The following is a 60,948-nucleotide window of genomic DNA, read 5'->3' as shown; positions in this document are numbered from 1 at the left end:
CGAAAATGGTCAAGGTCATATCAAGGTCATCAGAGCAAAAATTGTTGGATTGTCATCAAACTTGGTTGATGAGATCACCATCGAGTGCCGAAAATGGCCAAGGTCATGTCAAGGTCATCAAAGTAAAGATTATTGGATTGCCACCAAACTTGGTGCATGGGATCATAATCGAATGCCAAAAATGGTCAAGGTCATCAGAGTAAAGATTGTTAGATTGTAACCAAACTTGGTGAATGAGATCACCATCGAACGCCAATATTGGTCAAGGTCATGCCAAGGTCATCCGAGTATAGATTGTTGGATTGTCACCAAACTTGGTGCATGGGATCACCATCGAATGCCAAAAATGGTCAAGGTCATGTCAAGGTCATCAGAGTAAAGATTGTTAGATTGTAACCAAACTTGGTGAATGAGATCACCATCGAACGCCAATATTGGCCAAGGTCATGCCAAGGTCATCCGAGTATAGATTGTTGGATTGTCACCAAACTTGGTGCATGGGATCATCATCGAATGCCAAAAATGGATAAGGTCATGTCAAGGTCATCAGAGTAAAGATTGTTGGATTGTAACCAAACTTGGTGCATGGGATCATAATCGAATGCCAAAAATGGTCAAGGTCATGTCAAGGTCATTAGGGGTTAGGGTGGGAATCACAGGCATATATATTCGTGTTTGCTCAAACACAACAGTGCCATCTAGTTATCTATGCCTGTGGAACAGGGCATAGATATTCTGCTTATGCTCTTTAGTCTTCTCCTTTTTATCTATGCCTGTGCAACAGGGCATAGATATTCTGCTTATGCTCTTTAGTCTTCTCCTTTTCCTTCTTCTTCTTCTTCTCCTTCTCCTTCTTACGCTTCATATTAACAGGGCTATCTCCAAAATTACAAGGGCTCCAGGGCTCATATTTGGCACACTTAATGGCCCTACCCCATAGATGTGCCTTTTGCCCATTTTGGGCCCATAGGTCAAAGGTCACGGGCCCCAGGGGCCCAAATGTAAAAATACAAAGCATGCCGTTTCTCATCAAATAAAGCAGCCTCGGTGCCCTGAGTTGGTGCACTGATAGCCCCAGGTGTACTCTATATTTACAGATATACATCAGCCCCGTATGTCATATATTATGGGCCCCAGGGCCCCAAATGTTAAAAAGAAGGGGCAACAGATTGACGAGGTTAGCTGTGAAACTACAAGGGCACTAGGGTTCATACGTGGCACACGTATGGGCCTGAACTTGTAGATATGCATTTTACCAATTATGGCCCCAGATTTTTAAGGCTAGGGGCCCAGAGGCCCAAATGTTAAAACAAAGGGCCGGCCGTTTCTCAGCAAATAAAGTAGCTACAGGGCTCAGATTTGGTACACAGATAGGTTTTCAGTATAGGGTGATGGAACAGCCATTAAAGGGACACTCCGTTTTGGGATTAAAGGGATATTCAGATTTTTGGATTTTTTTTTGGATTTTTTTTTGTATGGAACATGTTTGTTGCATTATTTAAGGAGGAGCGCCCTCAAGCGTTTACACAGCAAATGCAATTAAAGGGGTATTATTTGATTTTTAATTAATTAATTTAATTTAATTTTTTTCGTTGGTATACTGATAGCCCTTTTAGAATATGGGGTGTCATGATAGATTAAGAGTGTCATGGTGGGTTAAGGGGGTTAGGGTGGGAAACACAGGCATAGATATTCGTGTTTGGTCAAACACAACTGTGCCATCTAGTCCTTCTTCTCCTTATCTATGCCTGTGGAACAGGGCATAGATATTCTGCTTATGCTCTTTAGTCTTCTCCTTTTCCTTCTCCTTCTCCTTCTCTCCTTCTTCTCACGCTTCATATTAACAGGACTATCTCCAAAACTACAAGGGCCCCATGGCTCATATTTGGCACACTTAATGGCCCTACCCCATAGATGTGCCTTTTGCCCATTTTGGCCCCATAGGTCAAAGGTCACGGGCCCCAGGGGCCCAAATGTAAAAATACCAATCGTGCCATTTCTCATCAAATAAAACAGCCTCATGGCCCTGAGTTGGTACACTGATAGCCCTAGGGGTACTCTATATTTACAAATATACAAGGCCCCATATGTTATATATTATGGGCCCCAGGGGCCCAAATGTTAAAATATGGTGCAACAGATTTACAAGCCCAGCTCTAAAAGTACAAGATCACTAGGGCTCATATGTGGCATATGTATGAGCCCTAAGTTGTAGATGTGCCTTTTGCCCGTTTTGGTCCCAGATGTACAGGGCTAGGGGCCCATGGGCCCAAATGTTAAAACAAAGGGCTGGCTGTTTTCTCAGTAAATAAAGCAGCTGCAATGCTCTATGTTGGTATACTGATAGCTGTTTTAGCATTAAACATATTACGGGGTGTCAGGGTGGGTTGAGAGTGTCATGGTGGGTGGGGGTGCGGGGTTGGGGGTTAGTGGGGGAAACACAGGCATAGATATTCGTGTTTGGTCAAACACAACTGTGCCATCTAGTCTTCTCCTCCTCCTCCTCCTTCTCCATCAAACACATCATTCTGTCAAGGCTAGCGTTAAAACTACAAAGGCCCTGGGGCCCATATGTGGTACACTTATGGGCCCTACCCTGTAGAAGTGCCTTTTGCCCATCTTGGTCCCAGAGGTCAAAGGTCACGGGCCCCAGGGGCCCAAATGTTAAAATACAAAGCAGGCCGTTTCTCATCAAATGAAGCAGCCTCAGGGTCCTGAGTTGGAACACTGATAGCCCTAGGGGTACTCTATATTTACAAATATACAAGAGCCCCATATGTTATATATTGTGGGCCCCAAGGGCCCAAATGTTAAAATATGGTGCAACTGATTGACAAGCCTAGCTCAAAAAGTACAAGATCACTGGGGCTCATAAGTGGCATATGTATGGGCCCTAAGTTATAGATGTGCCTTTTGCCCATTTTAGCCCCAGATGTACAAGGCTAGGGGCCCCATGGGCTCAAATGTTAAAACAAAGGGCCGGTCGTTTCTCAGCAAATAAAGTAGCTACAGGGTTCAGATTTAGTACACAGATAGGACTTTAGTATTATATTGTCATATGTATATATAAGTCCTATATGTCACATAATATGGGCCCAGGGCCCCAAACGCTAAAACATAGGGCCGGCTGTTACTCAGTAAATAAAGCAGCTACAATGCCCAGCTTGAGTGTACTGATAACACTTGAGAATTATACTTCAACATATGTAAATGAGCCCCATAAGTCAAATATTATGGGCCCCAGGTCCCCAAATCTTAAAACAAAGGGCCGGCCGTTTCTCATCAAATAAAGCAGCTTCAGGGCTCAGAGTTTGTACACAGAATGCACCTGAGAATTACATTATTATATGTACATATGGGCCCCATATGTCACATAATATGGGCCCCAGGGCCCCAAACGCTAAAACATAGGGCCGGCCGTTACTCAGTAAATAAAGCAGCTACAGTGCCCAGCTTGAGTCTACTGAGAGCACCAGAGAATTATACGTCAATATATGTTCATGAGCCTCATAAGTCAAATACTATGGGCCCAGGCCCCAAATGTTAAAACAAAGGGCCGGTCGTTTCTCATCAAATTAAGCAGCTTCAGGCCTCAGAGTTTGTACACAGATTGCACCTGAGAATTATATTGTTACTAACACCCACCCCATACACGTAGGACTAAACAGATCCACAGAGAATAGTGTAATTATAATATAGATGACATCAACGTTAAGGCTATTCCAGTTAAATTACATACCCATTGGCTGTTCCATTTAACTTACATACTCCCTCTGAAATGGCCCAAAATAGGCTGTTCCGTTTAATTTACATACTCCCTCTGAAATGGCTGTTCCATTTAATTTACTTACTCCCTCTGGAATAGTTTTCCCCTAATCATATTGCATAGCCTCACTGTGAATAAGAGAGACTGACAACAGCAACCTATGGAGAGTAAGAGAGACGCCTCCCCTGGGAGGGGACTTTTTACAATTTCTTTATTTTAAGTGCTACGAGAGTGCAACCTACATTAAATTAAAGCTTGTTACTTGACTTTCACTTTTTACACATTTTCCGTCCAATTGGGCGACTTTTTATAATTTCTTTATTTTAAGTCCTCGGCAAATAAGGACTCTAAGTTTGGGTACACCGATAACATGCGGGTATAGCCGTATTTGTGTACAAATATATAGCCTTCTAGTTCTCCTTCTTCTTTTCCTCCTTCTCCATCAAACACATCATTCTGTCAAGGCTAGCGCTAAAACTACAAAGGCCCTGGGGCCCATATGTGGTACACTTATGTGCCTTACCCCGTAGAAGTGCCTTTTGCCCATCTTGGCCCCAGAGGTCAAAGGTCACGGGCCCCAGGGGCCCAAATGTGAAAATACAAAGCACGCCATTTCTCATCAAATGAAGCAGCCTCAGGGCCCTGAGTTGGTACACTGATAGCCCTAGGGGTACTCTATATTTACAAATATAAAAGAGCCCCATATGTTATATATTATGGGCCCCAGGGGCCCAAATGTTAAATTATGGTGCAACAGATTGACAAGCCTAGCTCTATATGTACAAGATCACTAGGGCTCATATGTGGCATATGTATGGGCCCTAAGTTGTAGATGTGCCTTTTGCCCATTTTGGCCCCAGATGTACAAGGCTGGGGGCCCCAGGGCCCAAATGTTAAAACAAAGGGCCGGCTGTTTCTCAGCAAATAAAGTAGCTACAGGGTTCAGATTTGGTACACAGATAGGTCTTTAGTATTATATTGTCATAGGTATATATAATCCCCAAATGTCACATAATATGGGCCCCAGGGCCCCAAACGCTAAAACATAGGGCCGGCCGTTACTCAGTAAATAAAGTAGCTACAGTGGCCAGCTTGAGTCTACTGATAGCACTTGAGAATCATACTTCAACATATGTACATGAGCCCCATAAGTTATATATATTGGGCCCCAGGGCCCCAAATGTTAAAACAAAGGGCCGGTCGTTTCTCAGCAAATAAAGTAGCTACAGGGTTCAGATTTGGTACACAGATAGGTCTTTAGTATTATATTGTCATAGGTATATATAATCCCTGTATGTCACATAATATGGGCCCCAGGGCCCCAAACGCTAAAACATAGGGCCGGGTTACTCAGTAAATAAAGTAGCTACAGTGGCCAGCTTGAGTCTACTGATAGCACTTGAGAATCATACTTCAGCATATGTACATGAGCCCCATAAGTCATATATATTGGGCCCCAGGGCCCCAAATGTTAAAACAAAGGGCCGGTCGTTTCTCAGCAAATAAAGTAGCTACAGGGTTCAGATTTGGTACACAGATAGGTCTTTAGTATTATATTGTCAAAGGTATATATAATCCCCATATGTCACATAATATGGGCCCCAGGGCCCCAAACGCTAATACATAGGGCCGGCTGTTACTCAGTAAATAAAGTAGCTACAGTGGCCAGCTTGAGCCTACTGATAGCACTAGAAAATTATACATCAACATAATTATGTGCATAGGTCTCATAAGTCAAATATTATGGGCCCCAGGGCCCCAAATGTTAAAACAAAGGGCGGGCCGTTTCTCATCAAAGAAAGCAGCTTCCGGGCTCAGAATTTGTACACAGATAGCGCCTGAGAATAATATTGTTACTAACACCCACACACCCATCCACCCCACACATGTAGGACTAAACAAACAGATCGTATTATATCATAATTGGAAATACCAGCGTGAAGCGTTAAGGCTGTTCCAGTTAAATTACATACCCATTGGCTGTTCCATTTAATTTACATACTCCCTCTGAAATGCCCCCAAAAAGGCTGTTCCATTCAATTTACATACTCCCTCTGAAATGGCCCCAAAATAGGCTGTTCTATTTAATTTACATACTCCCTCTGGAATAGTTTCCCCTGAATCATATTGCATAGCCTCACTGTGAGTAAGAGAGACTGACAACAGCAACCTATGGAGAGTAAGAGAGACGACTCCCCTGGGAGGGACTTTTTACAATTTCTTTATTTTAAGTGCTACGACAGTGCAACCTACATTCAATTAAAGCTTGTGACTTGGACTTTCACTTTTACACATGCAATTTCTTTATTTTAAGTCCTCTGCAAATAAGGACTATAAGTTTGGGTACACCGATAACATGCGGGTATAGCCGTATTTGTGTACAAATATATAGCCTTCTAATTTTTTTTTGATTTTTTTTTTTGTATGGAACATGTTTGTTGCATTATTTAAGGAGGAGCGCCCTCAAGCGTTTACACAGCAAATGCAATTAAAGGGCTATTATTTGATTTTTAATTAATTAATTAATTTTAATTTTTTTTTTGGTATACTGATAGCCCTTTTAGAATATGGGGTGTCAGTGGGTGTTAGGGTGATGGAATAGCCATTAAAGGGACACTCCGTTTTGGGATTAAAGGGGTATTCAGATTTTTTGATTTTTTTTTTTGATTTTTTTGTATGGAACGTGTTTGTTGCATTATTTAAGGAGGAGCGCCCTCAATCGTTTACACAGCAAATGCAATTAAAGGGCTATTATTTGATTTTTAATTAATTAATTTTAATTTTTTTTGTTGGTATACTGATAGCCCTTTTAGAATATGGGGTGTCAGTGGGTGTTAGGGTGATGGAACAGCCATTAAAGGGACACTCCGTTTTGGGATTAAAGAGGTATTCAGATTTTTTTTTTTTTTTTTTTGTATGGAACATGTTTGTTGCATTATTTAAGGAGGAGCGCCCTCAAGCGTTACACAGCAAATGCAATTAAAGGGGTATTATTTGATTTTTAATTAATTAATTTATTTCAATTTTTTTCGTTGGTATACTGATAGCCCTTTTAGAATATGGGGTGTCATGATGGATTAAGAGTGTCATGGTGGGTTAAGGGGGTTAGGGTGGGAAACACAGGCATAGATATTCGTGTTTGGTCAAACACAACTGTGCCATCTAGTTCTCCTTCTCCTCCTTCTCACCTCTTCCTATTGACAGGGCTATCTCCAAAACTACAAGGGCCCCAGGGCTCATATTTGGCACACTTAATGGTCCTACCCCATAGATGTGCCTTTTGCCCATTTTGGCCCCATAGGTCAAAGGTCATGGGCCCTAGGGGCCCAAATGTTAAAATACAAAACATTCAGTTTCTCTTCAATTAAAGCAGCCTCAGGGCCCTGAGTTTGTACACTGATAGCCCTTAGGCATAAGACATTCACTAATATGCATGAGCTCCATAGGTTATTTACTATGGGCCCCAGGGCCCCAAATGTCTAAATGTATCTAGGAATGTCACCATCTCTATGTAAAAGGTATATATAGGATGTTAGCCTTGTGCTCATTGTGCTATTGCCAAGGATAATAAAATCAGGGTATGACTATAGCTGATTAGCATGTGTCCAATTAATTCTTATGTATATAGGTATTGTTATAAAGCTATTCCTAAGGGAGTATGTAAATTAAATGGAACAGCCCTTAAAGGGACACTCCGTTTTGGGATTAAAGGGCTATTCAGATTTTTTTTTCATTTGATTTTTTTTGTATGGAACATGTTTGTTGCATTATTTAAGGAGGAGCGCCCTCAAGCGTTTACACAGCAAATGCAATTAAAGGGGTATTTCTTGATTTTCAATTTAATATTTTAGTCAGTACATTGATAGTCCTTTTAGAATCAAACATATTACGGGGTGTCAGGGTGGATTAAAGGTGTCATGGTAGGTTAAGGGGCGAGGGGGTGTTAGGGTGATGGAACAGCCATTAAAGGACACTCCGTTTTGGGATTAAAGGGTATTCAGATTTTTGATTTTTTTTTTTTAATTTTTTTTGTATGGAACATGTTTGTTGCATTATTTAAGGAGGAGCGCCCTCAAGCGTTTACACAGTAAATGCAATTAAAGGGCTATTATTTGATTTTTAATTAATTAATTAATTATAATTTTTTTCGTTGGTATACTGATAGCCCTTTTAGAATATGGGGTGTCAGGGGGTGTTAGGGTAATGGAACAGCCATTAAAGGGACACTCCGTTTTGGGATTAAAGGGTATTCAGATTTTTGATTTTTTAAAAATTTTTTTTTGTATGGAACATGTTTGTTGCATTATTTAAGGAGGAGCGCCCTCAAGCGTTTACACAGCAAATGCAATTAAAGGGCTATTATTTGATTTTTAATTAATTAATTATAATTTTTTTCGTTGGTATACTGATAGCCCTTTTAGAATATGGGGTGTCAGGGGGTGTTAGGTTGATGGAACAGCCATTTAAGGGACACTCCGTTTTGGGATTAAAGGTGTATTCAGATTTTTTGATTTTTTTTTTTTTTGATTTTTTTTTGTATGGAACATGTTTGTTGCATTATTTAAGGAGGAGCGCCCTCAAGCGTTTACACAGCAAATGCAATTAAAGGGTATTATTTGATTTTTAATTAATTAATTTTAATTTTTTTCGTTGGTATACTGATAACCCTTTTAGAATATGGGGTGTCAGGGGGTGTTAGGGTGATGGAACAGCCATTAAAGGGACACTCCGTTTTGGGATTAGAGGGGTATTCAGATTTTTTGATTTTTTTTTCGATTTTTTTGTATGGAACATGTTTGTTGCATTATTTAAGGAGGAGCGCCCTCAAGCGTTTACACAGCAAATGCAATTAAAGGGGTATTATTTGATTTTTAATTTATTTATTTTAATTTTTTTCGTTGGTATACTGATAGCCCTTTTAGAATATGGGGTGTCATGATGGATTAAGATTGTCATGGTGGGTTAAGGGGGTTAGGGTGGGAAACACAGGCATAGATATTCGTGTTTGGTCAAACACAACTGTGTTATCTAGTTATCTATGCCTGTGCAACAGGGCATAGATATTCTGCTTATGCTTTTATCTATGCCTGTGGAACAGGGCATAGATATTCTCCTTATGCTCTTTAGTCTTCTCCTTTTCCTTCTTCTTCTTCTCCTTCTGACCCTTCACATTAACAGGGCTATCTCCAAAACTACAAGGGCCCCAGGGCTCATATTTGGCACACTTAATGGCCCTACCCCATAGATGTGCCTTTTGCCTATTTTGGCCCCATAGGTAAAAGGTCACGGGCCCCAGGGGCCCAAATGTAAAAATACAAAGCACGCCGTTTCTCATCAAATAAAGCAGCCTCAGGGCCATGAGTTGGTGCACTGATAGCCCCTGGGGTACTCTATATTTACATGTATACATGAGCCCCATATGTCATATATTACGGGCCCCAGATGTTAAAATAAGGGGCAACAGATTGACAAGGTTAGCTGTAAAACTACAAGGGCACTAAGACTCATGTGTGGCACACGTATGGGCCCAAACTTGTAGATATGCATTTTGCCCGTTTTGGCCCCACATATTTAACGCTAGGGGCCCCACAGACACAAATGTTAAAACAAAGGGCCGACCGTTTCTCAGCAAATAAAGCCGCTACAGGGCTCAGATTTGGTACAATAATAGATCTTCAGCATTATATTGTTATATGAATATAAGAGTCCCATATGCCACATAATATGGGCCCCAGGGCCCCAAATGTTAAAACATAGGGCCGGTCGCTATTCGGTAAATAAAGCAGCTACGCACCGACTTTTTCTAAAGTTGATAGCCGAGAGCGCTCAATACCCGTTTACATGGTTGGGTTTGAAGGGCGTAGACCACCAAATAACCTCTCCATTGAAAAGCACGTAAAAATCAACTTTTTTAAGCGGTGTTTTCTACCATGCGTGACAATTGACTTTTTTACGTCATTTCATTTAAGCTTCAATTTTGGGGAACTTTAAAAATCTTCAATTTTGGGCAACTTTAAAAATTCAGTTTTTTTAATTAAAAAATGTTGAAAAGCGATGCCGCTATTTCAACGCCAAAACATAGACCCTGGAATAGTCTTTTTCCAGGATCTATGGCCAAAACTAGCATTAAAACGTTAGCAGTAATTCGGCCAGGGCCTACTTTTCTTGTGAAATCGATTTGTAGAATATCATATCTATTTTAGTCATTAATAAGTTAGCATCTTTCATTTAAATCAGAACATGCCGACCTCACGAAGAAAAAGTATGGCCCATTAAAATTGACCATTGCATTATTATCTCCAGTAGCCATCACCATTGCACCTTTCGCACAGTGCTTTGGTGTAATGCGCCCTTAAAATACTGAACATAAAGTTGAATTATTTTCATACTACATCGCTGAACGGTAGCGATTAGTTTTTAGCCAATAGATTGGGAGGTTTTTTGTTGTGTTGAGAATGACGCGCTATCTTACTCGTCTCAATACCAATTGTTCGTCGCTTAGCGATTGAGTATAATACAGGTCACGCGGCTCTCGACCCCGGGCTGTGACCAGTTTCGACCAGATTTGCAGCGTAAACAAAAACAGTGAACGTGGAATATTATTAAACCATCGACACGCGGATCGTTTTCGGAATCTCATCATCTGCATCATCATCTCGGATATTTATTTGTTTGTTTGTTGGAAATACGCTGTAGCCTGATTGAGAGGTCTATTTTGAGTCGGGTCCTGCCGCATTCAGCTCAGAGCAACGGATTTCAAAACTGAAGTTGTCTGATTGATCTGCTGATAGCGCGACTGATACTGAGTAAAGCGGTGGATGAAGTTGTTCCACATAGACCATTGTAGACACGAGTACCGAGTGAGTACATTAAAATTCTTTGCTTTAAATTGTATTTATTTTGCCGTAAATATGTTTTTTCAACGAATAAGAATGTTACCAAACGTTTCGGCGTTAAGTTTTTAGTTTATTTGATAACGCTAGATCGGCCAGAATTAGATTACAAAACGTTCAAATTGATGATTTTGTGCCCCGGGGTCTGTGCATAGGTCTATACCGTACGCATTTTTGCTCGAAAAATGGACGTGTCTTCTTGTGGCATTGGGCTTGTCAAATTGACACCGATATTATTAGCAGCTATATTAGCAGTCCATTGTGGTTTATAGACCAGAGATCCAAGAGGATACGAAATGAAATTGTTTTGTGACGCGACTAGTCCGAGTTGCTCTGACGATAACACTCCGATCGCCATGCAATGAATCTAAAATAAAATTGTTTTTAAATTGCTTGAAAGATACGTCATTCAAATTGTCATTTGGTATTTTTGAAATGAAAAATTTGGCAACAAACAAAGAAAACAGCAGTATTAACGAAGTTGAAGCCCCATTCTAATACATGTAGCTGATTTAGATACTGTCAGTACTAACGTAAATTACAGATTTATTTAAATTCCTAATTTTTTTATTAAATCCACGGTTTTCGGCTGAACCACTAGCAGGCTATGTTTACATATTTATGACAAAGGTACCAAAATCTGAATTTTGATGATTTTTGCGATCGACCGGATGAGAAAATCACTGAATGGGCCTTTTTTATTGTTTATTCTGATCCTTGACAAATGTCCCACGAGTGAGTATAAAAGTATGGGTAATGTGCCCAAACCAAGGATTTATGATTTATGATTTAAAGTCCCTTCTGTTACTAACCCTGACCTCTCACAACTCACCACCCTAGTGTGTTGAGAATCTGTGTACATGTATGAACATAGATGGTGTTTCATTTCATGTATTCCCTAAATCATAGGCCTTCAAACAAGGCCTATGCCTAAATACAGGTATGGTGGATCAGAAGGCTTGATATATAATGTTCAGTTTTAATATGTAGCCTACATGTAGAGTACATGTAGGCTAATAGCTATACCTTATTCTTTGTACTAAGTAAACTTTTTAAGGGAAGGGGTATGAACGCTTGGACAGTATTAATTTTATTATGGGACATTAGAGCACATCAGACATATCGAATTGCATTCTGAATACGAAGAATGTCCTTCTGATATCAAATAATTTTGATTTTTTCAAATTCGCAATGTAATACACATTTTAGGCAAATCATTAAAAATTGATATTTTTGATAGTTTACAGTACTCGAAGTAAACTTCATAAATCTGATGATTTATATTTGAAGTGTATGTAGGTGGGATGAAGCCGACGATCAATTGAAAATTTTGAACTTTTCAGATCATATGGATTTTTTCTCCAAAACACCAAAAAAAAAATTAGGTCTTTAGGGGGAAAAATCCATATCTTCAATATGAAAGGTCAAAATTTTCAATTGATCGTCGGCTTTTCCTTCCAGCTATATACCCTTTAAGACTTTTAAAATGCCAGCAAAGAGTTAGTTTGAATTTATTACCAGCATGTAGCTTATTAAATTGTATAAAATAAAAAATATTTCTGGTTTAATAGGTAGGCCTACATTTATAGCATATATTTGGAAAACAATTGTCACCAAAATGCCCATTTACAGCAAAAAAGACCCAAAATATTTTTTTTTTTCTCCAAAAACACAGGGAATGCCATGGTTTCAGTTCTATAAAAACAAATACACATAATTTTGCCTTTACAAATGTGATATATAATTTACAAAAACTGCATCAAGTGCTGTTTCCACTCCTAAATACTTTTTACACATCTTTGGCCACCAAATAGTGCCAAGATCTTGAACGTCCTGTATGTATGTATGATAATAAATCAATATTTTGTATCGCTTTGACATTTCCATAGAGAGAATCATGTAAAAAGAGCGGCACTGTTCAGGCTAAATTCATGTGAATGACAACGATATGAAAAGGCATGCAGTGCATCAAAGTTGTCATTCTTTCTGTGCATGGGAGAGTCATTTCATTTTCATTTATTCTTTCATATATTTTATCAATCATTGCATGTCACTTGTATTTAATTATTGTTTCCAATATGATTGTACAGCTGCTAATCATTGTGCACTTTGTGATTTAAAATGAGTGTCCAGACATGAAATGCATGGTCTTAATTTATTTTAAGATTTGGAGGCTTTTCAGATTTTATCCCTAGTGACCTGAGGTCACAAAAGGTCACACAGGGGTAAAATGTGAACATGCTCCAAGCTTAAGCAGATACACCAAATTATTTGTCTGATCACAAGGATTTTCAACATGTAGTTTGTGCTATCTATGTCCTATCGTTACAGAATTATTTTACAAAAACCTTATTTTGGGGTAAAATGGCACATTTTGGCAAGTACGGGTTAAAAATTTCAACTTGACAAAAAAGAAAAAAAATGATGGTCATAGACCACAAACCTAGCTGGAGCGTGTTGGGTGTTGTGGAGGTATCTGACTCCTGCCTGCAAAATGTTTCCCAGGTCATGAGGTTTGTTGTCACAGAGTTTGAGCCCGGTACTCATTACAGATGTCCAGAAAATGCCATTTTAAGATTTTACCAGAGATGACCTTTGACCTGACACCGGCAAAATGTTCCCATGGTCATCTAGTTTGTTGTCACACAGTTTGATGTATGTACTTCATGTGTGGGAACTCACATGCTTAAAAGTGCACAATTGTACCAAATTTTAGCAGCTTAACTATGCTTTAATATATGGTCATTTTCACGGTAAAGGGTGTAACTTTTGATTTTAGGGTCAAAATTTCAAACCACTTAAATATGTTTCTGTTTACTGAAATCATGCATAAGCAACTTAAATTCAAGTAAAATAATGTTTCAAGGCTTAAACCTTATGATTTCTAATAAAAAATTTGACATTTGCATAACATTTTGGTTAAAAAAAAAGAAAAAATGTATTTTACATAACCTCAGAAAATTTTGACATGAAAGCTGGAATACATGTGAAATTCCATTCCAAAGTAAGTCAACAGATATAAGTTAAATTTTATACCATGTTTTGCTATGTTTGTAATTGCAGTTTTGAAAATTTTAACATCAAGTGTCATTTACAATGGAAATTTTCAAACCTTAAACATATTTTTTAAGTTTTAATTGGGTTCCTAAAATAATTTGAATGTCTAACTTCATGTACAAATACTACTTGATGAAAGGAACCTCCCAGCCAAGTTTCACAGAAATTGGAGTTATTTTTTTTTTTTTTCAATTCAAGCGATTTGTGTTTCGGAGGCTTCAGTTAACAACACAGGTGATCATAAAAGTAAAATATTTGGCTAACTACTACAAGTTGACATAAAAAATAGGTAAAAAATATCACAATTACTAATTTTCATGCTTTGCTTCTAAGTATTGAATTTCAGTTGTGACAAAAATTAAATTATCACAGCAAGTCATTTTTTTTTGTTTCGAGGCTTCATGTTAACAATTGTTAAACATTGCAGAAGTAGTTTTTTTGAAAACAACAGTGTTGGGATCATCTAAGCTGTTATTTTCTTGTGTGTATTGAATCAATGATTCTATGCGGCAGATATTGTAGATTTATCACACATTAATTTTTTTCACCCATTTGTTAAGTATGGTGTTTTTTGCATGTGAAGCCTCCGAAACAGGCTTTTTAAGGTATCAGTATATTTTTCAAACATTAACCATAATGTCAATTTTTTTAAAAATTTATGACATTCTGCACATATCAAGTAATAATTACAATGCAGATATCAGTATGAAACACACCAATTTAGATATGCATAGATGATAATTAAGTTTACTGTTGTTTCGGAGGCTTCATTTGTTTCGGAGGCTTCAATTGTTAACGGAAAGTTTGTATTGGGTCCCATTTTCAAACGGTGATATATATCTCCACGATTTAAAAACATGTGACTTGAGGATCTACTTTGCTACATTTTGATAAATAGATTGGATGAGCTCTTTTATTTATATTTGCACAAGCTTGCTGAACAGTTTGTTTCGGAGGCTTCAAAAAAGTTAACGAAAAAACGGCTATTTGAAGTCAAGATTTTATAAAAATTTTAAAAGCTTGCAAATCGGCTAATTTTTGTTACCCATTTCAAGTTAAGATAACAACTGTTATAAATCAAGAAGAAGTGAAGAAATAACCAAGAATTATGAACCAAAGCTACACCCACAAAGTTTGTTAACAATTGTTAACGGAAAATGAAGCCTCGAAACGACAAATATCAAGTCCAGTTCTCAAAAATACAGGGCCGTTCACAATTAAATCTAATGTGGCAGTGTTTACTGAACATATGACTGTACTTTCAGGATAAGAAAAATTATCCATGAACTAACTGAAGAAAACACAGCGTTTTACAAAAATGTTACTGTTTTTTATAGTTTTTCCAAATGGCAATATTAAGTACATTTAAGCCTGCTAAAACTGAACGCAGTAACTCCCAAAGCTGATTATGCTACCCAAGGTAGCTGCTAACTAGATGACTTAAAAAAAAAAAAAATTATGGAATTCTGTGGCTTTATTAGAACGCTACGGATTAAAATGTTAAAAATCCAAAGTTACACCCTTTACCGTGAAAATGACCATATACATGTAGTAAAGCAAACAACTGCACACAAATTGTGTACCCTTGTAATATGATTTCTGATCCATGTGGCAGGGGTAGTGTTAACCCCCGATCAGGGGTAAATGAATATATTTGGAATATGTGCAAGCTCAGGGGTGAACTCTGACTCTCTACTTTTGGACCTTACTCCAAGCTCGGGAGTGAAAAACACCCCCCCCCCCTGACTTTCGGGCCTTAATGCTACCCCTGCCATGTGGACAAGCCATGTGCTGGGTTGGTTCTACAAATCATTGTGGTGATTGATGCAATTAAAGACATTTATAACTGTACAGAAACACAATTCACTCAGAACGCTAGTGAATTATGGCTAGCATGAGACTCGTCATTTGAGGTATTAATACAAACGATCCGATTTGATGTTTAAATTACACCTTTTCATTGTAAAATTAATTTTCTTGGCCAAATGAAAAGAAATAACTTTCATTTTGTCAGTATGTTTGGTACTGTATACATATTTTTATGCCTCCACTGCGAGGCATACTGTTTTTGCACTGTCTGTGCTTCCGTCCGGATGCTGTATCTCGGGCATGGATGGGCAGGATAGGTCATGGTCAAAAACTCTGGAAACTTTTTTGGGTGGGGTTCAAGGTCATATACTGAGGTCAAAGGTCAATCTGAGGTCAAATTACAAAAACTGTCGTACAGTCAACATTTAGAGCCAAATGTTTGGAAGGTCATCCGGGGGTTACCAAGGGGTCATCTGAGGTCAAATTGCTAAAAATTGTTGTATGGGCTTGAACCTTGGTGGGTGCAGTCAACATTTTGAGCCAAATTTTGGAAGGTCATTTTGGGGTCATCTGAGGTCAAGTTAATAAAATTGGTCGTATGGGCTTGAAACTTGGTGGGTACAGTCAACATGTAGAGCCAAATTTTTGGAAGGTCATTTTGGGGTCATCCGGGGTCACCAATGGGTCATCTGAGGTCAAATTTATGAAATTGGTCATATGGGCTTGAAACTTGGTGGGTACAGTCAACATTTAGAGCCAAGTTTTTGGAAGGTCATTTTGGGGTCATCCAGGGTCGCCAAGGGTCATCTTTGGGGTCAACATTTAGAGCCAAAGTTTTGGAAGGTCATTTCGGGGTCACTAAGGGGTCATTGCAAGGTCATTTTGGGTCATCCAGGGTCACCAAGGGGTCATCTGAGGTCAAATTAATAAAAATTGGTCGATGTGCTTGAAACTTGGTAGGAACAGTCAACATTTAGAGTCAAATTTTAGGTCATTTTAGGGTCATTCAGGGTCATATGCAGTAACTGCCTTTTGCAAAAGTTGCAACTTATGTGACTTATTTTTTGTTCATTTTTTCATGATTGTTTGTTTACCACTCTGACTTTCAGCGATACAAGATTTGTACACATGTAAATCACCCCATGGCGGAGCCATCCCATTCGATGCCCTATGCGTTGAAAACCGTGATGTTTCTAGTTGATTTTTGATTTCCTTCAAGTAAATAATTCGCTAATGAAATATATTTCTCAACTAAAAGCACATCATATAGGGTTATATATATATCATAGTTTTGATTGCACCATTTTTCAATTCTGATTACATTTTGTCACAATCAACTTGCAAATGTACCCATGGATGGATAGTTTTGCAAGCCACAGTAGAAATATAGATTATTTCCCATTTTTTTATAAATATTACAAATAAAGTACTGAGATGGACACTTTGGCAGTCGCAAGTGAAAAAAGTTGAAATCGAAACAGATATTTTGACAAAACTGTAATCCACACGATGCGCCTTGGAGATGGACAAATCTTTCTTTATCAAACTTTATTAGTTTGAAACACTGAAAAATTAATTCCAAAAAAGGTCACGGGCGAAATTGTGGCCTATACAAATCAGAAATTTGACACAATTTCATGTCTAATTTTAACCCTGGGATTTTTTTTATAAGGTATATCCAAGTGCCATGTTTTTTATCTGACATAAGTAAAAAAATAAAAAAATTTTACCGTAAAAATTTATTTCAAAGCCAAAAGTGTATTCCTAAATTATGCTGATTTAAAATGTACATCTATCGATCGACCTTTAGCATGACTAGAGATACATTAAAGCCAAGAATTTTCTGCTTTACAAATGCTAAATTCCGCTTTTCTCCGCTTTGTAATTTTAGCACATTTCTGACATAATAAAATTTCACAAGAATCTTACCTTTACTGTAATTGTTTGCAAACAATCCAAGGATAAACTGATTAAAAAGCCTGCGATAAAGTCAGTACGGTAAATCTACAACGGATTTTACTTTATTTTGATACATTTTGAAGACCCATTTCATTAAATATTTTATTTATTTCTTTTCAATTCTATTTTTTTCCTTTTTCTAGGTCATTTTTGCTGATTAAAATTTTTTTTTTCTCAGAAATGCGTTTTTCGCTTTATTTCCGAATTCCGTGATTTTTGCGGAATTTCCGCAACGCGGAGAATTCTTGGCTTCACTATACATAACATTAGAGGATGGCCACTGGCGTACTGAGGGTATTGACCATGACTTGTTACAAATACAACACATTTCAAATTTATATTGTATCATTTCTCAAGTTTTCAGTATGCCTTCGAAAGACAGAAAGAAAAGAGATGAAAGAAGAAGGAAGCGTGAGGAGAAGAAACGCAAGGTAAGTATCACTTTTAGTCCAGTAGAGAGTAAATTTGTAAATGCACCAATCCTCTTTGTTTTTATTAGTCTTGGTTCAAGGCATCAGACTGATTTTCTCTCACTCTCTTCTAAAAAATTGTTTCTAAAGTTACACAATGGTCTATGGTTCTATTAAAGTACCGGTATTGTGTGTTGTTTTGGTTTTTCTACAAACCATTGATCACGGCAAACTCTGCTAGACCAACTGTACATGTGCGTTGTGTAAGATTCTGGTACCACATGTAGGCCTGCCCTGCACTATATGAATATATTAAACAAAAAGTAATATGCAGTAATCCTCACATATTAAGGTACTAATATACTTTCTTATTTCTGGTGTTTTTTTTTTCATATCAATCTGATGTTTTGTATGTGATCAACCCTGGTTTCTGGTTATCATCGCTACTTACCAAACAATATCTGACGTATCCTTGATTGTTGATGAAATCGGGACATTATGAATTCTACTTTGCTTATTGTAAACCAACATTAATGGTATGTATACCTATATCATCCACTCATCTAACACTATCTTACCACCTTATTCCATTTTACCCTCTGGTTAACCTTCTTCCACTTGTAATCTGTTAAATTCACTCGCCTATCCACATGTGCTCAAACATTTGACAATGTCAAATAAACATTTCACACTGCCTTAATGATGCACCCACCTGGTAACCAACCAATCCATTTCACATCCAACTACCCATGTACTCAATTTTGTTCTCATTGTTCTATCTGGGTTTGAATCCCATTTCTTATGACTGATCGTCTTATTTGTCATCTTAATAATCTACCATCACTGTGTTATAATACCCTTCATCCCATACATAATTTATTCATTGATCCACTCTTAAAATAACTATTTAACTTACCCAATGTTCTGCATGTCACTGGTGTTCTTTCATCACTTTCTTTTCCTAACTTACCTGGTGTTCTTTCACCACTTTCTTTTCCTAACTTGCATGTCTCTGGTATTATTTCATCACTTTCTTTTCCTAACTTGCCTGGTTTTCTTTCATCACTTTCTTTTTTAACTTACTTGGTGTTCTTTCACCACATTCCTTTTTCTAACTTGCTTGTGGTTCTTCACCACTTTCCTCTATAACCTCCTGTAACTTCGGTTCAGGAGGAAGATACAGAATTGCATACAGAATTTCATACAGAATCTCAAGCAAAGAATGAATGTGAAGTGATACCTCCTGTACCTTCGGGTCAGGTGCGTGATACAGAAATTCCTACAGAATGCTTTACAGAATCTCAAGCAAAGAATGAATGTGAAGTAGTTCTTCCCATACCCTTGAATCAGGAAAGTGATACAGAATGCCAATCAAACAATGAATGCAATGAATCTGGAAATCAAACGTCAATGAATGTTCTTTCTGTAATTGAATCGACAGATCTATCTTCTACACATGCTATAAGAGATGCACACAGAGATGAGACAAGTTCATTACATACTATACCTAGTATTGAAAGGTCAGTATCAAGTGTAATTTTTAATCCATGTATAGGTCAAGACAAGTCCGATCAAAGTGTATCAGAAATTATGAGCCTTACTACAGGCATGCAGTGCAAGTCCACAAATACATTAAATAATTCCAGTGATAATGATCAGCCAGGTTGCTCGTTTTGGACAGAATATGATACTAAGAAAGCAAAACGTCAAGCCAAGAGTAAAAGATACTATGCCAAACACAGAGAGAGAATACTAGAAAAGAGAAGAGCACACTACGTGGCAAACAAGTCATTGATACTGAACAGCAAAAAAGACTGCTACAAATCAAACAGACCATCTGTACTGAAAAATAGAAAAGACCACTATAGCTCAAACAGACCATCTGTATTGAAAAATAGAAACGACCACTACAGCTCAAACAGACCATCTGTACTGAAAAATAGAAAAGACCACTATAGCTCAAACAGACCATCTGTACTGAAAAATAGAAAAGACAGGTACAAAACAAACAAGTCATTGATACTGAACAGCAAAAAAGGCTATTACAAATCAAACAGATCATCCATATTGAAAACCAGAAAAGTGAACTACACAAAAAACAATGATACAATACTAGAAAAGAAAAGGATGAATTACATTAGAAACAAAGCTTTGATGTTGATTAAAAGGAGCATATACTACTTGATACATAGAGATGCAATTTTGAACCAAAGGAGAGAAGCCTATGAAGAACCTGAAAGAAGAGCTAGACAAATCCAACAAACTAAAACCTCTCACAAATCTTCTAGAAGTGACATTGCAAAGGTTGTTCTGAAATTTAATTTTTAATGATACGGCGGCCACCGCGATCTACACATGTCTTATATGCAATCGTTCATTGTTCAGAAATCAAGTTGTACTGTTCAACAAAGCAAAGTACAGCAAAACTAGCTTGTTATCAGCAATGCCATCCAATGCTAATTATGAAACACTCCCAACTGATGCATGGATTTGTAAAACATGTCACAACAACATCAAACAGAATATAGTGCCACGATTGTCGCAAGCAAATAACCTGGAACTGTGTCCACAACCTGCAGAATTGTCAGAACTTAACATCCTTGAAAGACACTTGATTGCACCTGTGATTCCTTTCATGAAATTAGTTCCTTTATACAAAGGTTGTCAGAAAGGTATCCATGGTCAGGTTGTTTGTGTGAAATCTGATGTAGATAGTACAGCAAAAGCATTGCCACGTCTTCCCAATGATGACAGTATCGTTCGAGTCAAACTGAAACGTAAATTGCAATACAAAGGTCACGTTATGTACAAGCAAGTTTGTCCCAGTAAGATCAGAACAGCTCTCAATGTACTGAAGCAAATAAATCCAGTGTTTGAAGACATTGATATAGATGCTAATCAATTGGATGCAATTGACAATGATCCAATCATAGCTACTGAACATACTGAAAGCTTGGAATCAGAAAATGACAATATTATTAACTTGGAACCAAATCAGATTGCAGACCTCACAGATGAACAAGAACCTTCAGAAATAGCAACAGAAAATATCCATGATGAGATCAATGATACTATTAGTACGACTGCATCTATCATAACAAATGAACTTGAAGAACCTGTTGATATGGAAATCAGTGACTCTGAAATTGAAGAACCTTTTGATATGGATATAAGTGACTCTGAACTTGAAGATGACATTTCTGAATCAGTGCATAATAGAAATGATGAAAACAAAGATGAAGATTTAACCGAAACTGCATCCACAGAAACCCATGAACCCGAGATTGATAATACAAGACATCAAGATCAATCTGAAAATGCAAATGAGGAAGTCTGTGAAACTAATCAGAATAACAGTGAAAATGATCATGAAGATGTCAATGAGGAAAAGTGTGAAACAAATCATGCCAGTGATAATGATAATGTCAATGAAGAAAACTGTGAAACTAATGAGAATGACAGTAAAAATGATGATCACAATGAAGATGTCAATAAGAAAAACTGTGAAACAAATCATAATGATAGTGAAAATGATGATCACAATTATGACAATGTCAATGAGGAAAACTGTGAAACAGATCATAATGACAGTGAAAATGATGATGCCAATGTCAATGAGGAAAACAGTGAAACAAATCAGAATGACCGTGACAATGATGATGATATCACTCACACATCGGTTCCACTCATATCATGTTTGCAGCCAGTTGACTTTACACAATATGTGGCAGATCACCTTGATGATTCCATACTTAGTCTTGCACCTGCAGAAGGCAACAGACCTATCAGTGTTCTCAATGTAGAAGCAGAAGCATTCCCAGTTCAATTTCCTGATGGCAAGAATACATACAAAGAACAAAGAAATCCAAAGGTTTCTCCAAGCAGATATTTCAATGCACATCTTTTTTCGTCAGATACTCGCTTTGCTAGTGATCCACAGTATATTTTCTTTGCTCAATATGCCACAGAATTGAACATGATAACATCTCAGATTTCAATTGCTATGAGACAAGGCCATACCAAAACTCCTGACGGAAAAGCGATCACACCTGACATGCTTGCAGACAAAGATCAAGTCAAACAAATGATTGAAAGAGATTCAGCATTTCGATATTTGAGACAAATAAGAGGAACACCATCTTATTGGGATGCAACTCTCAAAGATTTATTTGCAATGATTCGACAAATTGGCATTCCCACATGGTTTCTAACCTTTAGTGCTGCTGACCGTAGATGGATTGAAATTGACAATGCAATTCTTGAACAGCAAGGCAAACAACCTCTTACACCAGAAGAGCACAAAGATATGGATTGGAATACACATTGTGAACACATCTATTCAAACACAGTAACCCCTGCTAGAATGTTTGAGCACAGAGTAAAAAAGTACATCAAAGATATCCTTAAATCACCTGCTGAACCTATTGGCAAAGTTGTTGACTATTTTTATCGTACAGAATTCCAGCAGAGAGGTTGGCCACATATTCATATGCTAGTTTGGGTAGAAGATGCTCCTGATGTATATGATGTATCAGATTGTGACATTGTTGAATTTGTTGACAAATATGTATCATGTGAACTACCATCTGAAGATGATGATCCAGAACTCCATGAAATTGTCAAATCATGCCAAATGCATAGCAAGAATCATACCAAGTCTTGTCGCAAAACAGGCAAAACATGTAGATTCAACTTTCCAAAACCACCTTCAGAACAAACTTTCATAGCTAGAAACCTAGATACATATGATGATGAAGATGATGATGAAGATGAAAGTAATGATGACACTCCTGATGAATTACATGTACATGATGATCAAGGAGAGGCAGATGCAACAATTGAAGCTAAAGAATTGATCCAGAAAATACATGATACTCTGACTGACCCAGATATAGAAATCACAGAAAAGACATCTGTTACTGAAATCTTTGATGCTGCAAATGTTTCTCAAGCAGAACTAGAAATGGCACTTGTAACACTCGCATCACGATCTACCATCTATCTGAAAAGAAAACCTGCAGCAGTTTTGATCAATAACTACAATCCTCACCTGATACGTGCTTGGAATGGCAATATGGACATTCAACTTGTACTTGATGCTTATAGTTGTATCAAATATATCATGTCGTATTTAACCAAATCTGAACGTCAAGTAGGTGATCTGTTGAAAAATGCACAGAAAGAAGCCAGACAAGACAATAGTGATGCTATTACAGAGCTGAGAAAAATTGGAAATGTATATCTACACAGTCGAGAGTTAAGTGTTATGGAAAGTATATACAGAGTATGTAGCATGCACTTGAAAGATTGTACATGAGAAGTAATTTGTGTACAGACAGATCCAGATGGTCAAAGAATATCACTGCCACTATCTCTGATGCAAAATAAAGACCCCACAGAGCCAGTATGGATGACAAATTTGCTTGAAAAGTATTATGGCAGACCTGACATGCCCAATTTCAATGACATGTGCTTGGCAACATTTGCATCCAAGTTTCGCTTTGCATCATCAAAAACTGGAAACAGAGCTAGTAATGATGAATCGGATGAAGAGGAAGAAAGTTCAAGAAATACAAGCAGAAAGTATGATCTTGAGTATCTAGGCAGAGATCTTGGAATTGCAATAGAACGTGTAGGCAAACCTGCAATTGTACGCTATCCAAAGATAAAGCTTGAAAAAGATCCTGAAAAGTACTATATGAACATCATACGCATGTACTTGCCACATCGTAACATTGAGCTCAAGCCAGAAGATTTTGAAAGCTTTGCATTGTACTATCACACTGGTTGTGTTAGAACACCTGAAGGTGTGAAATCTGTCAAACAAGTCATCAAAGACAACATGAAGAAATATGAACCTATCAATGACAAAATAGATACTGCATGGAATGAATTGCAAAATGCAAATGATAATCTTGAAGATGCATGGGCTGCATTAGCACCACAAGCTGAACAGCAACGTCTTGATGATCTTGAAGACAAAATCATGTTAAACAATGAATCTGATGATGATTTCAATGAAATTGAAATTCCTGAATTGCAAGCAAATCCATCCAACAAATGCAATGATAACCTATATCGATCACCAGTTGAAACAATAAGATCAGTTCCCTCAGATGACCAAGTTGCATCAATGATCAGAGCTCTCAATGATAAACAGTTACAGCTTTTCAAGTATGTCCACCAATGGTGTATGAAAAAAATGAATGGTGAAAACCCAGAACCTTTCAGAATATTTCTCACTGGTGGAGCTGGCACAGGCAAATCTCATGTAACAAGATGTATCAGATATCATGCAGAGAAAATCTTTGACACCTTACGTGAAACACAACAAGAAAAGACAGTACTGGTTGTTGCACACCTTGGCACAGCTGCTTTCAATGTTGAAGGACAAACAATTTGTTCTGCTCTGAATATCAGTATCCATGCTACTAAAGATTACAAACCACTTAGAGAAGAGTCACTCAATACTATGCGTACAAAGTTGCAACACTTGCAGTTACTGATCATAGATGAGATCTCAATGGTTAGCAAAAAGCAGTTACAATACATTCACGGTAGACTACAGCAAATTAAGCGAGCTTCAGATCGTGCATTCTTTGGCAATATTTCAGTATTAGCTGTCGGAGATTTCTATCAAATACCACCCATCAATTCCACTTCATTATGTGTACCTGATGATAATCCATTGAATGACATGTGGACTGACAATTTCAAGTCTGTGAACTCACACAAATTATGCGTCAACAAGATGATCTTGAATTTGCACAACTACTTAATCGCTTACGTTCAAGAAAAAAAGGTGATGCTATAAATCCAGATGATAATAGGAAGCTTTTGTCACGAACACTTGAATCTGAAACAAATTTGACTCCACCAAAGGAAGCACTTCATATCTATGCATTCAATAAAGATGTTGACAAACATAACCAAACAATGCTAGAATCTCTTCCAAGTCAAAAAAAACCACCATCCTTGCTCTTGATATCAAAGAACGTGCAGGACAAAGTCAAACCAGGAAAATACCATACAAGTCTGAAGAAATTGGTAAAACAGTGCTGCAATCTCAACTATGCTTAGCAGTGGAAGCTAGAGTAATGCTTACAACAAATCTAGATGTACCTGACGGTCTTTGCAATGGAGTCACTGGCACAGTCAAATCGATCCTACCTGATGATGCAAACAATCAACCAAGTGCTATCTATGTACAATTTGATAATGCAAAGTGTGGTGCAAATGCAAAACAAAAAAGCCCTCTACCAAATGAATATGCTAGCTGTGTTGTCATAAAACCGCATAAAGAAAGCATTGAAATACATGATGAATATGGCCATCAAACTAGAATACGGAAGCAATATCCACTGAAACTAGCCTGGGCAATCACTATGCACAAGGTACAAGGACAGTCAACAGATCAAGCAGTTATTTCGTTGAAAGGAATAAAAGCATGCATGGCATATGTTGCAATTAGTCGTGTCACACACCTCACTGGTCTATATCTCTCAGACTATGATCCAAAGAGAATTTTCTGTAATGAAACACTTCAGCAGCACTTATCAAATATGTTACCATGTGACCTTTCAGTTGCTAACCCGATTCTGCACACCAATCACAGAGAACAATTTATAATAGTTCATCACAATGTACAAAGTCTTCCCAAACACATTGATGATATCAAATGTGACTTTGAAATCAGGAAAGCTCATATCATAGCCCTATCAGAAACATGGTTGAGTACTGATCATAACATGGGTAACTATGAAATACCTGCATATCAACTTGTTGCCATGAGAAAACAACCTGAACATGCTAAAGGCAGAGGTACTGCAATGTATATTCATGAGAGTGTTTCATTTACTGCACTACCACTTGAAGTAGATGAATGTGATATTCTTGCTATAAGAACCAATGCCAACCCATCTATTGTTATCATGACAGTCTACAAACCAGTCAGTACCAGCATTACAGTTCTTTCTGATGTGCTAAACAACTTGTGCACCCAGATAGAGATGCTAGATGTTGATTATGTTGTTATTTTGGGCGATTTCAATCATGATCTACTGAAGAAACCACCAATTAATGCATTACAGACATATCACCAATTGATAACCTCTCCTACCACTGCTAAAGGAACTCTGCTGGATCATGTGTACATTAAGCCAATGCCTGTAGAATATAATGCATCAGTGTTAGCATCACATTTCAGCTACCATGAACCAGTTGCTCTTTGTATGAAATCATAGGAACCTCTTCCACAATCAATGTAACAGTGAAACAAGTGTTTATGGCAAACATACCTAACATACAGTCTTCCGAGTTGTATGTCATCCTCAGTTCTGACCAGAAATTACAAGCTGACTGAACTAAATTACAGTTAGTAACATGCTAAATCACATGCCCAATCAGTTTCATAAAGAAAGATGAAGTGAATTTTTGTACACAGAATGTCAGCCTTTTTCTATGCAAAATGTGAACACAATGTTGACAAAATATCAGACCTACTTCTATGTTTATTGTCCTCAGAATGTCAGCAGAATGTTAAGCCTAATTTTCTGTAAAATGTTTTATAGAATGTAAACCCCATTTCTATGCCGACTGTTAAACATATTTCTAAAATGTTAACAGAATGTCAAACATATTTCTATGCAGAATCTCGAATGCCAATTCTTATTACTGTGCATAATGTCAAACCTAATCTGTACAGAATGTGGACGATTATTACAGAATGGCAAGCACATTTTATCCAAACTATTAACATATTGTAATTGCCTTTATACCTACAGAATGTCAATCCTGTTGATACACAATGTGAATAGAATTTTAACTGAATGTCAAGCTCATTTATTTACAGTACATCAACAGAATGATAGCAGAATGTTCAGCATATTTCTCCATATAAAATGTTGAATGTTGACAAGATCAAACTTAATTTCTTTACAGAATGTGAACAGATGACAGAATGTGAACAGACCACAGAATGTGAACAGATGTCAGAATGTGAACAGATGACAAAATGTGAACAGATGACCGAATGTGAACGGACAGATGACAGAATGTGAACAGATGACAGAATGTGAACAGAAGACAGAATGTGAACAGAAGACAGAATGTGAACAGATGACAGAATGTGAACAGAAGACAGAATGTGAACAGATGACAGAATGTGAACAGATGACAGAATGTGAACAGATGACAAAATGTGAACAGATGACAGAGTGTGAACAGATGACAGAATGTGAACAGATGACAGAATGTGAACAGATGACAGAATGTGAACAGATGACAGAATGTGAACAGATGACAGAATGTGAACAGATGGCAGAATGTGAACGGATGACAGAATGTGAACGGACAGATGACAGAATGTGAACAGATGGCAGAATGTGAACAGATGACAGAATGTGAACAGATGGCAAAATGTGAACAGATGACAGAATGTGAACGGACAGATGACAGAATGTGAACAGATGGCAGAATGTGAACAGATGACAGAATGTGCAGAGATGACAGAATGTGAACAGATGACAGTATGTGAACAGATGACAGAATGTGAACAGATGACAGAATGTGAACAGATGACAGAATGTGAACAGATGACAGAATGTGAACAGATGACAGAATGTGAACAGATGACAGAATGTGAACAGATGACATAATGTGAACGGACAGATGACAGAATGTGAACAGTTGGCAGAATGTGAACAGATGACAGAATGTGAACAGATGACAGAATGTGAACAGATGACATAATCTGAACGGACACATGACAAAATGTGAACAGATGACAGAATGTGAACAGTTGGCAGAATGTGAACAGATGACAGAATGTGAACAGATGACAGAATGTGAACAGACGACAGAATGTGAACAGACGACAGTATGTGAACAGATGATGTGAACAGATGACAGAATGTGAACGGACAGATGACAGAATGTGAACAGATAGCAGAATGTGAACAGATGACAGAATGTCAACAGATGACAGAATGTGAACAGAATGCCAAGCCTATTTCTATATTTAGTATTTCATAAACAAAATTTCAACTAATATGTTGCACACAACACAACGTCACCATCAGCAGTCAAAATGTCCAAACTCAAGAAAATACAGTGTCACAGCATTGATCTTGAATCTTCAATGTCACTATACATTAAGATGAACTACAGCATTGCAGGTGCACTGCATGTTCTTGCAGTACCAACTTCATTCCAACCCAGTTACATCTGACCAGTATCAACTACATCTCTACAAATTGCCGACTGACCAAATTAAACTTTCTAGTACCATCTTCACAACTTTTCAACCAGTTTCAAATCTACTCTTCTTGTTCACAAGGTAAGTAAGCATCTGGTTATCATATTTGTATGCCTTTCGCTTTAGCTAAAGGTATGTCGGAGGGAATCGTGACTTGGCAGTTTACACTCAAATATTGAGACAAATAAAGTTGACACACAAGAGGGATGGTATGAGTTCTATAAAGAAATCCCAAGGCTTCACCCCATGCACATGAATTTTCTCATTTAATAATTACAGCTGGACTCTACAAGTATACTGAGAGCTGGCTCTGTTTTTAATCTCTTGAAAAAGAAAGGTCATTACTCTTGTCTTTTCAAAACGTTTTTAACTTTATTTATACCATTTGTATTTTACATACATGTATTACCCCAATTGGATGTTGTTTCACATTTTCCCTGTTTTTACTTTGTCCATTGCTAATGTGACCGAGTTGTATCCTTTTGGATCCATCCATGGTTCCATGTTAAAATGGCATTTCCCTGTTTTTATATTTAAAATGGTCAGACAAAATACATTGGATTTGCTCACCAAAACTATTTCAATCCTGTTATATGTAGGATATAAATATTGATGGGACTAAATTTCTAATGTCTCCATTTTCCTATTTCCATGTTTTTGGGTGTTTTTTTTTTCTACAGGTAGTCCTGCATGGGAAATCATCTTAAAATTTCACTGCAAATTGAAACTAACTATATTATTCAAGACCATTAAGAAGTATCACCATAAACAATAAAAAAAAGTTAATTCACGATGACACAGCTGTCATTAGTATGCTAAGAAAGCATCAATCCTAACTCCTCATTGTCAGTACACACTAAGGTGGACAAGAGCATTGCAGAAGCACTACTTAGCAGTACCATGTCTCCCCAATTACATCTGTAGCCAGTATAAACTACATCTCTATCAATCGCAGACAGTACCAACTTCATGACAACTCAATTACATCAGAGCATCTCTACATCTCTACAACTTTTCAACCAGTTTCAAATCTACTCTTCTTGTTCACAAGGTAAGTAAGTATCTGGTTACCATATTTGTATGCCTTTCGCTTCAGCCTTAAGGCCCATGCTTATTTACTAGTGTACAGCCTTCTCCAGCCTAGCTGTAGCCACAATGTATTGAATGAAGGATCCCCCAGCCAAACTGCCCACTGGTAATTAGGTATGGGCCCTGCTCACCGACATTAACAGTTATTATGTCCGCAATAGTCATTCAGTATATACCTATATCTGTGTGTACAGCTACCTCAGTATGTTGTGGCATGCTGTTTGTATACGTACACGCCTCCGCAAGGTGCTTTCTTTTATATAACCATTACATTTTTTCGGCCAAAAACACAACAAAACGACACATTTAAATGGCACATGAATTTCACTTCGTCTTCAGTCTCAATACCAAACCAAACCACAACAAACAGTATACTTTGACAATTTTAGGATATTAGTATTGCTCCTGATAATAACATGTAATTAATCATTTTATTTCAATGTCCAGGTGCAGCAGTAATACGGAGGATACTGGCTTTATGGCACAATTCTTAAAAGACAGAAGATGATGATTTGGAAATCAAAAGCTGCCATCTGTTATCTGTCGCTTTCATTCAAAACTTTCCCAACATGTTGCCAGACTGAAATGGCAACAATTCAACTTTGAAGAAAAATCTTTATCTTGACGGTGAACATTTTATGAGAACTTAAATACTTGCATAGTAATTTCTGTGGTGCATCAACTAACTACATGCATAGTGCACTAGTAAATGTGTGCTCCAATTATAAATACAATAAGGACCTCAACAAGTGACACTGACATTTGATGCATACAAGTGCAATGCGGCACTACTAAGCATACCTTACAATCTATAAAAGTAGAATTAAGGCACTATTCTTTGGTTCACATCAAGTTAGGTAGTGACGTTAATGTCTTTTAGCAATTGTGCCACGCTAACCACCCTTTGTAATGCGTTCTGTGCAATTAACTTAACACACACGATTCAATACTGAGCCCACCAAAATACGCACTACATCACTACCAAACTTGAGGCAAACCAATGTGTACTGAAGGTTACTAGTCCAACATATGGTTCGCTGGGGGGCAAAAATAATAACATGGTTCAGATAAGTTTAAGTGACCGCTTATGGGTTCGAATTCCAACCAGCCTAATCATGAAGCTCCCGTGGCCAAGTGGTTAAGGTCCTGGGTTCGATTCCCGGCGGGATCACTTTTTCTACTTGTCTCCTTTATTATTTGTGACAGCGAACCTGATGAAAAATAATGTTTATTTATATAATTCCCGTCAATCATGCCACTGTTTTTCCGGGTTATGGTTCATTTTAGTCCAAAAATATATTTGCTTAGAGAACCCTATTTTTTATTCGGACTAGCAAATCTTAGGACTAACGACCCACACTTTTTTCTCAGATTAGTGACACTTATAACTACCACACCTTGGGTTTAGCTGATGTATGATGTAGAGTAATTGTAGACCAAAATGTTTACCGGCTGATCCATAGTGTAAGGTGTACCTTAAGGGTAGATGAGGTATTGTTGGTTGTAGCAACCAAAAAAATCTATTGTCATTATCTAAATCAATATATTATTGAAAAATAACACCTTGATATTTTGCATTCTACAAATTATATACTTCGAAAACTTGCTTAATTTAATATTGCTAATGAGTTATGTACGAATAGTGTTATTGTTTCAGCCCTTTTACAACATAACTCAAGAACCACAGGACCTACAAAAGTATATCTCTGATTTGAATTCTTCTACACGCTTGCGATGAATTGAGCAATGCAATATTTCCCAAAGCTCACTACTATTCGCAATTTCAAATAGCTGCTAAAACCTTAATGCCATTAATTAAAAGTTGACTGCCATAAAATGATGAGTTTTCACTTCAAGGATTTAGAACCGATGCAATAACTGCCCCATAGACATCTTGAGGGCCCCAAGAAGCTAAAGCAAGGGGGTTAACCGCTTAAAGGGACACTCCGTTTTGGGCTTAAAGGGGTATTCCGTGATTTTTATTTTACCTTTTTTTAGTCGGTATACTGATAGCATTTTAGCATTAAACATATTACGGGGTGTCATGATGGATTAAGAGTGTCATGGTGGGTTAAGGGGGTTAGGGTGGGAAACGCAGGCATAGATATTCGTGTTTGCTCAAACACAACTGTGCCATCTAGTTAGTCTTCTCCTTCTTCTCCTTCTTCTTCTCCTTTTCCTGACCATTCATATTGACAGGTCTATCTCCAAAACTACAAGGGCCCTGGGGCTCATATTTGGCACAAAGATTGACCATACCCTGTAGGTGTGCCTTTGGCCCATCTTGGCCCTATAGGTCAAAGGTCACGGGCCCCAGGGGCCCAAATGTAAAAATACCAATCATGCCATTTCTCATCAAATAAAACAGCCTCAGGGCCCTGAGTAGGTACACTGATAGCACTAGAGGTACTCTATATATACAAGTATAAATGAGCCCAATATATCTTAAGTTATGGGCCCCAGGGCCCCAAATGTTAAAATAAGGAACAACAGATTGACATGGCTAGCTCAAAAACTACAGGGGCACTGGGGCTCATATGTGGTACACCTATGGGCCCTAACTTGTCGATGTGAGTTTTGCCCATTTTAGCTCCAGATGTTTAGGGCTAGGGGCCCAATAGGGCCAAATGTTAAAACAAAGGGCCGACCGTTTCTCAGCAAATAAAGTAGCTGCAATACTCAGATTTGAAACACTAATAGGTCTTTAGCATTATATTGTTATATGAATATAAAAGCCCCATATGTCACATAATATGGGCCCCAGGGCCCCAAACGCTAAAACAAAGGGGCCTGCTGTTACTCGGTAAATAAAGCAGCTACAATGCCTTGTGTTGGTATACTGATAGCCCTTTTAGCATTAAACATATTATGAGGTGTCATGATGGATCAAGAGTGTCATGTTGGGTTAAGGGGGTTAGGGTGGGAAACACAGGCATAGATATTCGTGTTTGGTCAAACACAACTGTGCCATCTAGTTATATATGCCTGTGTAGCAGGGCATATATATTCTCCTTATGCTCTTTAGTCTTCTCCTTCTTCTTCTTCTCCTTCTTCTTCTCCTTCTCACGCTTCATATTAACAGGGCTAGCTCCAAAACTACAAGGGCCCCAGGGCTCATGCTTGGCACACTTAATGGCCCCACCCCAAAGATGTGCCTTTTAGGGGTCAAGGTCATGTCAAGGTCATCTAAGTTTATATTGTTGGATTGTCATCATATTTGGCGGATGTGATCACAATCGAATGCCGAAAAGGGTCAAGGTCATGTCAAGGTCATCCGAGTATAGTTTGTTGGATTATCATCAAACTTGGTGCATGAGATCACCATCGAGTGCCAATTATGGTCAAGGTCATGTCAAGGTCATCAGAGTAAAAATGGTTGGATTGTCATCAAACTTGGTTGATGAGATCACCATCGAGTGCCGAAAATGGTCAAGGTCATATCAAGGTCATCCGAGTATAGATTATTGGATTGCCACCAAACTTGGTGCATGGGATCACCATCGAATGCCAAAAATGGTCAAGGTCATGTCAAGGTCATCAGAGTGAAGATTATTGGATTGCCACCAAACTTGGTGCATGGGATCGTCATCGAATGCCAAAAATGGTCAAGGTCATGTCAAGGTCATCAGAGTAAAATTGTTGGATTATCATCAAACTTGGTTGATGAGATCACCATCGAGTGCCAAAAATGGTCAAGGTCATATCAAGGTCATACGAGTATAGATTATTGGATTGCCACCAAACTTGGTGCATGGGATCACCATCGAATGCCCAAAATGGTCAAGGTCATGTCAAGGTCATCAGAGTGAAGATTATTGGATTGCCACCAAACTTGGTGCATGGGATCGTCATCGAATGCCAAAATGGTCAAGGTCAAGTCAAGGTCATCAGAGTAAAGATTATTAGATTGTAACCAAACTTGGTGAATGAGATCACCATCGAGCACCAATATTGGTTAAGGTCATATCAAGGTCATCCGAGTATAGATAGTTGGATTGTCACCAAGTTTGGTCCATGGGATCACTATCGAGTGCCAATAATGGTCAAGGTCATGTCAAGGTCATTGGTGGTTAGGGTGGGAATCACAGGCATATATATTCGTGTTTGCTCAAACACAACAGTGCCATCTAGTTCTTCTTCTCCTTCTTCTTCTCCTTCTCACGCTTCATATTAACAGGGCTAGCTCCAAAACTACAAGGGCCCCAGGGCTCATACTTGGCACACTTAATGGCCCCACCCCAAAGATGTGCCTTTTAGAGGTCAAGGTCATGTCAAGGTCGTCTAAGTTATATTGTTGGATTGTCATCATATTTGGTGAATGTGATCACAATCGAATGCCAAAAGGGTCAAGGTCATGTCAAGGTCATCCGAGTATAGTTTCTTGGATTATCATCAAACTTTGTGGATGAGATCTCCATTGAGTGCCAATTATGGTCAAGGTCATGTCAAGGTCATCAGAGCAAAAATTGTTGGATTGTCATCAAACTTGGTTGATGAGATCACCATCGAGTGCCAAAAATGGTCAAGGTCATATCAAGGTCATCCGAGTATAGATTATTGAATTGCCACCAAACTTGGTACATGGGATCACCATCGAATGCCAAAAATGGTCAAGGTCATGTCAAGGTCATCAGAGCAAAGATTATTGGATTGCCACCAATCTTGGTACATGGGATCATAATCGAATGCGAAAAATGGTCAAGGTCATGTCAAGGTCATCAGAGTAAAGATTGTTAGATTGTAACCAAACTTGGTGAATGAGATCACAATCGAGCGCCAATATTGGTCAAGGTCATGTCAAGGTCATCCGAGTTAGATTGTTGGATTGTCACCAAACTTAGTGCATGGCATCACCATCGAATGCCAAAAATGGATAAGGTCATGTCAAGGTCATCAGAGTTAAGATTGTTGGATTGTAACCAAACTTGGTGGATGATATCACCATTGAGTGCTAATAATGGTCAAGGTCATGTCAAGATCATTGGGGGTTAGGGTGGGAATAACAGACATATATATTCGTGTTTGCTCAAACACAACAGTGCCATCTAGTTCTTCTTCTCCTTCTTCTTCTCCTTCTCACGCTTCATATTAACAGGGCTAGCTCCAAAACTACAAGGGCCCCAGGGCTCATGCTTGGCACACTTAATGGCCCCACCCAAAGATGTGCCTTTTAGGGTCAAGGTCATGTCAAGGTCATCTAAGTATATATTGTTGGATTGTCATCATATTTGGCGGATGTGATCACAATCGAATGCCGAAAAGGGTCAAGGTCATGTCAAGGTCATCCGAGTATAGTTTGTTGGATTATCATCAAACTTGGTGCATGAGATCACCATCGAGTGCCAATTATGGTCAAGGTCATGTCAAGGTCATCAGAGTAAAAATGGTTGGATTGTCATCAAACTTGGTTGATGAGATCACCATCGAGTGCCGAAAATGGTCAAGGTCATATCAAGGTCATCCGAGTATAGATTATTGGATTGCCACCAAACTTGGTGCATGGGATCACCATCGAATGCCAAAATGGTCAAGGTCATGTCAAGGTCATCAGAGTGAAGATTATTGGATTGCCACCAAACTTGGTGCATGGGATCGTCATCGAATGCCAAAATGGTCAAGGTCATGTCAAGGTCATCAGAGTAAAATTGTTGGATTGTCATCAAACTTGGTTGATGAGATCACCATCGAGTGCCAAAATGGTCAAGGTCATATCAAGGTCATACGAGTATAGATTATTGGATTGCCACCAAACTTGGTGCATGGGATCACCATCGAATGCCCAAAATGGTCAAGGTCATGTCAAGGTCATCAGAGTGAAGATTATTGGATTGCCACCAAACTTGGTGCATGGGATCGTCATCGAATGCCAAAATGGTCAAGGTCAAGTCAAGGTCATCAGAGTAAAGATTATTAGATTGTAACCAAACTTGGTGAATGAGATCACCATCGAGCACCAATATTGGTTAAGGTCATATCAAGGTCATCCGAGTATAGATAGTTGGATTGTCACCAAGTTTGGTCCATGGGATCACTATCGAGTGCCAATAATGGTCAAGGTCATGTCAAGGTCATTGGTGGTTAGGGTGGGAATCACAGGCATATATATTCGTGTTTGCTCAAACACAACAGTGCCATCTAGTTCTTCTTCTCCTTCTTCTTCTCCTTCTCACGTTTCATATTATCAGGGCTAGCTCCAAAACTACAAGGGCCCTGGGCTAATACTTGGCACACTTAATGCCCCCACCCCAAAGATGTGCCTTTTAGGGGTCAAGGTCATGTCAAGGTCATCTTAGTATATATTGTTGGATTGTCATCATATTTGGTGGATGTGATCACAATCGAATGCCGATAAGGGTCAAGGTCATGTCAAGGTCATCCGAGTATAATTTGTTGGATTATCATCAAACTTGGTGGATGAGATCACCATCGAGTGCCAATTATGGTCAAGGTCATGTCAAGGTCATCAGAGCAAATATTGTTGGATTGTCATCAAACTTGGTTCATGAGATCACAATCGAGTGCCAAAATGGTCAAGGTCATATCAAGGTCATCCAAGTATAGATTATTGGATTGGCACCAAACTTGGTGCATGGGATCACCATCGAATGCCAAAAATGGTCAAGGTCATGTCAAGGTCATCGGAGCAAAGATTATTGGATTGCCACCAAACTTGGTACATGGGATCACCATCGAATGCCAAAAATGGTCAAGGTCATGTCAAGGTCATCAGGGTTTAAGATTGTTAGATTGTAACCAAACTTGGTGAATGAGATCACAATCGAGCGCCAATATTGGTCAAGGTCATGTCAAGGTCATCCGAGTTAGGTTGTTAGATTGTCACCAAACTTAGTGCATGGCATCACCATCGAATGCCAAAAATGGATAAGGTCATGTCAAGGTCATCAGAGTTAAGATTGTTGGATTACAACCAAACTTGGTGGATGATATCACCATTGAGTGCTAATAATGGTCAAGGTCATGTCAAGGTCATTGGGGGTTATGGTGGGAATCACAGGCATATATATTCGTGTTTGCTCAAACACAACAGTGCCATCTAGTTCTCCTTCTTCTCCTTTTCCTCCTCATGCTTCACATTAACAGGGCTAGCTCCAAAACTACAAGGGCCCCAGGGCTCATACTTGGTACACTTAATGCCCCCACCCCAAAGATGTGCCTTTTAGGGTCAAGGTCATGTCAAGGTCGTCTAAGTATATATTGTTGGATTGTCATCATATTTGGTGGATGTGATCACAATCGAATGCCGAAAAGGGTCAAGGTCATGTCAAGGTCATCCGAGTATAGTTTGTTGGATTATCATCAAACTTGGTGGATGAGATCACCATCGAGTGCCAATTATTGTCAAGGTCATGTCAAGGTCATCAGAGCAAAAATTGTTGGATTGTCATCAAACTTGGTTGATGAGATCACCATCGAGTGCCGAAAATGGTCAAGGTCATATCAAGGTCATACGAGTATAGATTATTGGATTACCACCAAACTTGGTGCATGGGATCATCATCGAATGCCAAAAATGGTCAAGGTCATGTCAAGGTCATCAGAGTAAAGATTACTAGATTGTAACCAAACTTGGTGAATGAGATCACCATCGAGCGCCAATATTGGTCAAGGTCATATCAAGGTCATCCGAGTATAGATTGTTGGATTGTCACCAAGTTTGGTGCATGGGATCACCATCAAATGCCAAAATGGATAAGGTCATGTCAAGGTCATCAGAGTAAAGATTGTTGGATTGTAACTAAACTTGGTGGATGATATCACCATCGAGTGCCAATAATGGTCAAGGTCATATCAAGGTCATTGGTGGTTAGGGCGGGAATCACAGGCATATATATTCGTGTTTGCTCAAACACAGCAGTGCCATCTAGTTCTCCTCCTCCTCCTTCTTCTCCTATCAAACACATCATTCTGTCAAGGCTAGCGCTAAAACTACAAGGGCCCCAGGGCCCATATGTGGTACACTTATGGGCCCTACCCGTAGATGTGCCTTTGCCCATCTCGGCCCCAGAGGTCAAGGTCACGGGCCCCAGGGGCCCAAATGTAAAAACACAAACCATGCCGATTCTCATCAGATGAAGCAGCCTCAGGGCCATAAGTTGGTACACTGATAGTCCCAAGGGTACTCTATAAATACAAGTATACATGAGCCCCATATGTTATATATTATGGGCCCCAGGGCCCCAAATGTTAAAAATATGGGGCAACAGATTGACAAGCCTAGCTCTAAAGCTACATGGACACTAGGGCTCATATGTTGCACATGTATAAGCCCTAAATTGTAGATGTGCCTTTTGACCATTTTGGCCCCAGATGTACAAGGCTAGAGGCCCCAGGGGCCCAAATGTTAAAACAAAGGGTCGGTCGTTTCTCAGCAAATATAGTAGCTACAGGGCTCAGCTTTGGTACACAGATAGGTTTTCAGTATTATATTGTCATATGTATATATGTACCCCATATGTCACATAATATGGGCCCCTGGGCCCCAAACGCTAAAACATAGGGCCGGTCGTTACTCTGTAAATAAAGCAGCTTTAGGGCTCAGAGTTAGTACACATATTGCATCTTAAAATCACATTGTTATATGTACATGTGAGCCCCACATATTACATTATATGGGCCCCAGGGCCCCAAACGCTAAAACATAGGGCCGGCCGTTACTTAGTAAACAAAGCAGCTACAGTGCCCAGCTTGAGTCTACTGATAGCACTAGAGAATTAAACTTCAACATATGTCCATGGACCTCATAAGTCAAATATTATGGGCCCCAGGGCCCCAAATGTTAAAACAAAGGGCCGGCCGTTTCTCATCAAATAAAGCAGCTTCCGGGCTCAGAATTTGTACACAGTAGCACCTGAGAATTATATTGTTACTAACACCCCAATACCCCCCTCCCCACACACGTAGGACTAAACAGACATATCCGTATTATAATTATTAATATAATAATTGGAAATACTAGCGTGAAGCCTTAAGGCTGTTCCAATTAAATTACATACCCATTGGCTGTTCCATTTAATCTACATACTCCCTCTGAAATGGTCCCAAAATAGGCTGTTCCGTTTAATTTACATACGCCCTCTGAAATGGCTGTTCCATTTAATTTACATACTCCCTCTGGAATAGTTTTCCCCTAATCATATTGTATAGCCTCACTGTGAATAAGAGAGACTGACAACGGCAATCTATGGAGAGACAACTCCCCTGGGAGGGGACTTTTACAAGTTCTTTATTTGCACGAGAGTGCAGCAAATAAGGACTGTAAGTTTGGGTACACCGATAACATGCGGGTATAGCCGTATTTGTGTACAAATATATAGCCTTCTAGTTGTTTCTATCTTGGTTACCGTAATTAAGATGGGGTCTGGTGGACTTTTTCCCTTCCACCAGGCCCAAGTACAGGTGAATAAAAATGGAAAAACAAAAAAAAATTGATTGAACTTGCTCGGTTCCCTTGTAAGTTGCATGTACCGTTCAGACGTTTGGCTGTTATAGATGCTCTGTAGACATCTCTCTGATTTGGTTCAACTGTTTCCCATGTTGGATGTGTCTTGCCAATATCACAACCATCAATGTTGAGATATTTTAGGGATGATTTCCCTATTGCATCGTCCTAGAGTTTACAGTTCCAGAAGGAAAACACAGCAGAGTTGATGAGACTTCTCCCGGCAGCTTTTGATAGAGAATTTTAATATAATCAGGTCGTGTGCATTTGGAAGGTCGTATATATATGTTGAGTAACTTGCATACCATCGTGAACCAGCTTTTAGATGAGATATCCTACATAGCCAGTTGTCTTTCTGCGATATCACTTTCCAGAGAAGGGGAGGAAATCGTCATCAAGAGCAAGGAGAGTTGGTTAAGCTCGATCCTGGCTGTCACTGGTAGGGCTCCCAGAAGTAGATAAACTGCAGAATCTGCTGTTCTGTCAGGCAGATGTTGTATTTGCTTGAGGATCTTTTTCTGGAAGGTTGTCAGGGTTTTAACACTCTCAGTGAGGTGCATTATCTTATCTCCAGACCATATAGGTACCTGGGCTCCACATAATTATGTATGTATCAACTTCCATGATATTTTTGGGTTAATACCATTCAGTCCATGTAGGCCGGGCATAGGTAGTACGTCTGCCTGTCAAAGGTCTTGCTTGTATATACTTGTTTGACAAGTGAATGCTTCTTTCAACTCCAAGGTGCATGCCACTTTAGATGTAGATGGCTGCCTCTTGGAGTTCAATCATACTGTTGGATGCCAGAACAATATCGTCGGCACAAGTTGGTGCTCCAACATAATACTGTCCAAATCTGGCAAATTCTCTCAATGTTTGAGGGTCTCACGGACATGTCGGCAACATGGCTTCGTTCAACATTGCATTGGAGGAGCGGGGGCACAGATACACCAAAAGACAGCCAAAGTGTGCCAAACTTTTTTTTCCAGGATTATAGCTCCCACCCAAGCAAACCGTAACGACACTTCACTTGCGATATTAGTATTTGTAGCAATCCTGCCATAATGGAAGAGCTCATGAAGATAGGGCCTCATCGCCAGTATGCAAGGGGAGCTAGGGCAAGCTAGACCCATCCAACTACAGAGCAATCACCATACTCTCCATCTCAGGCAAACTGTTCGGATTTTGTAGCACACGAGGTACGACAGATCCGGGCGACAGATCATTGCAAATCATTGAAAAGGCGAGGACACTGGGCGAGGCAATGGCGTATTCCTTGCCAATGTCCACTGGAATTCTGTTGATTTCAATACAACTATTTCATACCATCTGGCGAGAAGCATTTTTGTAATGTATGCGATCATTCGGGGTAGACAAGATTCTGATTGACCTTATCGAAAACATGTAAAATGTACATACAAACCAAATTCTCGATTATGGTTAATGGCAAGATCACCGGGTGTTTTGAAGAAGTAGTTCGGGTGAGTCAGGGAGTCCTTCTTGGCCTAGCTATTCAACATATACCTCGAATTTGTGATGAAATATGTCAAGAACCTAGGCAGCGGAATGCAGATGGCGACATGCACATAAACAACATCTGCTATGCTGATAATACAACCCTCATGGACCTTGTATTCTAAAAGCTCCAAATTTCCATCAGTACTAAATTGGCAACAGCCCGCAGTAAATGGGGATGAAAATTAAACCAAGGAAATGCAAGATCATGTCAGAAGTGAATGAATCATTTTCTGGATTGTGCCCACAGTAAAAGGTGGAAATCAAACGGCGTAGCCGAATAGCAGCCCGCCATTTGAGAGACTAGCACCACCATCTGGTCAAAGCAAGACATCTCAAGGTCATTCAAAGTGAGGATTTACAGAGCCCTTATTGCCACCAACCATGCCAACGGGACCGAATCTTGAGCATTGCGTAAACATGGTAAATTAGACCAAAGGAAGTTTGAAGTACTTGCAATGATCGTCGGTGTATCCTTGGTGCTCGACTAATGGGCAATTTGATACAAAATGATGAGATCAGACGGAGGCTGGGTGTAAACTAAGACTTAACATGAAAACTTTTCCCAACAGTATGACCATATTGTCCGTATGCCAAACCACTGTCTCCCTCTCCAAGCCTACCAGAATAATTTCACTGTCCCGAGGCCATCAGGTTACCTGCCTGCCAGATCGAAAAAATAGGCACCTCCGAAAGTTCATTCACACAATTCCAAGTGCACCATGACATGCATGAGGAGAGTGGAAGTCTAATTTTAATCTACAGGTGGTAAAACCAATTACGACACGATATAGGGATGCCACTGCCCACAGCCTAGAGTGGAAGGAGAAGGGCCACTGACCTGTGAACACAATGCACGGATACTGCAATGTTAGTTGTTTGGCATCTTGTCTCTTGCACCCTCTCCATTTTGCCATCTTCTGTAATACTCACCCAAGGTATTTGAATTCCGTGCATTGTTGAAAGGTACTGTTGGTGATCGTGATACTGATTCTAATGCTATATTTTTTCCAGGCGTCGTTTATTTTCTTGTGTGTCGTTTTCTGATCCATGAAGATCAAGTTGCACGCATGATATAATAACGCTTACAACGCCCTTCGTGTGGATGGAAGGAGAGTTGTCAAGATCATTCTAGACAAGGGTCTTCTTCTAGGCAGTATCCTATTCACTATCATGTACAAGAATCAACGATCTGCTGGTGAATTTTTGAAGAGGAAGATATTGGCTCTCACTTTGGGGATTTATTGAAGATGCAAATGACATTATCTTCGCTGCAGACAAATATGCAACTGATTTGCAGAAAATGTTGGATATATGGTAGAAAAGTATGCAACGAATGAAAGATATGCAATTCACCCTGCTCTTGTCTATAACTGCAACCTTTCTTGTGAAGTCCTACAAGAAACTAATCCTTTTTTCTATGAATGGTAACCTACTGCAGATGTCGTCATCATGCACACACTTCATGCACTTGGGGATGTTACTTCTGATCCTAGGTATCTTTTTGATCTGGAGACAGTAAACTTTAGACAGGAGGAGATAAATCAGCTCAACAATTATAGTAATACAAGCTAATACAGATGTTGCCAATTGAGACTTTTTGCTCAGCAAATCTCTCCCACCGGGGATTGAATAGGTCACCATGGTTAATTAAGCAGACTTCAAACCAAAATCAGTGTAAAATATGTGCAGTGAAGTGCGCTACAAATTATCATCCTTTACCTTACTATAAATAGTCTAATACAATGGTCCGAAGTTTCATTATCACGCCTTTTCGGGGAAATTCCTTTCATATCAGGCTCTCAATTTGCCTGTGATGAATACCAACGCGACTTAAACAAGACGGATGTCGGCAAAAAAACAACTACAGAGGGTGCATTGCATAAAACAAAATTTTGAAACCTTCCGATATCAGACCCATTTTAATAATCATGTAATTATCGTCATGTGTTTTTGCGTGTACACAGACTTTGGGACCAGAGGATGATTTAAGGAAGCCCCATCATGCACTGTAAAAGTGTTATCACTAGAGTTTCAACTGCCACTTTACTTCTCAAATCCCATTGAACTCTGTGCAAAAGATGTTGTTTTAGAATTGCCCGTGTGTCATTATTACTTGGTCGATTTCAGATCTAAAGTGATGTATGCATGAAGGATAATTCACACCTTCTGTAGATAACATAAAATGTGAAATCGACCAACTTTTTGAAGAGGTTTTTATTGTAAATATATCTGTCCAAATTCAAATTTAACCATGCACGTGTGTATGCAGTGGGCGGACAGTGGTGTCATGTTCACTCACACAGCTGTGCTAACCGCAATACTTGCTGGGAAGTGCTTAAATCATCCTCTGCTTTGGGACTTTGGACGTCTATCATTTTTGAAGGAATGTTCGTGTACATAATTTCCCGTGTTATGGTCTTCGGTTTACACCGTACTATGTCAAATATCAAAGGTAAAACTACGGATTTCGACTGTAATTGGCAATAATAAAGGTTGGTTTAAGGTTAGCATAAATACTCTAAAACAGATAAATAAGTATTATAATTTCTGTTTGACTACAGGAAGCATTTTTTTCATACACTTTGTTTGTAATCAAAGTTGAACTAATTTTACGGGGTACCAATATACTATCATCACATTAAATGGCAATGAAAGGCAATGTATAATGTTTTTTTCTTTTTTTCCTTTTTTCTTTAGGCCTGTGTTATGTTAAGCCGAAAATGGATTCTTCCATGTTGATGTTGCCATTGATGGTACTCGCTCTCCTGGTACTGTTATGCGGTTCCTGTAATACAATGGACACAGACCGTGCTTACAGAGAAGCTAGTATTACCATTCCTGTATCACGCAATACATCTGAAAGTCTCACATGGAAACACGTCCCTGGAAAGCAAGTTTTTGAGAGCTTACAGACATGTCACGAACCGGATTATTGCACGATTCATGCACGCATGTCCAAAAGGGAATGGGACGAACTCGTGAACGCCATTCGGAAAAATACTCTAGTACCTATTTTGTACATGAGACTCAAGTTTGTCAACTTACATTTCACCAACCATCGCGCGTACCTTAACGATTCTCCGCATATAATAGATCCATTGACATGGACGTGGTCGTCTGAGCCCAAAGGCTTCGTTCTACACAATTTTCCAGTGCTATTGGCGCAATTTCTAGAAAATGTTTCTCTAGATTCACGCGTCTCAACTTTGAATGTTTCATTGAGTACACAACTTTGTACGAACTTTTCGTCTCTACCTGACACTCAAAAACAAGACATTGTTGCTAAACTTCTTCGTAGATTAGTTCACAAAACATATAAAAAGGCAGAAACAACCATGAAAACATCAAATGTTGACTTTATGGTTTGTCAAGAATACGCTCAGCCAAATATTATACTGGAGTTTTCTGAGAAGATTGAACAGGTTTTCCCGTGGGTTCAGGGGCTATTTTAACGTGCCTCACTGTCACGTACGTGACGAGATAAAATATTTGTGCAGTGACAATTAACAATCCGAGTAGATTTGCTTTAATAGTAGACAATGGTAGAGCCTTTCTTATGGTCACATTCAGGTAAAAATGTCAATTGTTTTATTTCTGAAACGCACTCTACTTCATCAACACTTTTATCTCATTGCACGATCGTGACAGTGAGGCACGTTAAAATAGCCCCTGCGTGGGTTACAACAGTTACCTATCTGTATAGAATATACCGTTATGTCTTTAATGCTCAACACCTTTGTTGGAGAAGTGAAAATGAATCTAAGCTCTTGACGGTGTCAAGCTGGTTACAAATCCCATCAACAGCAGGCTGTATTAGCATCTATTACGCTTCCATATATTTTTGCTGGAATGATAAAACAGGACTTTGGTCCGTCTGAACACAATGGCGTTATGTACTATTGTGCAAATACAAATGTCCCAGTAGGTCTCAGGTACATATTTTTCCATGCATTCAGTGATGCATATGCACGAAAGTTCAAGAATTCTTTAATTCCGCTAAGTATATTAGAAACATTTTTCACTATATCTGTGCTTATAAGGCGGCTTTGCATTCCACTTGCCATCTTCTTCGTATTATGTAATCCACAGCTTCTGTTATCTTATGGATCTAGAGGTCTTACGTCTTGCATGCAATCTCGGTTTGATTTTATAGACGCTCAAAATTTTCCAAGTAACTCTAGATTGATATATTCGCTGTTTCTTGTCGTGGTTTTTCTTATGTTTGGATACCTCTGTTACCATGCTTCGAAACCCATCAACTCAAAGGATACACTCTTAGTTTGCATTGAGAGTGAACAGGAGAGAAAACATTTCTTATCTTTAGAACTTCCTAATGAGCTGCGTGTACCAAAACACCCACATTATTTATCTGGTTTAGGATGTTTGCAATACTACATTAAATATAGATGGATGATGGTTTGTGACATCCGAGTATGGAACTGGTTCAAATCCCTTATAACCTCACCTCAAAATGTGCAGTCTCGGATAGTACAAATTATGACTTTTATCCACGGCCTTTTAGTATACATCGTCAGTCCATATTATATTTGCTTAAGGTTGGTGAAAATTATTGTAAGGAATACGGAAGGGTTTGTACTTAGTCTTTATTTTTTCTTTATATTTCTATGTTTATTTGCATTGTATCTCGCGTTGAGTCCCACACAAATTTGTTTCACTATTCTCAAGTCCATGTACGACTTCTATATTTTCGGATCAGCAAATTCATATGTATTTGTAATTTTTATCTTTCTAGACACGTGCACAATGCTTGCAAGTGCTATAAGCGTAGGGCCCATGATTATCACGTATTTTTTCAGTAGACGTCACATTCTGCTGAAACGCCATACGCTGTTGGTATTCTGTATTTTCGTCGTTGCAAACTGTTATTTGTGTTTTTCGATTATATGCCAAATATCGGTTTTATGTGTTGCCTGGATGGTGATGAACGCCTTAGAAGTGATGCCCTATTTTCTTTTATTGATAAAATTTGTGATATATGTTATTAAGTCTGTCACACAAGTTCATGCACATTATTGTGATCTCCTTGATTGTATATTTCAAGAAGTTCTCACCTTTTCACAAGATGATTTGCAGATGATTGAAATTGCACGTGAAATTAACGGAAGAAAATATATCCCAGAACCTTTATTCTGGCACGTGGTAGAGCGATGTAAACCTTTGAGGAAGGAAGTAGTTGTTTTGCACGGTTGTTTGATGTGATCATTTATTAGTTTTTCAAACAAGACATCATGTACAACACAATTTTTAGGCTTAAACAGCTTAAAGCCGTATCATACTAATGTATACAGATGCTTTTGAGTCATTTTCAACTTTAATTTCCCCTTATTTACAACATTATTCACTTTCACAGCATTTTTAAAGCTTTTTCGGATATAAAATTTATCTATTTATGACAAGATTGGTGGCGCTATTTAGATACTGGAAATTACTCTTTCAGGCTTTTAATAAAACTAATTCTTTTTATTTTTTTATGAAATATATTTATAAAATTTCTTTGTTGCTTTCCATCTGTTTAAATTGCAGTATTGATTACCTACCCCTTGCAAATTAAGAAATATGATTTATGATAAATAGCGCCATCTATAGTTTGCATTTTCTTAATAATGAAGCCAATTCTATATACATCAAACAACCGTGTTTGTTGTTAAAACTTTCCATTGCCACCATGTTTGCCTGTCTAGGTGTGTGGGTTCTTCTCCAAATTGAGCTTTTCCAACAAGCCGAAGATATACAAGACATCGAAAAGATTATGATTTCTCTCTTTCTTACGGTACAACTGGGATATGACAGAGTAAAAAGGTCAGAACACGAGAAGAGGAGATCAAAAAACGTGTTCTCAGAGTCAGTTAGGGATGCAATAGAGGAATATGTAGTTTTAGTATGGTTATCATTTTAGAGGCAGCTGCATCATCCCTCCACTAGTCAAATTCCTCCTCTCACTATCAACTGGTATCTTGCATAGGCCTATAAGGTGGCGAACGTGACCTCTAGCGCCGGTGTGGCCCTGACAGACGGGGAAGCAGGGCCGGAATCACCTTTTTGGGGCCCTGGCCCAGGCTACAGTGCTAGAATAGCCAATAGCCCATGAGGAGTGACACAGCTCAAGAACGTCTATAGGCACTATAAAAGACAATCAGTGGTTCACACCCGGGGGGTCACTCCCATTGTGGCCTGTACACCATCCGCGATAATCAACGTTTGAAAAGCTCCCTAAACAAGGATTTAACCCTTGGCTAAAAACGATACCCTAAACACGGATTTTCTTCCTTGCATCAAATTTCATACCCTAAATTTCATTTCCGCGTATTAGCAATTGCAATTTTGCTACCCTTTTTTTCAATATTTCATGTTTTTGACACCCTAAACACGTTACGCGCGTATCGTGCCAACCCACGAAAAACTACCCTTTTTACGTGTTTTCATTTTCGGATGGTGTACAGGCCACAATGGGAGTGACCCCCCGGGGGTTCACAGCAGCTTAGGAACAACAAGAGTGACGGGGTACAGTAAAGCATCAGACACGTGAAATAAGATGCGTATGCCTATGCACTCTGCTCTCGAAGGATGGTGCGCCGTTGTCAGATATGGCTCCGACTACTCTATCTGGTAGGCTATTCCAAACGTGAACTGCAGTGTGGACGAAGGTCTTGCCAGTAAATAGGTTCTAGAAATGGGTATTGTGAGAGCATGGCAAGGCATGGACAAGCTGGAGAAGGGAAACTCTTCTGACTACAAATGGCTTTGGTAGCAGTGCCTTCAGATCTGTTGGGCACAAACTGGTGTGCATTTTGTAAAGGACTGTTGCTGCAGCCACTTGACGTCTTTGATGGAGAGATGTGATGTTCAGATCTGTACTTACTTCCGCTTCGCTTAACCCTATGATTCGAAGGACCCTCCTCTGGATAGTGTCTGGTAATCCTAGAGTGGTGGCGTTGGCACTCATCCAAGACAGTGATGCGTATTCCATCACACTGCGAACTTGTAAACGGTTGCTCTGCTTCTGCCATCAACTTTATTTGCAACTCTCCTATGAGCGCCCAGCTTCTGTCCTGCTCTGGAAAACCCCCTTGGAGTAGCAAAGCTCAAACAGCAGGCTGAGAAGTTCCTAACATCTTGACTATCCTTGGCTATCTTTTCCATTGAGCATGTTGTTGAATGCTGAACTTCAGGAGCAGATTCTTCTGCGCTGATAAGCTGACATTTAGCAGCAAAGGTCTGGAAAAGTTTTTCAACTTTGTCTTGTGATGTAGTGTAGACTTGCCGCCAATCCTTCAGCACTGGTATATCTACTCTGGTGGATTTACCAGACAGGTGTTATTAAAACAGTGTTGCACCATTTCTTGCTGCTGAGGCTGCCATCTGAGAGTTCTTTCCTCAACTTGTTGTTATAGCTCCTTCTGGCTACCTTCCCTTCATGATTGTACTCCTTTCTAGCTTTTGTAAACTTTTCATTGTTTTCCTTGGCGTTGTTTCTTTTTAGCTTCCTGAATACGCGGCGCTTCTTGGTTGCTGCTCGTTTGCAGTGGTCATCAAACCATACCTTATCACTAGTCTTCTTGGAAACAAGCTTTGCTGGTATGAAATCTCCATTGTGATCTTCTTGACTGCATATTTCAAGAAGTTTCAAAATGCGAATTTCCTGAAAATTTGCAGATGATTTGGGAAGTTCAAGGGAGAATCTTTATTCTGGCACGTGGTAGAGCGATGTAAACCTTTTGAGGAAGGAAGTCGTTGTATTGTTATTTAAACTTTACATTGCCACCATGTTTGCCTGTCTTGGCGTGTGGGTTCTTCTTCAAATTGAGCTTTTCCAACAAGCCGAAAATATACAAGATATCGAAAAGATTATAATTTATCTCTTTCTTACCGTACAACTGGGATATGATAGAGTAAAATGGTCAGGACAAGAAGAGAACAAGAAGACGATAAGAAGAGAGCAAATAATGTGTTCTTAGAAAGAGTTAGGGATACAATAGAGGAAAGTGCGGTCACATATAACCAAGATAACGACGAACAAAAAAATCTGTTTGTGATAATGTTGATAAACGCATGTAAAAAAAGTGATGAGAGTACTGTTGATCTCTCTCACCATTCGAAATCTACGGCTTCTGATGATGAGCAAGTGTATGATTATAGAATAATAGAAATATAATGTTTTGATTTAAAATTTGATATTGACCAAATTGGTCACTCATTCACAAATGAATAAATTGCGAGTAATAATTGTACTCCGCTTCATTATCAATAAACCTGATAAAAGGCTGGTTTCCATGTTCTTTTTTTAGTATGATCTTTTTTACATTTTAGATATTTTTTCGATTTTTTTATGATTTGTAAAAGCTTGTAAAGGATCCACATATCTCGGTAACATGTGATTATTGGGCTTTTAATTGATATTTGTTGACCCACATCACACCGTGAACCGTTTAGTATCATTATAAAAGCTTATAAAGGAAACGCAGACCCATGCCAACAGTCCAGAGTTTTTCGGAACTGGAGATAGATGCCGTTGGTGGCGTCTGGCCAGATGAAGGGGGTTATACCCAGGATACGCAACACGTGACGTTCGAGGCTGGCGAAAATACAAGGCTGACAGCCCCATTCCCAATACACGGTTTCGTTATAAATTGAAAAAACAACATACTTACAGTGCGGTACATTGTCGTACCCCAACGGTTTTAGAGTAAGATAATTTTGCTTTGACACAACATAATAAATTTAGAATTGTTTGTGAAGTTTCATGATTATGTGTTAATCCAATGGCGACGTCAAAAATGGCCCGTGACGCAGACGTCACGGGTCTCATTAGATCTGTCGATTAAATGCACTTTTTTGGCCCAGATCTATGTGCTGTTTCGTATATTTATCAGCGTTTCCAACCCTTTTGAAACCATGCTAAGGCATTCCATGCGCTACAATGTCAAAATTGTGGCTACATCATAGATATCTCGGGCATCTCAGAGCATTACCTGGTTTTACCATATGAAAGTAAGCTTTCGTCGTGTGCTGCCACCTAGCGGTGGTTCCGGGAACGTTGCGTCTAGACCTGGCTGTCCGCTAGAGCTGCAATGTTAGTTTGCAGCTTCCCAGCGCGAAAACCCGGAACTGTCCAGATTTCTGAAAATTTGAGATCTAGGACATATTTGTGATGATAAAGTTCTATAAAATAAACTCAATTGTTTTTGCAGGGAGAGAGACCTTTTTACTCTTTTGCGAGGTTGAAAATCTGAAAATCGTCCTATTTTTTTTTTTTTTTTTTTTTGGCCCAAAAAGTTGATTATTTAAAAAAAGTGTCTGCTGTCACTGGTGTTATAAACTCCAAAAGTGTCATTCTTTGGTGTTACAAACACTGAAACCATTTTTATTATGGCATCATTTCCAAAATAGCACAGTTCTAGGGCATATCGTAGCTACAAAGTTGACTTCACCTTGTGGAACATGATTTTTGGTACCCAACACATTCAAAGTTCATTCTATCAATGTACAAACATAATTATTGAGGTTATAGAACTGTGTCTTGACAGATGAGCATGAACAGTGACATTTGGACCCTGTGATGAAAAAAAATGTTTACATTCATAAAGTTTAATGTTTATGCCTCCCAAAGAATGGCTACAAAACATCAATATTATTATCCAACATCAGTCTGATTTATATCATAACGTACGATTGCGTGATTCATGAGAATTGATAGCGACGATTTATTATTTTTTTGGGCATGGGGCATACTCCCGGGGCATACTGATATCGCTATTCTTTGTTTCACGTGTCACGGACTTTGAACATGTTGAACGGTTTCTGTTTTGTTTTAAATGTTGGAGCTTGGTTTGTTTGAGGAAGTTAACTTTGGTACTTCTTTTAGTATTTGGTGTACGTGCAAAGCAAGCCATTTATACGTGTCAGTGCCCGGGAACATATGTCTCGACCTACCTCAAATCTCTACAATATTTCAAATTTGTGATGAGTACTACAAAAGCGCAGTGAGTACTGATGACGAAAGGTTAAAAGAAAGTGATTTCAACGCAGTATCAATCAATTTATGTATGTTATTATTAATCCTAAACATAAATTCAAAGTATTCAAGTTCAATGAACGTGGACATGAACATTAATTTTCACGTTACTTACCTTGTTGCATGGTCTACTTATTTGCCTTATTTGCTTTATATTTCTTGTAATATTGAAATTGTGTTTTTAAATAATTCCCAAGTCTTATTTCTCGCCCGAGCAAAAGTATTGTAGTCCTACATTTGATTTGTTGGGAGCGGGCCACAGTGTCATCGCCCCGATATCTTCATGGCAGAAATCGCCATTGGAAGGTTGAATCCACAGCCACGCATGGTCATTTTGTTCCGACCTGTTTAATAGTTTTGAGACGCATAATGGGCCGAGGGACATCCGACTAAGGCTATTGACAATAGCCTGATGGCTGACCTCTGTACGATCAGTGAGCATGGTATACGCCATGAGGTCATCTGCTTTTAGACTGCCTCCACGAGTAGCCTACGCTTCGCTATAGTTCGGCACATATAAAATCAGAATTTTTGTTTTTGAGCTCAATACGCACAGTTCTTTCTCAATACGCAAGCTAACGACTATCATATCCTTTCAACACATACATTCAAGTGCAAGCCAAAAAAATATGGCTTCTTTAGAATAAAACAATTACGGGAGATATTCATCATTTTCTACCCCGGTATCCAAAGATTTATGGTCTGAATATCAAATCGTGCATAGCACATTCACGTGTATCGATCCAGGGTATTGATTTTAGTGTCTCTGCTATACAAAGTAATTATTAACCAGACGATGTCGGTGTGCGGGCCTTTCTTTTTCTTGCTCTTTTCCTCAAATCTGTTGATTTCTCCTCTTATTATAGGCCAACATGCTTATTATAAGCAATATCATGCTGCATGTTTTTTCTTTTGTTCTTTCATATGGAAACATATCAATTTGTAAGCGCTCTTTTTTAAAAGTTATAGTTCATTGAATTTACAACCGTATGACAAAACAGGCGAAAATAGTAACTTTTAGCACAAGATTTGCAATTTAAAGAGAATTGACCATTGGTCATTCTAGTGACTCTAGTATATAAGTGTGCTTTTTCATTTAATGACATAAAGTTTGAAAAATATTGTAAGGAACACTTGAGGTTTTGACTTTTAAAACCTACATTTTGGTCAAAAATGAAAAATGTGCTTGGATAGGTCGTTTTCAACAGATTTTTCACATTCGCCTTGCTATAACATTGAATTCACGGTCGTTTGATGGGATCATTTATTAGTTTTTCAAACATGTATAACCAAATTTTAGGCTTAAACAGCTAAAAGTGATATCGTGCTAATGTACACAGATGCTTTTGAGTCGTTCTCAACTTTAATTTCCCCTCTTTTACAAAATTATTCATTTTTTAAAGCGTTTTCGGATATAAAATGTGTATTATTAATGACAAAATTGTTGGCGCTATTTAGTTACTAGAAATTACCATTTCAAGCTTTTAATACAAATAATTCCTTTTATTGTTTGATAAATAAGTTTATAAAATTTCTCTTAGAATAAAACTTACGTAAAAAACCGAATAAAATACTATCAATTATGTGTATAAAATACCGTAAATATATACCATAAAACCTCGCAAAGTACCCCATTATACTATACTCCCAGAATGCACCATAGAGCTATAAATAGATTACGTCATAAGGGAAATCACGGGTGAACCATACTTCTAAAAATAGATCAACAGATGACCTCTGAGGTCACAGGAGTTGCTCCTGAAACCTACCGTAAAGGTACCTTATACACTACTTACGGTTGTAAATTCAATGATCGGTTCTGTTATCATTGTTTCCTTGATTACTTCTGACAAACTACACAGTATGAACTTGAACTATTGTGCTTTGTACCTGGTTAGTTTAGCATTGTTTATTTTGCTAAATAGTGCTATTTTATCTTAGCTTAATAATTTATTGTAATTTTAGAGTTGCATTTTGTTTATTTTGTAAAGCACCAAGTGGTTGCATAATATAAGGCGCTTCAAATTGTATGTATTATATCAAGTATTAGGGTAGTCTTCAGACATACTCAATATTCATGAGGTGGTCGTGATTAGCACATATGCATATTCATGAGATACTACTTAACATATCTGAATATTCATGAGGCTACTAAATATTCATGAGATGGGCGTGGGTAATGAACATTAAGTTTAGAAAGGCTACCCTATTACTATATTATTATTATTGTCAGCTTGGCTCGAGCATTTTGCTTGAGCCTGGTCCGACCAAGCGTGTGTCAGCCCGGACCGACTGGTTAAACAAACAAACAAACAAACAGACAAACATATATTTAAAGCGCCTCGAGGTCGCTATGTGATGTACATATACTAATTAAAGTATTATTATATTTTTTTGCTCTAGTCGGCTGAAAAATGGGTTCGACGGTGTTGCCATCGATGGTACTCAGGCTCCTACTTCTGTTGTGTTGCTACTCATAAATACAATGGAGATAGACTCTGCTTACAGAAACGCCAGTATTGACACCATTCCTTTATCACGCAATACCTCTGAAAGTCTCACATGGAATCACGAAACGGATTCATGCACGATTTATGCACACGTCCCCCAAACGGAATGGGACGAACTCGTGAATGTCATTCGGAAAAACGCGCTAGTAGCCTACCCATCATGTACATGAGACTGAACTTTGTCGACTTGAAGTTCACCGACCACCGAGCGTATCTCAACGATACTACCCATATAATCAGTATAATTGATCCATTGACATGGACTTGGTCGTCTGAGCCCAAAGGCTCTGTCCTACTCAATTTTCCAGTGTTATTGACGCAATTTCTGGAAAGTATTTATCTGAAGTCACGTGTTTCAACTATGAATGTTTCATTGACTACGCAATTGTGTATGAACTTTTCGTCTCTACCTGACACTCAGAAACAAGACATTGTTGCCGGACTTCTTCGTAGATTAGTTCAGGAAACATATAAAAGGCGGAAACAACCATGGAAACATCAAATATTGTCAAGAGGAAGCCCATCCAAATATTGTACTAGAGTTTTCCGAGATGATTGAACAGGTGTTCCCAATGGCGAGAATATTTACCTACTTCTATAGAATTTACCGTTATGTCTTTAATGCTCAACATATCTGTTGGAGAAGTGAAAATGAATCCGAGCTCTTAACGGTATCGAACTGGTTGCGATTTCCATCAATAGCTTTAGCTGTAGGAGTATCGCTTACACTGCCATATATTTTTGCCGAAGTAATAAAACATGACTTTAGTCCTTCGGAATACAATGGCGTTAGGTACTACTGTGCAAACACAAATGTCCCGATAGGTTTCAAGTACATGTTTTCATGCATTCGATGATGCGTATGCACGGAAGTTCGGGATTTCGATATATGAAATATTTGTCACAATATTTGTAATTTTAAGGTGGCTATGCATAATAGTTACGCTCCCTATCTTCTATGTATATGCAACATACATATGTTGTCTTTGCGGATCGGGGATCTTAAGTCTGCGTTCTGAAATCAATCCCGGTTTGATTTTTTTAGTAAATAACTTAAGATTAAAATTGTCCTTATTTCTTGTTTCGGCCTTCTTTATCTATCATCTTTGCTACAATGCTTCAAAATTCCGGATTTCTGTTGAAATGGTAGAAACAGTTTTCACACTTTTTATGCTTCTAAGGCGTCTTTGCATTCCGCTCACCATCTTCTTTGTATTATGCAATCCACATTTGTTGTCCTTACGGATCGGTGATCTTACGTCTTGCAAGCAGTCCAGGTTTGATTTTATAGACGCTCAATATTTTCAAAGTAACTCAAGATTTATATATTCCTTCTTTCTTATGTTGCTCTTCTTCGTGCTTAGCTATCTTTGCTACAATGCTTCGAAACCCATAAATTCGAAGGATGACATACTCCAACTTTGCATCGAAAGTGATAAGGACAGGGACCATTTCTTATCTTTAAAACTTCCTTATGATCTGCGTGTACCGAAACATCCACAGCATTTATCTGATTTAGGATGTTTGCAATACTACATTAAATATAGGTGGATGATGATTTGTAATTATCGAGTATGGACATGGTACTTATCCCGTATAGCTTTGCGCCGATACACTCTTCGTGAGCATCTATTGCAATCGGTGCCTTTAACCTGCAACGGTCTCTTGTCGTACATCGCTAGCCCATACGGTGTTTGTTTTCGACTAGTGAAAATCATACTAAGAAATCATGAAATGAAGATCCGTCATGTTCTTAGTGTTTTATTTATATATACTCTGTATTGTTCGTTTAAACAGGTATTTTATTTTATCTTCCTCATTTCTCCGCTCATTCCCGCGTCTTTGCAATATGCTCTTTGTGCAGCATTTGTTAGCTCTGTCATTGCAATGCTTCAAAGAATGACATGGCAAAGATACTCCAAGTTAGCACTCGCCGCAATCGGCTGGATGGCCGCTTCGGTCCTACTCGCCGCAAGCGGCTCGATGGTCGCTTCGCGGCCGAACGCCCTTCGTTTTCGTGACCACCACCCCTCGAGGAGCCGGAACCAGTTATACTCTAAGTTCATGAAGTTTGCTATAAGCATGAAGTATGTTATGTTCTACTCTAAGTTTGGTGTAAGCATGAAGCATGCTATAATCGTACATGCGCGTATTGCCTTCATCGCCATAACCGTGATTCCGGTTTTCTGGATTATCGTGATTACATGCCAAATATTAGTATTATCTTTTGCCTGGATATTAATGAACGCCTTAGACGTAATACCATATTTTCTTTTACTGACAAAATTTCTCAATTACGTCATAAAGTCAGTCACACAAATTCACGCACATTATTGTGAACTTCTTGATTGTATATTTCAAGAAATTTTACAGTGGAGAAGTTCACAAAATTTGATGAATCAAAACGAGGGAGAGTATATCATAAATGAATCTTTATTCTGGCATGTGGTAGAGCGTTGCAAACCGTTAAGGAACGAAGTAGTTGTTTTGGTGGTCAAACTTATCATTGCCACAGCGTTTGCTTGTCTAAGTGTGTGGGTTCTTTTCCGAATTGAGCTTTTCCAAGACGCCGAATATGTACACGACATCGAAAAAATAGTGATTTCTTTCTTTCTTACAGTACAACTGGGATACGACAGAGTAAAATTGTCAAAACACGACAAGAATATTGCGAAAATTATGTACTCAAAAAACGTCAAGGCTGCAATAGAGGAATATCATAGGTGGTGTACACACGACGCGGGCCAGAATGGCATCGGGAATGGCATCGTCGCCCGGGCACACCGACATCGCCTGTTTAATAATCACATTGTACAGCAGAGACACTAAAATGAATACACGGGATCGATACACGTGAATGTGCTATGCACGATTTGACATTCAGACGATAAATCTTTGGATACCGGGGTAGAAAATGATGAATATCTCCCGTAATTGTTTTTATTCTAAAGAAGTCTTCTTGCACTTGAACATGTGTTGAAAGGATATGATAGTAGTTAGCTTGTATATTGAGAAAAAAAGAAAAAAATCGTGCGTATTGAGCTCAAAAACTGACAAAAATTTTGATTTTATATGTGCCGAACTATAGCACAGCGTAGGTTAGCTGCACTCAGTCGTGGATGGAGGCAGTCTAAAAGCAGATGACCTCATGAGTCATGGCGTATACAGGCTCACTCACACACAGAGAGGTCAATTACCAGGCTATTGTCAGTAGCCTTAGTCGGATGTCCCTCGGCTCATTATGCGTCTCAAAACTATTAAACAGGTCGGAACAAAATGGCCATGCGTGGCTGTGGATTCAACCTACCATGGCGATTTCTGCCATGAAGATATCGGGGCGATGACACTGTGTGGGCCAATCCTGCATGCGCCACGCATAGATTCGCTGCTAGCGACTATCCTTCATTTTCCTGACTTGAGCCGATCAACTATCAAGATCGTACGTTTTGAGCAAATTTTACAATCCAATTACCGTGCATCTGGCTAAATGGAGACTGCTTATAGTTGTTGATATGATCAAGATGTTCTGTGCCCGGGTTCTGTGCAGGGCCTGTTGTGTGATTCGAATAGGCAATTACATGATCTCTACGGTCTTCCAATGTTTATACTATCGAATCTACAGGGTCGACGTGTGTAAACATGGTAAATGAATGTACACACCGGGGTTTTCAGTACTCCATTCATACTGCAGTTACTGTCCGTTTTCCTATACACAATACACAGTGCTCTCGCCATTGACGCGTGACCTCTACAAATAGTGTATGTTAGAAGTATAGGATATTGCTTAGTTAACGTCACTGTGTGAAAAATAACAGGCCAATATTTAAAGTATTCTCTGAAATTCTAGAAAATATTGTTTTGTAACATGTCCTAAATTTTTAGCTAATTTAGGTGTTTGGAAATATTCGCACTTTGTTAATGTTTTAGTGTATGTTATATGTAATAGGACATTGAATGAAATAAAAGTTTAACCAATTTCTCACGACTTACTTGTTTAGCTGTGGTGGCCTGCGGCCGACATCCATCGACCTTCGGTGCCAACTGATGTTACTGGGAAGTTGGAGGGTCACATGACCTAGCCGTTAGGGCTAGAATCACGTGACGCGATGAGCCGGTTGTATGATCTTGGGAGGTGGTGGCGTCCTCTGTCTTTGTTAAGGTCGCTGTTGGTTCGCCTTATGTTGATGGCCTCTTTAACTCCTCGCTTGAACCAGAACATTGCCTAGTTAACGTCACTGTGTGAAATTTTTTTTAGCTAATTTAAGTGTTTGGAAATATTCGCACTTTTGTGTTTTAGGAAGGATATGTAAACGACAGATAACACCAAAAAATATGAAGAAATTATTTCCAAACCGTGTTACGGTCCACAACCATTATGTTTCTCATTTTCAAGAATGTGGTTAACAATAAGCAGACTATTGTCTCATTTCGTGAACAAAGGCTCACATAGTATTGTTACCTTGCGTTTGCTTTATAATCGTTCACCTAACTGAAACTATAATACCAGCTCATTGCTCATTGCACAGGTAAAACAGAAAAATGACTTGTGTAGTGTGGATTTAACCAGAGAAGATCTGATGTAACATAGTTGAGCTGTTTTCAATGAGTGTTATCTTGGTTTAATAGCTTTTAATGGGGTTTAAGTCCTGCAAAGGTCGTGGTGAATTCTACTGTAGACATGACTGCATCATGTCAGTAATCTACATTTCATATCAACTTTTGTGAGGCATAAATCTTAGATTAGTGATATTTCTCTCCAATTGTTTTCTCCAGCCATGTTATCATCTTCCTCATCCTATGTTTCAGTCATGTTTTCTGTCTCTCAAATCTTTGTTTTTTTGTTTTTTGTTTTTTGTAGATTTGTATGGCGCTTTCAACTACCGTGGTTATTTGCGCCAGTACTCACTCCTTTGTCAAATTGCACCTGTATATCTTCATTCAGTCACAACACGTTGTATGGTTCACTGCATTATTTCCTATCTTCTTTAGGCCACGTTTTATGTCTCTTGCTGTATGTGTATACTCGTACGATGAATCCAAATTTGTTTATTTGCAGACGTGGTAAAAAACCAAACGGTATCTCTTCAGAGCCATACCAAGATGAGTCAGCCGAGGAAGGGCTAGAACGGGGTCAAAACTATACATGATCCTCCGCTAGCTTGACTTCCTCGCATCCAAGCCTGTTCCCCAGAGCCCAAGTTTGCGTTACCCATCCGACACCACGTGGAGGTTTGGGTTCAGTTGCCCGCGAGCAAATACTATGCCAGCTCTACGGGCCTGACCTCTCAAATCTTCTCCGATACTTCCTTTATACATGTCTTGTGACGATCATCATGAATATTCTTTATTCTTGTTCATTAAATATTTACGCGCGCAGGCAGTTGATATGTGTGACCGCCTATTCTGTAACGTATTGGTTGAGAGAGAAGAGAAGTTATTGAAGGTGATCCTTCCACGGTATTTCGTACATAATCGAAAATTGAATGAAGAATTAGCACTCTTCACTTAATTATGTACAACAATCAGAGCTTATACTTACTTACCTTTTAATGACGAGGCTTAAGCTACACACTAACAAGTGGTACAGTCGTTGCAAAGGACGGACCCGTGGTGATACGGCAACAGACTAGACTAGTGCAGAGTGTCATCGTAAATATTTAAATAAAATAAAGAAGACAAACTATTCATCGGTATAGAACACCAGCGCGGTCACCTTCGGAGCCTTATTTAGCTTTATTTCACCTGTATTAAGATGAGCATTATATCATATTAATCACTCTGTAAAGGTGAAACTGCGTATTTCTCTCCTCTTCTTGGATAGGCATCAAAACTTACCCAGATAAACTTTGGTGGCTTAAACCGGTTTGAGCTGGTTTGTACGTTCGGTTTGAGCTGGTTTGTGCGTTCCTAACCGTACGCTTCCCTCTCCTATGGCAGTATCAGTATAAACCAATTATGTAAATATGTCAATGCAATAGATTGGTCTTAAAATAATACTTGTTTGTATATGCTTGGATCCGTAATTTATTTGCTCACACTCCTTAATGGCGCCTGGATTAATGCATGTAGCTTTCATCAGACGCACTCTATATGCTTGTAGGCGAGGTTTTACGTTACCTCTAATTCAGTCTTTAGTGTCCATTATGATGCTTCTACTCTATCTGTAACTCCAAGGGCAGCAATGCATTTGCTTAGTGAACTATTATTATAGAAGTCCCTGCTTCCAACTTCAATTGGGAAGTAGAGCTAAGTAGGTGCAGCATCTGTTTTCACATGCGGCTACAAGTTCTTGGTGCTTGCATTTCTTTCTCGCATATACGTTTGACAAGTTCTCCGCCATCGGAACAGTAAGAGCTAGTAAGTTCGAAGTTTGTCCTTCAGATGGTGATATCAGGACGCTTTCCTGTCTCTGTAATTTGAGGAGAGAAACTACATGGTGTGTTCCTCATCCATCAGGAGTTCCCAGTCATTGGCCTGCTGTAAGATGTCGCTTACATCTCCGAATAGGAAAAACTGAGTTGGTATCATCGGGTGTGCAGTGTTTCTTCTGATTTGCCACTTCGATGAAGGGCCTTAAGCCATCTCCTATCGATTTCAGAGTCTGTTGTATCTCCCACTCTGCGTTGAGGATTGATAATGGAACAATATGCAGTGATTGCATAGCTAGTTGGCAGGATCCCTGGTTGCCCCCCACCCCAGAGTTTCAGGTTTGTAAGGGATGGCAGCTGGTGTCCACATATAAAGTAGTTTTTACCAGAAAGTGTTGCCCTGCATAGCGAACATGGCCGGATTTACCATTGGGCCAGATGGGCCCGGGTCATCATGGCCCCCAAATTTTGGGGGGCCCCCAAATTGTCCTGTGCATCTTTCATTTTAACCATGTTTTGGGCCAAAATAGGGTACAAAATTGCACATTTTTGCGCGCTCGCCGCACTGGCCTGCTATGTAACAAAATTCAGCTTCAATTTGGGCTAAAATAGTTTAAAATTGAATTTGTCCTATAGTAAAATCTATGTTTGTCCCCCTCAAAATTGTAATGCTCCCCCCGACACCGTCGATCTTATATCTAAACTAAAACTTGGCCACTTGAGTGCACATGCCTTCCTCACGGTGCGTTTGGGGCCTCCAAATTTTGGCCTGGCCCAGGGCCCCCAAAAAGGTAAACCGGCCTTGATAGCGAAGTCCCATGATGTCACTTTCCTCGTTTGGCACATCCATAGTGACAAGACTGGTCAAATATTTCATGTGTTCTTTGGTTTCATATCCTTTATTAGTTTCTGGTTCTCAGTAAACAAGCTTCGCTGTACCTGAGCCAGAAATTACACTTACTTGTGGACGTTTCAGCAACTGGTTGCCTTTGTCAACACTTGATGACCACCAAAATGACTTGAGCTTGAGTTATCATTTTGATTTTGTAGCACATGTGCATGGTCATATATTAGTATACACTTGACCTATTCATATAGGTACCTCTCACTGTAAAAAGCTGATTTAAGCAAAAATCTCAATTTTGTCAAAAAATGACTTCGGCCATTGTTTTATTAGGCTGACGATATAAAACTTTGTGCTAGTTAATAATGATTTTGTTTTTCATACATGGTTTGGTGGGCCATGCATGTATATTTTCTTCCCTTCTACCAAACCTAAGCACTGTATATAGCTCAGGGAATAAAATTGGAAAGAAAAAATTACAATTTCCCACCCTCCTGTTAGAAATTTATGTCATATTCCATCGTTGTTTCTGATTATTTATTGTAAGTGTTGTAACTTATTGATTATAACACCATTACACCACATAAAAATGACAACTCGGAGAAGAAGAGATCAAATCCCAAAATAAAGAAGAGGACAGTCCCCTCAAGTGACCAGGACTTACTTATTTGAGCTGATCCCCCTACCCTGGAAGCTCCTGGAAGAGACAAGAAAAGCCGTTCATGATGGGGGGGGTCAAATTTACAACTGAAGTCGGCGTCAGTAAAATTGCGACCCCCCTATTTCGAAGAAAATGATAGCCCCCCCCGCCAAAAAAACCAACCCAAACTGCTGGACTGGACTGTCTGATTACCACTGAGGCACTGGCCGGTTTTATTTAGAGTTCGTCGATCGACTGCTTGCTAACATCTCCCGTGGATGTCAGCTTATGTGTACACACGTCAAGCGCGATGCTCCGTGCAGTAATACATGTTACG

At 38.9% G+C, this 60,948-nt stretch overlaps 1 protein-coding gene across 2 annotated transcripts; it reads left to right on the top strand.

Moving 5' to 3' along the window:
• The first annotated feature begins 10,485 nt into the window (after nucleotides 1-10,485).
• LOC140150750 (uncharacterized) lies at nucleotides 10,486-28,868 on the top strand. Of its 2 annotated transcripts, XR_011858842.1 has the most exons (5): nucleotides 10,486-10,626; nucleotides 17,842-17,915; nucleotides 19,361-19,414; nucleotides 26,835-28,230; nucleotides 28,830-28,868. XR_011858842.1 is itself a non-coding variant. In XM_072172850.1 (4 exons), exon 4 carries the CDS (start codon nucleotides 26,940-26,942, stop codon nucleotides 27,261-27,263), a length of 324 nt encoding a protein of 107 aa, XP_072028951.1. In that variant the 5' UTR covers nucleotides 10,486-10,626; nucleotides 17,842-17,915; nucleotides 19,361-19,414; nucleotides 26,835-26,939; the 3' UTR covers nucleotides 27,264-28,814. The 2 variants fall into 2 exon arrangements, 1 of the variants encoding a protein (XP_072028951.1); XM_072172850.1 differs by lacking the exon at nucleotides 28,830-28,868 and having other exon boundaries at nucleotides 26,835-28,814.
• The last annotated feature ends 32,080 nt before the right edge of the window (nucleotides 28,869-60,948 follow it).

This window comes from Amphiura filiformis, chromosome 4 (assembly GCF_039555335.1).
Source record: "Amphiura filiformis chromosome 4, Afil_fr2py, whole genome shotgun sequence".
Classification (NCBI taxonomy): domain Eukaryota; kingdom Metazoa; phylum Echinodermata; class Ophiuroidea; order Amphilepidida; family Amphiuridae; genus Amphiura; species Amphiura filiformis.
The sequence above is the reverse complement of the archived record's forward strand: the minus strand, read 5'-3'. Positions and strand labels throughout refer to the sequence as shown.

Excerpts from the sequence above, each read along its gene's own strand:
- LOC140150750 (XM_072172850.1), top strand. The coding sequence starts at position 26,940 with ATGACAGAATGTGAACAGATGACAGAATGTGAACAGAAGACAGAATGT.